Source organism: Kogia breviceps, chromosome 14 (genome assembly GCF_026419965.1).
Source record: "Kogia breviceps isolate mKogBre1 chromosome 14, mKogBre1 haplotype 1, whole genome shotgun sequence".
NCBI lineage: Eukaryota > Metazoa > Chordata > Mammalia > Artiodactyla > Physeteridae > Kogia > Kogia breviceps.
The window spans coordinates 37269245-37341333 of NC_081323.1; the positions used below are offsets into that span (position 1 = coordinate 37269245).

Here is a 72089-nt window from a genome sequence, read left to right on the forward strand (position 1 = left end):
AACAGCAGTAAAACCCACCACAAACATCCAAAAGCCACCCCAAATACGAGTTTTCTTGCACATTTGGTCAGTCGGGACATGGGAATCTTACTGGAAATGGCTGCAGTTTTTGCTCTGCTTGATTAAGCTTTCTCGGGAGTTGTCTGTATAGGGATGCGCCTTTCTCCTGAGTGGATTGGAAGGGGGCAGGGAAGGGGGATGAGAACCTTAAACATTGTCTAACTGGGAAGAGGTTTGGCCTGGGAGATGCCCAAATTTAGCCCAGGTTTCTGATTGGGTGGATGACAGCCAGTCTCTGGGAAGCCACCGGGTCCTGAGGCTCCCATTCACACTGGATGTTATCTTCAACCCAACTGTATCTACAGTCATGGGATTTTTCTAAGGGGAAGCCTGATTTTTCTAAGGCATGAGCTGCTTCTCTCTTGATTTCTGATAAACCCATGTGGCAGATAAACCCGAAATTCGAGGAAGGAATGCAGTTCTTCCCCCAATTTAGCAACTCTTTCAGCAATCGAGGCTCTGGCTGGTTACTAATAGTAACCAAGTACAGTTCCTCCGTGGGGAATGAAGGATCTGGGATACTCCACCAGTTACAACTTTCTGTACTGCAGGAGAGGGACAGGGAGAGAGCAGGGACTCTGACAAGGGAGGGGTTCCTCAGAGAAGAAAGGGACGGAAGCAGAATCAAGGGCATTGCCACATTTCCCCAAAGACCGGAGAGTAAAGAGCTGACTGACAAATGCACGTGTGAGGGGACAAAGCAGCGTTACAAAGGCCAAACGGAACACTTGTTCGGTGATACGGTCACAAAAGACAGAGGCGATTAAGCAAGTGCTCGCCAAACAAACCGTAGGAGTTCAGGTGATGTGACCAGGCCACCAGTGGGTGGGCTCTCCCCTAAACTTTTCCAGCTGCTGAGCATCTCCTGGGTGGGTTCCAGGTCAGGGATTCTCGAGGAGATGGGAAAATGAAAAGCTCCCAGTAGAGAAGCTGTGTGAGATTTCCTGCTCACCTGAGACCCCATCCTTTCTCCCTGCTCCAGCCAACCCTCTATGTCTATCTCCCAAGTGTAGGCTGAACTGTTACATCAAAGTCCAACTCCCTTTTCCCTTCCTGACCCTCTGAGGGCCAACACTCCCCATCCTCCTGTACCTGGAAGAAGCTCTTGGGCCATCTGAGGTCTCCTGGGGTGCTGCTGCTAATGATGATGAAGACACAGAGGGAAAGGCTCCTTACCGTCCACCTCCACAACCTCTACTTGTTTTACTAGGGCCTGGCTTCTGAGTACAACTGTACAGCAGCGCTAAGGGGGCTGTAAACAAGAGCGGAAGTGATGCTGTAAGTGACAAGACAATCTTGCACTGAGGTGTGTACTAACTCCAGGTGAAGGCTCCAGTTTGAGGAGCGGGAGATGATAGGGGGGCAAGATGTGGTCTGAGGAGAAGCTACAGCTGTGCCTGGAGGATTCGGGACAAGAAACACCTCTTGTTAGCAGAACCAACTAGTTACCTGGGGAGGAGACCTGCTAAGTGAATGTTTGGGCAGTTCACGCTGTGAGTACGAAAAAGGGATTCCTTCTCCTCTCCCCTATAAAACAGTCATGTTCACTAATGCTTTTTGCTCAAGTGGATTCTCCGTGGGCAACTTCAGTGGGAATTGAGTCTGGGGTCCAAGTTCGAAGGAGCACAGTGTGTTCACGTGGGCCCCTCCAACAGTCAGGTGAAATGCTGTGGCCACCTGATGGCATAAATGACCCAATCAGCCACACCCCCTCCTTATCCACAGCCTTCACCACATGACTTTGCTGCCCTTTTCAGTAAAGAGGTAGAGCCTAATTCCCCACCCCTTGCATCTGGTAGGCCTTCTGACTTGCTCTGGCCGACAGAACACAGCATAAGTGATGACGTGCAAGTTCGGAGCCCAAGCCTCAAGAGGCCTTGAACGTTTCCCCCTGATGCAGGTGACTGTCATATGCCTCGGCCGTCGCCACGAGACCATGCCTGGGCTAGCTTTCTGGAGGATGAGAAGCAATCGGAGAAAAGCCACCCCAGCTAACCCTCACACGTGAGGCCAAGTCAGCAGAGCTGCCAAGACAGCCCACAGCTGTTCCGAACATGGGAGCATAAATGCATTGCAGTGCTACACTGAGCTTGTGTGTGTGTCTGCTACGCATTATTTGTATTTGCATTATTTGCATTATATGTATTTGTATTTTGCATTTGTACTTTAACAAATGTATTTTAAGTATGTCATTCTGGGGGTCAGGTTGGATGTAAGAAGAGAACAGGGAGTGGGGGCTACAGAACAGGCTGGGCAGGGGCTCCACCAGGACCAGGGGGGCGGGAATATCAGCCTGGGTTTGGAGGCTGGGAGAGGAGATCCTGCAGGCCGAGTGGCCAGCAGGTACTTGAAGCAAGTGGAATGTTAGAGAGACAGGGCTCAGAACTGGAGTCCCCAGCATGGGCAGGCACTGAGACCAGTTAATGGTGATCAGAACTTAAGCAGGTGACATGGTCCAGTGGGCCAGAGTTGGGACCAGACACTAATGAAAGGGCTGGGGCTATGAACTCGGGGGTGCAGGTGGAGGGCTGGGGGTGGGGTACAGAGAGATTGACAAGAATGAGCTCAACAAACAGAGTTCAGGGTCAAGAAGTCAGAGAGTCAAGAGGCTGGGCCTACCGAAAACCCCTAGTTTATTTCATCCACGAACGCAGACTGGGGTTGTTTGGGGTGAGCTTCAGGGTTCATGGGTTCGGAACATAAGCATCAGACTGATTTCAGGGTGTGTGTGTGTGCTGCCAGAGCCCCCAGCAGGGAACAGGGTGCTGAAGCTAAATGTCCATGTGGGTGTATTGTTTTCAGCACATTTTCTACATCAGGGGTTCTCAACCTTTCATGGGCATCAGAGTCCCTCATAACTGCTCTCAGTTTCACCTAAACGCGACTGGCCCCTGAATGAGAATCTCTGGGGGGTAAGGCTCCTGAGGGCTTATTTTGCAAAACAGAGAACCAAGAACAAGGGACCAGAAACTAACTTCCAGGAAACCAGGGCCCAGCACTGGCTCAGGACTAGGTAAGCCTACAGATGCAGGACATCGTGGGGAGGGCAGGTGGAGAGCCACCCACAGTGGAGGACAGGGACTTGGAGCTGCCGGGGTTTCTGACACACCTGTGTTTACCTGAATAAAATCAATTAGCCCTTCAAATATTCCCTGTAATGTTCACATCACTCATAATGAAGGTCAAACCTGCTTTCAAAACACAGCAAATAATGTCAAAGCTAAAACTGATTTTAATCCCCAAATACTTGGAGAAGGGGTTATATCCAAAACTAAGACTGTAAGCCAAGAAAAAAGAGCTTATTTTGACTCTAGCAGAAATAGCAAAGGGGACATTCTTTCAGCTGCAAAATAGACTCCTCCTGGAAGATGTCTTCAAAAGGTCTTTCGAAAACCCGCTGTGTACTCTTTTACAGAGTAATTTTCTGAATCCTAGATAATTTCCTAGCTTTGATGGCATCTGACATGCTAGAATCCACATACCTCAGTAGTCTCTCATTAACATGACAGAATTTAAATGTTTACTAGAAATAAGGCTAAAATATGAGAATTCTTCAACAATATAGCTCTTTGTAACTTTATATACTCCCTACCTATTGGTAGGGAGTATAAATTTATTTAATATTTATTTATTTATTTATTTTATTATTTATTTTATTTTTATTTATTTATTTATTTATTTAATTTTTATTTTATTTATTTTTTAAAAAAATTTATTTTTATTTATTTTTTATTTTATTTTTATTTTATTTTTTTATTTTTATTATTTATTTATTTATTTTTATTTTTATTTATTATATTATTTTTTAATTTATTTTTTTATTTTTTATTTTTTTATTTATTATTTATTTTATTTTATTTTTATTTTATTATTTATTTTATTATTATTTATTTATTTATTTAAAAGAACAGCAACAAAATGACCCTTTTCAATTGTCTGCATTGACAACTTTTTAAAAGTGTGTGTAAACTAAAACTGGTTCTCATAAAGGCACATATGAGGGAAATGCATGGGTTTAATTTGTGGCCTTTTATATTTTGTTTCACTTAACAACACTTTTATGATACTTCCTGTTTGCCAGGTACTGTCACAAGTGCTTTAGAAATATTAATCATCATAATAACCCTATTAGGAAGCACTATTATTACTGCCATCTTTCTTGAGGAAACTGAGGCTCAGAGAGGTTAAGTAACCTGCCTGAATCCACATGCAGCTAGAGCTTCAAATCCAGGCAGTCTTCCTGCAGTCTAACTTATAAGCCAGCACCCGAAGTTGACTCTGTTTTTCCTTCTTCCTAAAAGAATCTTAGGATCAAGGGTGGGTACCTATAAACCATCTACAGAGGATGGTAGAGTAAAAACTGTTTTCTTTCCCTTTCCATAAGGCTAAATATAAAGCAAGAGGCTTCATTCCAACTTCACAAGCCCCCTTTTGACTGGATGTCACAGCCCCTGCACCCTGGTTGTCTCTCCTCAATGTTTCTAGAATCTTCATCCTTCTCTCCATTTCCTGGCCCCCTTTGATCTTTGCTTGCATTACTCAGACCTACCCTCTCCTCCTGCCTCCAGTCTAATCCAGTCTACCCTTCCCTAAGTTCAGAAAGACATTTTTAAAACACAAAACTGCTGTCTCATCTCAAACCTCCTCAATGTCACTGCTTTTTTCTGTGGATAAAAGTCAAATAATTCAGCCCAATATGTGAAGTGCTCCACGTTCCTGCCCGGTTCATCATCCTGCTCCAAGGCTGGCACACAGCAGACAGCCTCGTTCTCCCACAGGTACCCTTTACCTGAGCCATATCCAGCTGTTCCCAATCCTATCCCCCTGCTGTTTCTCTCCTGGAATTCCCTTCATCCCTATCCCTTCCCTCTAATTTGCGTCATCAGTCTATACTAGATAACTCTGTACTAGATAATTCTAGTGCATCTTTCAAAACCCAGCTCAAGCATCACTTTTTCTTCCACCCAAGGCTGATCTAGATGACCCTTTCCATTGGTCCCATAGTAGCCAAGGCATTTCTCTACTGCCCCTTAACCCTACTGATTTCTGTACTGACCCCTCCCTGACACACCACTCACTTAGATGGGTGCTACTCAAGGTATGATCTGCAGACAAGTGTCGGTCAGCAGCATGTGGACGATCCTTGGAGAGGCAATTTCTCAGGCCCCACCCAAGACCAAGCAAATCAGAGGGCAGAGGCTAGCAATGCACAATCCTCTGTGCTAACAGCACAGCAGCACTGCACTGGACCAGAAGCTTCTGAAAGCACTCACCTTGTCTCCTAGCACCTCTTACTACCTGGGATGAAGCCAAGAATCCATGAATGATCAATGAATGAATGAACGTTGAGTTAATCCTCTGAATGATTCATTAAACCTGATATGGCTTTCCTGGGGGGCTACATTATCTAAGAAGCACTAAATACTAAAAACTCTTTAGCACTTATGCCTCCAAATATTCTTAGAATTGAAATTTTTCTTGAACTTTGAATTGGATAAGGCTCAGGTGTTCTGAGGGTTTGTTTCAGCACTATTAGAAGAGATGCTGAAATAACATTTAAGTTTAGGGCTGGTTAAGGCATGCACAAAAGTGAAAATGCCATAAGATGCATAGAATGTCTCTCAAAAAGTACATTTTTATGTATTCTACTATATAGCAGAAGGTAGTAATCTCCATTTCAAGCTTTGATTGTTTGAAGCATCCTTAAATAGTCATTATCTTCCCTTTGATTATTTTTTGAACATAACAGTTTAGGAATGAAAATGCAAATTGTACAGCCACAGTAAAGACTGCTATATATCATAGTATTTCATAGACTTTTCCAGTTTCTCACAAAAGTCGTTATGCTGTATGCTGGTCATGAAGATTTATTGCAGCACTTCTTATTAAAATTAACAAGGCCTACAATGAGGTAACACCTCACACCAGTCAGAAACCCCATTATCAAAAAGTCTAAAAGTAACAAATGCTGGAGAGAGTGTAGAGAAAAGGGGATCCTCCTACACTTCTGGTGGGAATGTAAATTGATGCAGCCACTATGGAAAAACAATATGGAGGTTCCACAAAAAACTAAAAATAGAGTTGCCATATGATCCAGCAATCCCATTCCTGGGCATATATCTGGACAAAACTTTAATTGGAAAAGATACATTCACCCCTATGTTCATAGCAGCACTATTTATAACAGCAAAGACATGGAAGCAACCTAAATGTCCACCAACAGATGAGTGGATAAAGATGTGGTATATATACAGTGGAATAGTACTTGGCCATAAGAAAGGATGAAATAATGCCACTTGCAGCAACATGGATGGACCTAGAGATTACCATACTAAATCAAGTAAGTCTGAAATACAATACCATATGGTATCATTTATATGTGGAATCTAAAATATGACATAAATGAACTTATCCAAGAAACAGAAACAGACTCACACAGAGACAGACTTGTGGTTGCCAAGGGGGAGGGGGTAGGGGAGTGATGGATTGGGAGTTTGAGATTATAACAGATGCAAACTACTATATGGATAAACAACAAGGTCCTACTGTATAGCACAGGGAACTATATTCAATACTTTATAATAAACCATAATGGAAAAGAATATGAAAGAGTATATACCTATAACTGAGTCACTCTGCTGTACAGCAGAAACTAATGCAACATTGTAAATCAACTATGCTTCAGTAAAATAAATTTTTAAAAAATTAAATTACATTAACAAGGCCACTAGGATGACTTATTTTTAAAATTTTCCAGGTACAATTTCATTCCTCTAAAACAAATTTATGTAAAAGAGATAGTCTATTAAATATAAACTGTTCACCCAAGTCATAAAAACAAAAAATACACCTTAATTTTGAAATAATTATCTGTACTGCTCTTGCATTAAGTGAAAAAATTAATCCTTACATTCTAAAGCACAGCCTCTCTTCACAGCACTTAGCTTCGTTACTACCAAGAACAGCTTAAAGAGGAATCAGTAGGAGCAGACTAACATTTCAGTGGTAGTAGCCTAATAGGCAACTTTAATTATGTCCTGTACACAGAGTACATATTTGACAAAGTAAAGGGTGGGTGTTTTAACTATGTATCTTGAAGTGAGGAACTTGTTAGAAGCTCAAGTATATAAAATAGTAGCATCTGCTGGCAAAACTGCTGTCCAATGGACATTTAAGTAAACAGGCAAATAGAAAACTACCATTATGAGGACATTTAAGATCTGCATAAATAGGAATTGCACCTTCCCCACTGCTCTCACTCAAATAAGGCTCACGAGAAGAAACAGAGGGGAGATGCCCAAGTTGGGAAAAGGTACCCAATGATTCTTCAGTGAGTGATCTACAGATGCTAGTGTCTTACACTGCTTGGTGTGTGACAAGGTGAACCACTGTCTTCCTCTCTTCCTCAAAAGTATTTTCTTCTCACCTACCTGACCATATCTTGGTTGAGAAACTTTTCTCACCAGTGCTTAGGTTGGTTATGGAAATAAACGAAGAGATTCTATTGTTGAAATTTTCCCCTAGTTTTAGTTTTGTTAGGTGATCTATTCTAAAAAATGGAGGATAACATGAACTTTTGAGCAAAGGAAGTAGTTGGTCAATAAATGTAAATGGGTCAGAAAAAAATGCTGAAATCTATTAATTATTGATAGAAATCAAAAGCATAGTCATCTACTGCAGCATCTCAAAGGCACGTGCAGCCCTCTCTAACAAACACTTAAGGTACCCCCGGTTTTCAGGGCCACTTGCTTGTTTCGGCCTCTAAGTTTCACGCTATTTAGTTCCTCAGGAATGCTTCCGTCCTTCCTGTTTTTTCCCAAGTTTAAGTCCATGGCTTTTGTAGGCAAGCCAAAGAGTCAACTGGGAAGAAAGTGTAATTTCAATGACATTTTGATCCTGAGCGCCGACAGAAGAGGAGGATCATTTCCAACTGTCTTGAGATATTGAAAACAAACACATGTGGATTAAGTTTAAAGAGCACCAGAAGAGATAATGGCTAAGACTTTTCCTGGATTAAAGATCTTTACAATCCAGGTTGTACCTGTAATTACGCTGATGAGAATGGGTATTTCCAGTTCTCTTACTCCTTAGAATAATTCCAAAAATCCTCTGAGTAGGTATGCTATAGAAACTGAACTATGAGTAGATGAAGTAGTTAAGCAAATACACAGGGTTTCACAATAAACTCTAGTATAAAAGTAACAGAAAGCTGTAGTAAAAAAAAAATATATGTACATGTGTGTATAATTATATATGAGTGTGTGTGTGTATATATGTACTTGATATAGGGAAATATAATGGAAAACTAGTTAAGGACATAAAAATTATATTCACAATTGTCATATGACATTTATCTTTTTTATTCCTAGACGTAAGCAATTATAACAAAGCAGGAATAAGCAGCAGCACTGGTCACATCTAAAGCTAGATGTGATCTGGTATCAATAGCCCAGAGTACAGGGAGATCTACTCGACATTTGAGCAACTCTACCCAGAATGCCAGCCAACCACAAACTCCATTCCTGGAATATAAATGTATCCATTCACTCCCTCTCATCAACTTCATTCACTCCCTCTCATCAACTTAACAGTCAGGCTTTCCACAATGCAACTGATTAACATATTCATTGTTCTTTTATGCTTTTGCCTCAGATTTTTACTTCTTTAGGGATCAAGGATATGTGAATAACTTAGCAAACAAAAGCTCCTGAAAAAACCATCCCTGTAAAATATAAGTGGAACCAAAAGCGCCAGAATGAGTTTTTTTTTTTTTTACTACTTCAAGGGACCTACAAAAATGCTAAGGAAAACAAATCTATGAACCAGTTTTATTTTATTTTCACTTAACATGATTATGTACATTCATGTGTCTAACAAGATCTGCACTGTTACATTAAAAATACAGTACAATAACATTCAACATGAGGTACTTCATATTTATATATTTTTCCTTCATAAATAATGCTGTAAGCTACTGAATTCAAGCACTGTGATGCACAAGTGGCTAGTGTCTTGAATTAGAGAGCTTATTTAAACACCTTAAAAAAAAAAGACAGTTCAGTGCAACAGTTATGTAGAAATTAGACCATTTACTTAAATACTATATTAAGATATGCTTAAAGAATGTTACATTAGAACTGCTAGCCTAGTTCCCCTTATCCCCAAAGATATAAACAAAGACTGCCAGATACATTGGGAAAAGCATCTACTGGGCATTGTTCAATAAAGTTGCGTTTATACACTACAATTGCCCGCCTTGTCAGAACAATGGTTTCTAGTTTTAAAAGCTACAAAATTTGAGATTACCAAAGAAAATAAAGCAAGCACATTAGCCTTAATTCCATGTCACTGAAAATGCAGAAGGGAGAATAGGATTTAAAAGATAAAATTTTCTTGTTTTAAATACAACTTTCAAATTTAACCCACAGATCTTGGCACTGGCCAATCAGATGACGGATGGGTTTTGTTTTTTTTCTTTTTCAGGTGATAGTAATTAATATAAAATTAAGTTCTTCCACACCTAGTGTACAGGATCTCATGTGGCTCTCACCCAGCGGTTCCCCAGCCTCTGGAGGGCAGCTACTAACAGGAGCACTGACCAGGGGTGTTACTGAATGAACAATCTTCCATCTAAGCTTATCACACCCACCACCAACAATCTGATATGATGAAATTAGTGCTAAATAAAGTTTCTTCTCCTCTGGCTTAAAAATGAGTGCCTTCCAATTAGGTATATAGTCTACCAATTTGCAAGGTAACTATGAGTTACCGAAATGTTTAACCATAATTTATAAATAAAACCCTTTGTAGAAGTATTTTTTAAATTGAAAACGTACCTTTATTTCATAGTTTGCCAAAACTACCGTCATCTTGCTAATAAAAAAAAAATTGTTAGATAATTTTGGAAAGTTGTCCTGGGAATACTCATCTATAATCACCGTAACAGCTTTTGATCATCTACGCTAACAGACATAGGTAATGGTAAAGGTGATTAAAACATTTCCCGTAATCCAGTGTTCTCCTCCATCAGGGAAGCCGGCCGAAGCAACAAGCCCACGTCTACAGGGGGAGAAGTGGCCCAGAAGCACAGGCAGTCACTCACTGGGGCCCAGCTGGGGCCAGCAGGGGGACCATTTCTGTCCCAGCCCTCACTGACCAGGCAGGGAGGAGACAATTCCTGAGCTGGCACGCACCTGAATGCGCACGGGCACCCACGCACACACCCACCCCAGGACTAACCCCTGCTCCGGAGCCAGCTTTGGGCTCACAGAGCAGGAGAAGGAGGCGGCCAGCGACCACACTCTGGGTGGCGGGGAAGCCATCTCAGGATCACGCTGGGCAGAAAAGCTGCCCAGAAACACATGGATACTTCAACTGGGAGTGAACACAGTGGACACCACCAGGGTCACGGGCACTAAGCCAGCACAAGCCTTCACTGAAGGAAAATGTTTTGATGAGTTTTTCCCTCCTTTGTTTACATTATCCGTGGACAAATAAGAGAGCTGGATGTGATGCTGAGGCAGTGACTATTAGGTATCATCAAGTGTATCGCTCTAGACCATTTTCTAAAAACGCTGCAGGCATATATTGGCACTTTAAGATGGCCAGAGGCCAGATTCTAGCAGTCCAGGAACAGGACAGAATTATAATTAACTAAGAAGATACAATGTGGTCAAAGTAGATCCGGTGAAACACATTTCAGATTAAAAAAAAAAAAAAATCAATGAATAAAATATCTTACTACATTAACATGTGGTGCTACAAAACTAATTGTTATTCCATTCATCTAAAGAATTGTTTGGTCCTCTTTTCATGGGAAAAAGGGAATAGGAATTCTATACAGTACAACTTTTGAAAACCAGCAAATGGCAGGGATCAGAAGCTAAGCAGGGAAAAGGGTCTGACTTTTGCAAACTCTGTATTATAATATGCCATCAATTAAACTATTTGTCGTATGGGACTTTTTTAGGCTTCCTTTTAAAACCGTTTTAGTTTAAATTAATAGACCTGCAACTTTTTCCTAATGACAATAAAATTTTATAATTTAGTTACTTCTAAAAGAAGTCTCTCTACTGCAATATTCTGTCTTCTAAACTAAAAGAATATAAATCTGTTTGTAGCCAAAGTCATGACCTAAAACCTCCAATTTCTTACTTGCTTACTTTACATTGACACTTTGCAGTTTAAAATTTAACAATCTTATGAATTTAGGATTTAAGAAAAAACAATGCCCAAAAGTAAAATATTTAAAAGGAAATAAAATAAGAAGGTAAAGGTGACTACTGTCTACTTTCTAAATTATTAATTATCAAGCAAAACATCTTTCAAAATTGTACACTGAGGTTTATCTGTTTTTTGGAAAGTGAAGGGTTCTGTTTAAAAATAATTCTTGTTATTTTAGACTATTTATTCCTATTTAAAATAAAGCCCCAAAGGGAATCTGAGGTGATCTGAAAATTTTCCTAAGAGGGACAAAACTGGGAGGTCAGTGGGGCAGTTGGAAAAGAACTCAAAATCTCCCCAGATGTATAGATCCAACTCTAAGAACCACAAGCCTTGATGAGAAATCGGCTCATTTAGGCATAGAGTTAAAAGCTGAACGCCGCATTTTTGTCTGTCCATAATTAAAAGGTTGAAAGAAATTAGAACCTGCCTACAGCTCCGTTCATTACAAGTTACCTGCACTGATCGCGTTATCTGCAGCTGAGCTAAGCATCAAGCAAGCAGGAGTGGGGTGTGCACCTCAGAGCCCGCACTGCTCCGGGAAGCATGCTCAAGCGTAGAATATAAGTTCTGGGATCTGCCCCCCCTGCACCCCGGTGCCATTGGTGCTGTCCGACGAGCACTGGAACTGGACAGTGACTTTGCCACACTGAACTTCTGTCATGCCTTCCTGTCCAAAGTAGCTGAGCTCATTGCCGTCCAGGATCACACTGGCCGTGTAGAAGGTGTCCGGCTCAATCTGCACCGGGTACTCAAACCACACGGGGAAGGTGTTGCTGGAGCCGTCTGAGAAGTACTTGCTCAAGTTCTGCCCCAGGACGACACCCTGCCGCTTGAGTTCGATCTTGGCACTGTACTCGGCCGAGCCGCAGCTGGAGCCGTACAGCCCGAAGCCCGCGATGAACACCCTCTTGTCGACGGCGAACTGGATGCTGTCACAGCGGCCCCGGTAGCGCCACTGGTTGCTCCGGTAGGCGCATGACTGGAAACGGTGGCAGCGCTGCGGGACGAGGCCCTTGCGGGCTTTGCTCACGAACTGCAGCTCGGGCTTCTTGGCCGCGGTGTACCAAAGGAAGATGTCGTTGGTCTCGTTCAGAGTTAAGACTCCAGACTGTGCAGCACCATTTGCAAAATCGTCCAGGGCCATGGTCGGGATGCGGATCAAGTAAAGCGCCTTCCCGAGGACCTTGCGCTTGTTTTCAATGCTCAAAGCCAGATCTTGTCGCTGGCATTCCACTTCAGCCCAGTTGAGAGCTGCCTCAAAAACCACAATTTCTTTGGCATTCAGAGTTTCCCTGCGGAGGATACTTTCTAGTGTCTGGAAGTCAATATCACAGAACCCCTCAGACTTGAGAGCCAGCTCGGCCTGGGCGTCGATCACCTCCCAGCACCGCTGGGTCAGGTCCGGCTCCTCAAACAGGCAGCTCTGGGACAGGAGGACACAGGCATTCTTGGCGCTCAGGCTGGTCTCCAGGAAATTGACGCAGGCCCGGGCGAGGTGAGGGACGATGTACTTTTTGGCAGCATAAAGAGTGGCTAAGACTGTGTCAGCAGCCAAGTCAATTTCATCACAATAGATGTATCTGCAAGAAAGAGCGCTGCATATAAATGGAATTTTCACAAAAATGAGTGTGTCCAGTGAGAAAAGATGTAACTACTTTCAAGTTAGTTCCAAGAAAATTACCTTCTGTGACAGTTATTACAAACACGATTAGACATTAAAGCAACATCTGAGATACATTCATAAGTTGTTAATATTTCAACTTAGTAGAAAGTTTGTATAATTAAAGACATTAACTTCATGTAACCATTCTAGCCTCTATTTTAAAGCTACAAAAAATAGAAGATACAAGAATTGTTTAAGAAAGGACTGAAATCAAAAATAGTGAATATGAGGAAAATACATAGTAAAATTCCATTATATATACTATACTATAGTTAAAAATAACCCCCATATGTTTTAGGAGAAATGTATGTATGTAGACTTACTTAAAAATTTTTCTGCAAATTCAGATGGAAACAAGTATCTTTAATATCAATACTGTAATGTTAGCAATGATTGCCATCTTGACGCTTTTATATAAGAATGACTTGGATTTTCCTTAAACACAAAACAAAACCTGATCTTAAGATACTTTTCAAGTAGTTCCAAGTTCAATAGATTTTTAGATATGGGCTCCAATGCTATCTTCCAGTTAACTTTACATAGAATCCAACACAGGCTTTGTATCTGGCTTTTTTTTTTTTTTTTTTTAACTCTAAATTCTTTCTTCTCCCCCACACATTCCTTCCACCTTCAGAATTAAAGAATACATTATTTCCAGATATACTTAATTAAAAAACAAAGTAAGAAAGTCTAAGTATGCATTATTTGTGTGCTTCTGTGAAGTGTCCCCATTTCAGGAGATAAGACACTTCTTATTGTTTTGGGGGACAGTGGCAGTCTCCCAAGATGGTATGTAAAGATAGAAATCATCTGCTTCTTTTAGATGCTGTGGCTGACTAGGAGATAGTAAGAACTGCACATGAGTAAAAAATACATACTAATAACATAATTAAAAAATTTTTCTAGCTAAGGTGTTTAGCTACTTGCTGTGACATTTTCCTTAGTGAAACACATATAACAGGAAGTAAGCAATAGCTTCTGTAAGAAAGTACAAAAATATAAGGATGGCAATGAGAAAAATGACCACAATCATGAATGGAACCTGAATTTTTTCTCCCAGGAAGCCCTTACTCTTTTCTGATAGACTAAGCCAGCCACTGGCAAGATGGCAAGACTGCTCGACTAAATACCTGCAGCACCAGGACCGGGGGGAGGATTCTGCAGCACGGTCAGCACTTTGTAGCTCTTACCCTAGAACTGGCAAGTGAGCAGTCTTCCCTTTTTCTTGACAGCCCCCTTTCCAGTAGTACTGGCTACTCACCCACAATGCAGGTGTGAGGAAAACCTGGCCTCCACTATCCCAGGCAACTATGCTGTGCTGATCAAGCACAGCATGACAGTAAATGGCACCTGCTACATTTCTGACTCTTACCACTTTATGTGGACTGCTCATGTAATTTTAAAAAGCTGTATCAAGATATATTCTAGGCAACACACTTATAAGAAAAGATGCCTGTCAAATGCCTGTCAAATCATTCCAAATGATGAATCAAATGGCTTAGGTGAAACAGCATTTTGTGACTCATACTCAGGTTTCCTAATTATGTACATATAACTGCAGCAACACAACAGTCTACTTGACTACAGTGATGCCAAAATGCTGAACTCTCCTCTGCAACAGAAATAATGTCAAATATACGAAGCTAACTTCACTGGGGAAAAAAACGGCTACAGGTAAAATTGAGTTCTGTATGTATATCTCTAAAACATTACCAAGGTCACAAAGTGTCTGTTCATTAAAAGTAGTGGATTAGTTTATGCTTTGGTACTTCACATGCTCACCTGCCTTTAATTTCCCTATCTCCCACTATGAAAGTTCTAGAGAGCAGCAAATGGATTTCAAAACTATACTACACATAAAGAATTAAACACTTTAAAGTTCTGGAACTAACTATAATACTTATTTTTCAGTAGGCAGAAGACAATATATATCAACATTTTAAATGTTTGTGGGATTACTGTCCAATTTGTTGACCCAATGAATAATTTTTTTCAACAAATATTGTAATTTATTCCAGTGACTCAAAATCCCCACAGCAGCAGGTAACCTTGAACTCTGATACACTTTGGTGTGCTAGAATAAGAATCAAGAAAATTCAGCTAAATATTACTTAGAATAATCACTGGACCCTAGCCACACAGTAGACTATCACACTGTCCAGCACCAACACAGGTCACAGAAGTAGATTCTATTTATCTGGTTAACATTTACTGGATTCTGAAAAAGACCCATGAGAGAGAAAACTATTTTTTAAATAAATGTATATCTTATAATTTTATATTTCTGTATGACCAATTAAAGTTTTTCTGAATCCATATAAATCTATAGAAAATTATTCATCTTTCAAACATTTCTCCTCTACTACAAAGTGCAAATGTCTCTTAACCTTGAGAAATAGTATCTGACTTCATGTGAGAGCATGTGTATGTATGTGTGCATCAAGATCAGACAATTTCAACAGATAATAAGTTTTATATTTGCTGATAGGAGACAGTAACTCCTAGAAAACTTAAAAATCTCCTAACTGGTAGTATTTAAATAATGTATATAATTTCTGGAATTGTGAAGCAAAAATATAATTTATGTCTTTTTAAAGACTTCTTCACACACAATACTTTCAGAGAGAACGTGCTCTATTAGATAACACACCAGAAAGTTTTTTTCTTTAATTATAAGTCATTAAAAATGAAATCACTATACGTGCCACTTGCCCCCAAATTCCATGCCAAGGTGTGATTGTAGATGCCTGCTTCATTCCACGTGCTTCCCATGGAAAGATGCACAGGAGTTTTCATCAAAAACATTTACAAGGTAAGCAGCACCCACTTCCTTCATCAGTCTCTCTTTTCTATTACCTGGAAGCTATACTTAACTGTGAAGCCATAAGAGCACAAAAACAGCATAAACAAACTCTTTCCAAACATACGCAAGATGCTTACTTCAGCATAGCGAGAAAAGCAGCAGGGTCGACATCTGGTATACGGATCTCATCTTTGTCCTCGGCAAGTTCTCCGTAAAACATTGCATGGAAAACAGAGCTCCCAACAGCTAAAACATACTGTGGAGAAAGGGAAATCTTATTTCATGCACTAAATTGAAAACATTTTCAGCAAATCAATCCAGAAAAACAACTCTAAGCAATCAGCTTCAGTGGACACAGAGCACCTAACACCTGCTCTACTGACAAAGCCAAGGTACAGTGAATCTGGCCATGAAAGCAAAAGACAGAAGTTCACACAAACCAGTCTATGCTGCTAATTATCAAGGCTTTGATGCCCAAGTTCCCTCATTATAAAATAAATAAAATAAAAGCTTATCTAACAGATTCCTAGGAGAAGGGTAAACATATGACTTTCCTAACTTATCACAACAACTTCCCATGACTGTAGAGTTAAGAGGGCATGTTTTTGTGTGAGACATAAGGCAGGGTAGAAGGAAACAAAGAAAAAAATTAAGCGTGGCCAAGGCCCTCTGGAGACGCTGCGCTTTCTCTGTGTTTGGGTGAAACACGCACTGCCTGCCACTGGCAAGCTGCCCACCCCAAGTTCCAGGCTCACGGAGAGGGTCCCTCTTTGTAAATCTCAGTACTAAAGGAGTAATGCATCTGTTGCTTACTTTGTGTCCTGGCAACCGCTGAGTCCCACCTGGTGGCCCAACCACAAAATGTACATCTGCCATCAAATCATTATTGAACATCACTGCATTTCTGTAAACAGGGGTAATTCATTAATTCACAGTGTTTTAACACCCCCTCCCCAACATACAAAACCCACAAAAGATTCACAAGCTAAACAACAGTTTAATAACTTCAGGGTAAAGCTACAAACAAAGGTTCTGACTATACAACTGCGATTGTAATCACTGCAAACACATGGAAGTAACTGCAGTTTAAAAACAAAGTTATCCAAACTTTTCTTTAGACTTAAGGACAAATAAAAGGTTTCTATCTTCTATAACCCACAGACACAACCCTGTCACCTAAATGTTACAGCTTACAAAAACATTTTTATCTAAGAGGAAAACAGCTGTACTATTCTGGAAAAGATACAAGGCAGTTTTCCATGACCATTAAAGCTTCTGGGAAAAGAGGAAACACAGATTTATGTTAAAAATACATTACACGTTGTGCAAAAGCAGAAACTTCAACACAGGAAAACTTTTAAAGTAAATGTGCTGGCCCGGCACTTACCTCTCTCTAATGGTGGGATAAAGACCCTGCCAATTCGGCGCCGGAATAAGGTTGTTGTTACTGAGATTCTGCTGGTGGTACTGCTGGACGGTGGTGCTGCTGGAGTTGGCTGGTTTTTTCCGGGGGAATATATCAGCAGCCATCTTCTTCTTCTTTTTAGTCTTCAAGGTAATTATTTCATAACAAACTGGAGGCAACTTGCTGCTGCTGCTACTGCTGCTGCTGCTACTGCTGGGATTTGTTTTCTTCGAGCTTTTCTTGGACCTGTTCTTTACCGTCTCTGGAAGCATCAAGAAGAAGGTGAGACATTTCATGTTCTTTTCCTTGTCATCTACCATGAGTACAGTAGGTCTCTCTTTATAGCCAGATATTCCAAATCGGTGTGAGCATCAAGGAAAAGAGGCTAGCACGAGCTAAGATGAGAACAGAAACCAGCAAGCTGATATTTTGCTTCTTTTCTCAGCCGGGCAAGGTGACCTTTTTACTATGTTGAATTATAAACTGGCTTTAAGTTTTATCCAGTACTGGGTCTGCTAAATACATCCCCATCATGATTCCTGTTTCTCTTATTTGCTCATAAAAATAACCCAGTTTCCTAGATCACCTGAAAATGCTACACACTGAGTGAAGGTGACAGGCAGAGAGCCGTAGCACTTGTTCTCTGAATTAGGTTAGCAAGATGTGCTGGAGCCGCGTGAGTCTGTTCGGCTGGCTGAAGTTGTGTGGTGAATGGATCGGAGGAGAGTAGGTATTACAGCCCTGCAGATGGAGTCAGACAGCCAGTGCTCGGAGCCAATAGCTGAAGTCACCAGTCATGATTGGACCAAGCAAAACAGTGACACCTATTGTAGTGTGCATAGTTCTGATATTAAAGGAACAGCAGTTGCATTCTCTTGGCTACTATATTATTGTATATTTAAATAAGATAAACAACCTATAAGATATATTTGAAAACAGGAAGAGAAGAGTTTATGTCCACAGATTTTTCTTCAGTAGATGTGCATTTTTATTCCCCCAGTTAAACAAGCAGGGACTGATATCTACTCTGTTTCTAGTAAAATCTTTATCCTGGCAGCATTTAGTTTCTAGTACTTCAAACAAAATCTTCCATTCTACCAGCTAAAAGGGATTATTAATAGCAAAACCATATTAAACACATTTATTACAGCTTAATGGGAAGGAGCAAAATTTTTCTTTTTCCTTTTTTAGTCTCTTTGAATGCAAGTTATAGTCTAGTACAAATAAGAGATGAGGTCGTGTTCACTTTACCCCCCCAGTGTTTTCTAGCTCCTATAATGATCTTTGACAGGAGTCCCAGATCACAAAACACTGTTAATTAGACTAAAATGATACCAGTAGGTTTAGCTGCACTGAAACATAAGACACATTCTGGATGTAAAAATAAGATTCAAATGAGACAAATCTGATGATCAGTGTTTAAAGGTTGTAATTCACTAAAAATATGTGAAATGGGGCCCTGTTCAGGACTTCAAAAAAAATCCAACCTAAGTGTTACGGTTACATTTAGCCTCATCACAGTTTTAAAGAATGTAATTCACAAATTTTAACACAAAACCAATAATAAGGCTACCCCAAATGATACATGTTCCAATGCTGCACAGTTAAGATGCAAACAGAGAACGTTCTCTCGGCTTTGAATCAGAACAGCACTAACTACTACATGGTTTTCATAAATGTGAATCCTCCACCGTTTCTAGCTTTGCTGAGTAAGGAAAAACCAAAACACCTGCTGCAGGTTCCACACATGCACATGCATTTCTAGTGGGGGCCTAATGAGGAGAATGAAGCACCATCACTCCTACTGGTTTGAAGGGCGGCAGCCATGTGCTGCCCCCACCTGACGCACCTTCATGACCACGGCCCTGATTGCTGCACCACATCCATCTGAATAATGAATTCTTGAGAGCAAGGGCCCAACAAATGGGAGCTTTGGTTGCTGTTATAACCGACAATCTACTAAAGATAACACAACTAAAATCAGACTTTAAATCCCTGGGACCCGGAATCACTAAACTGAACCAAGGAATATCCTCTTTATTGGCGTCATTATTATTATTAAACCTGTTTACAAAGCCACTGCAGGACAGACTGTGTGCAAAGAGAACCACTGTCTTCAGCACAGGTTGTTCATCCCCATTTCGTACAAACCCTTTAGTGCCACTTATTTACTACAAGTACCGTATTCCCAGTCATGGAGCTAACACACACACACACACACACACACACACACACACCCAACTGCCTGGAAACACATTTTACCACAGTGTGTGTGTGTGTGTGTGTGTGTGTGTGTGTGTGTGTGTGTGTGTGTGTGTGTGTGTGTGTGTGTGTGTGTGTGTGTGTGTGTGACACAGAGAGAGAGAGAGAAAGCAACACACGGAGAAAGGCACAAAGAAGAAACAAGTGAGTTCCTATTAGAGCTAACTTTTCAAAATATGATTAAAACCAAAGGATTTCTCTCCTGCTCAAGTGCTACTAACTTCCAGACCATCACCATCCTAGGAAAGCCCCCAGGACAGGGAGCGCCTTTTGACTGGGATTAGTTCCCTGTGTACTTCTAACAAACCTAGTAGCTGGCTCCTTCAGGTCAGAAGTAATCAATTAGAATGGAAGGGAAATGAAGGGTTTTGAGACAGACTTACCAGCAGCTGGAAAGACAAAACAGACAAAAAGCATAAAAGACAGACACAAGAACTTAGAAGTTTTGTGGTTTTTATTAATTTTGCATATAGTTCAAGACCCTTCACCAGAAGCCTCCAAAAAACACTGCTCTTTATACCACTAAAATAAAGGAAAAAGTGCACGTAATAGTTTAAGAAAGAAAATTACAGAAAATGTTCTTTATAAAATTAAGTTTCAGTTACTTAGGAAATAAAGTTTTGTGGAAAAGCTTGGAAATATGAATTAAACTGGAATCACCTAGAACACTGCTGCAAAGAGGGGCCCTGTCCTTACTCACGGATGTAGGGACTGATGAGCACGGCTGTTTTAAAGACATGTTTTTAACTACAAAAAATAATCCAGTTTTTTAAAAAATAAGAAAGCTATTTTAATTTTTGTAGCCCATTTGGAAAGGCATGAAAATGTTAATAAAATCAAGACAATGAAAAACTTACTGAGAGCCACCTTTTCTTAGCACGATAATAAGGCAGTTAACATAAGGTCCCTGCTACTGCACGTGTGGTCGAAGGAGCAGCAGCAGTGCCTCCTGGGAGCCTGTTAGAAAACCCATGACCCCAGCCAGACTCTGCATCAGAATCTGCATTTTCACAAAACTCTCCAAGTAATCTATATGACATTCAAGTTTGAGAAAACCTCATACACATGACTAAGGAAATGTTACAAGGTCTTCCCAATGTTCCGGTATCAACATCTGGAGCCGCGTTTCACATTCATTTCAAGTGAATGGACAAATAATTCAAAATAATTTAATTCTGAACCTTCATGTCTTGCTCTGAAATTCTGATTAGCCCTTAAGTGTCAAGTTCTATGATTCAGATGTGTAGACAGCCAACTGAGAGGTCCTCAAATATTTTTCAATTCTCAGGAAAAGAAGCTCAAGCCCAAATTATTTTAAAGGGCAGTGACAGAGACAATTGGGGGAAAAATAAAGGATTAAAAAATGCCAAGGGTGAAACAGATGAACCACCTAACATTTTAAAATAATCTACTTCAAATTCTATTTCAAAAAATTAGCACTGTGGTACAGCACAATTAGCAATCAAATAGTCTAGCTCAGTCCTGGCTCAGCCACTAAAAATTAAAGAGCTGTGTGTGTGTTGGGAGGGGGAGGGAGGGAGAGCGTCCGAACAAATCATTTAGCCTTTAAAGCGCCTACACAATGAAGAGGTTCATCCAGAATTGATAAGTGTTTCTCAAACTTTACCCTCAATCCACAGTAAGAAATCAATTTTGTATTCAGACCCGGTACTCACACACTAAAACACATATCTATATACAAATGGAAAGAAGGTCACAAAACAAACTTACGCTTAGCATGTTATGAAACACTTTTCTGTTTTATTCTTTTCTTTTTAATGTTTTTGATACAGTCCATTGATTTCATGACCACCGTTTAAGTAACACTGGACTAGATTATTTCCAAGGACTTTTAAGGCTTAATTAACATCCCAGGGTTCCTTCCTATCAGGAATTTGGACTAGGGGCCACCAGACAAGGAAGAAGGCAAGGCTGCAACAACTTAATGAAACCCATGAAACAAACCCCTCAAATCACGTGCAAAATTGGGAGTTTGCATTTATTTTTCTGGAAAGAGAAGCCATATCTGTCTTTCAGAGTAATTCATGATGCAGAACATAATAAAATGTTATGGAAATAGCAGATTAATTTGAAGTCAAAATATTCATCGTATCATTTTATTTTCTGCTTTCATTTCTACAGTCTATCTCATTAAACACAAATTATGGCTTCTTTCCCCCCCCTTGAAATTAAATATAAATAGTTAAAATCCCATCTATTGAATCTGTAACCCATAAACATCACCCACTGGGTTGACGAATGAAGAATACCAGCCTGGTATCTACCATGTCTAAAATTTCTTTCTGACTAGCATATCACTTGTTCCTACACGTCCTGAATTTTAAAGCTGTTTTGAGACATGGTTAATTTGCCCTAATAAAGTAAATAAATAGGTGAAGTCAAGAAGCCCATCAATCTTTTATGGAAGTGTTCTCAAAATACAAACATGCTGATCATGTAGTGTATTAGGTGTCAGGCACGCAATGGTGAGCAAGATTAGGAACCAAGCTTAAAAGGTTAGCTAATAGCAGTGGATTTCAGATAATTTTATAACTGCCGGAAAGTTCAATCACCTTTATCTCTTCCCATTCAATTCCCAATAATAATAAAATTATGAACAGAATTAAGCTCATTTAGATCATCCTCTTCACCACTGGAAGGGTTTGCCAGACATCCGGTCTTTATTTGGTATTACAGCATCTTGTTTGTTCAGTTTGGGGACTTGAGTAAGGTTTGGAACTAAAAGGGACTATAGAAATCATTTAATGCAACTCTGTCCCACAGATAAGGTAACTAGGGGTCCAGAAGATTACGGGATTTGTGAAAAGTCCACAGTTAGGTTGTGGGGCAATGTCCAGACTAGAGCGCAGATTTCCTGACTGCTTAACTGTGTCTGTTCCACTCGCTCTAATTTTCACCCACAGTAATTACCCCACAATCTTATGTAACACTTTATCTTCATATTTCTAATCTACTTTAAAAGAAAAACACATGTCCGAATTTACAGATATGAAAACCATGAACATATATATATCTGTACCCTGCAGGAAGCAACTGCTAGAAGAATGGGAGAAGGACACTTTCTGGGAAGAAATGGAGAGGAACTGTAACAGGAAGGAACACAGAAGCGCAGCAGCCATGAGGAAGCCGCTCAAAAACAGAAGAGGCTCTCCAGTAAAATGAAAATTAGAAAACCAGCCATTCATGGTTAACACCAACAAATGCGATGTCAACAACAACGCTGGCAACTCTTGTTTAACTTGCTCTAACCTTGCACTCCTTGTCTGGACTTGTATTTGGTTTACCACAAGACACCTAAACAGCTACAAGGTGGACACCTCCAGAACCTAACAGAGGAGAGTAATATAACCTGATAAATTATGATGGAACAGTGTTTAGTTTTGCTTATCTTTCTCTTCAGTACTGAGCAAAAGTTATGTTTGTGATTTGGGAGATATAAAATATGTGACAAAACGGTGGCAATCCCTAAAGACAGCAACAGTTGTTGGAAAACAGACTATATGCATGCTAAATTTGGAAATAAATACAGTCAAGCATTGGCAGCACCGTATAGTGGGAAAAAAAAAAAAAAGCCAGTAACTAGCGAACTTAGGGTTAGTTACTTAGAATCTGTAAACCTCATTCTACTCATCTGCCAAATGATTCTACCTAGCTCATCCCTTTCAGGTTTCTCCTGAAGGCAAGATTACATGTTTGTGAAAGCACTTTGATAAAAGTTGAAAACACTCTGCAAAAGTAAACTTCCACTATTAGTAACAATTGTACCCAAAGCAGGAAATATTTGTGATACCATTTTCCAAAACACAAAAACCCAAAGATTCATCTGGCTCCCTGCCCTCCTAATCTTCCTGGCTTACAGCTACTGACATTTCATCCATCTGCAGGCTTGCTCCAGCCCCAAGCAGGCCCCAGTTTGCTGGGGCTCTTGTTCAGATTTTGCAGGTGAGGTTCAATAATCAAGATCTCTGTCGTGCATTGTGATCAGGTCCCACACAACGCCCAACTGTGCACCTGGAACCCACACTCCAGGCTGGGTGTCCACAGGACTTCGAGACCACCTGTTGGTGGATACCCAGCTGTACCCACCTCCTGAGAGAGCCCAAAGCAGCAAGTAGTCCAGAGCCACCCAGCAATGTCTACACTAGCAACTCAATTTGGCCTCTCAACAATGACCCAATTTGAATTCTAGCACCAAGGGTGATGATAACTAAGACAAACACTTGGGCAAGGCATGCCTCTGTGTGGCTGGAGGGATGAGGCTCATGGGCTGTTTCACTAAGTCATTTCCTATTCACCACACAACGTTCCAGTTAACCTTAAAATTGTACATTAAATTTGGAAAAAAAATGCCCAAAGGTAGAATGGGACAATTCTTTGAAGGCAGGAACAACGATTCTTTTAAAATTTCATGTAGCAGTTAACGTGATATTTGATGATTATAGCTATGTCTATGGGTACCTTGTTTGGACTATTAAACAACTCATCTAAATGCCAAATCATTCTCTATCATATGTTAAATGAGGTGATCTTGAGAGGAACATATAAAATATATCATATGAGATACTCTAATGATAGGTATCTAAAAAAACACTATAAATTCTTTCATAAAGTTTAAGATCCTTTAGTAAACAAGATAATCAATTGCTAATTTTTATATACTCTGAGTGATCTCATGTTAAGTTTCCTTGTGTGTAAAAGTTGTTGACTACACGATATCTGTCTTACCGTTTCCAATTCTAGATTTCTAGAATTAAAGAATCTGTATAATGTTTGGCAGAAATAATGATTTAATATAATTTTCTTTATATTTTAATATTATGATTATAACCAAAACCCAACTAAAACTCTATGTATGTATACATATAGACATGTGCCACATTTTATTGGTTATAAGATTCCTTTTTCTCCCCCACTGCAACATTTTAACATCTCTGAAACTGGGCTGAATCTTATAATTGATGGCATTTTATGAGTATAACTTTAGGCTCCTCACCTTTCTTGTTGGTACATAAAGGCATACCTTACAATTGATGGCACCTGACAATCAGTGAAATAAGGTAAAATATATATAATGTAACAGAAAAAATGGGCTCTCTTCTTTAGGTTGGTTAATTACTCCCCTAACCAGGCAAGATGCTCAGAATTCTGGCTGAACTACATTAGAATAATTGAGCTTACATCAACTAGTCATTTGATAAAGTATATAATCACAATTCTCAATTGAGACTGCTACTATGACAACCGATGATATGGTAAAAAGTCTACATGGAAATTCCAAAATGAGAATTTCCATTGCCAGGACTGGTAAGAGTTTCAGCATTAATACAATGCATTTCTACTAAATTCTCGTGGCACAAAACTTTACATGTACTTAAAACTCCTTAATAGAAGCCTATTAACTCTCTGGGTAATATTTGCTAAAGATATTTTATCATTCAATCAATGATTTATTAACCTATAACAATGTGATACATAGGTTAAACCTGGAGCTAAATGACTCCTTTGAAATGATTAATTTTCAAACGAATAGAATCAATATTAAAATATTAGTTTTAAGAGGGAGAAATATTATCATATTACAATGATCCCATTATATGTATGACTTTCTCCTAGGTACTTGAAAACAATTTATCCAAAGAAAAGTAAAACCAGGCCTCAGGAGGTCTCTTCTGAGGAGGCCCGAAGCGGGGGCTGTTCTGACCCAATATGGGACATTAAACCTATTGGAAATTCTGGAAAGAACAACTCTGCCTGACCACAGCCGCGGCTTTTTCCAGGTCGGTTGTTGGCTTTAGTTGACAGAGGAGGAAAACATGTTTTAGTCAAATAAAAAATATTTTTCATAGATACTTTTTACTTTGCCTAGTGTATTTTTTTCTGATATTAGCAAGATAATAACCAAAATCATCTCTACACTCAGATCATTAAAATCCAAAGGCCCTCTTCACTTACGTACTTAACCAAAGAATGTCTGGCTTTATTTGATAAAGTCACACTTTTTAAATGAGCACACGGAACAGGAAGAAAAAATCCTGACAACCTTCAAACCAACCTTCAAACCATTCTATATCAGTCCTGTTTATTAACAGGGTAGATGTAACAAACCAATTTCCCCAACATCCACAGCTTAGTGAAAAAGCTCTGCAAGATAAAACAAGATTCCCAAACACTAAAACAAGATTCTCAAACACTAGTCACTTCACTGTGCATTTGCCCTCAGTCACTCAGGGGCACTTAGAAATGAGCACTGCTCTCCTCTCCCTCAACATAGTACAGCCCCCCAAAACACCTGAAGGAATGATATACTTTATCTTAAATTAAAAATCTGTATCACTGTAAAATCAGTAGGATAGTTTTGTTAAAGGCGAGAAAAAAACAAAAAACAAAAAACTTTCATTTCCTATTTTAGCAAAGTCACATAGAAAAGACAAGTTACCACTTTTGTGTTTTGACTATCACCACACATGTACCCACAAGAGCCTCAGTTAATTACTATTTAATGAAACGCCTTCCTTCATTTTTACAATGTATGTGACTAGAATGAAATATAGTTATTTTAAGCAAACAATACAAGATCTAAAAATAAGAGATCTGCTGTACTGAGAGAAATTGTACTACAGGAAAACACAAACACATCTGAAATTACTAGGCATCTTCAAACCCAATTTTTAATATATCCTTTCTAGAGTAGAGACCACCATATGAAAATGAAAAAAGCATATACATTTCTAAACTGAGTCACAAAAACATGTTCTAACAAAAAATCCAAGTAGAATTAGAAGCCTGTGATGGAAGGTTATTATAGAAACCAGCTTCTGGCAAAAACTCAAAGTAAAATCTGTTCTAAGTCCAAATAAAAAAATATGTTTTACGCTACTTTTAATTAGCTTTAAAGTCTACAATTCCCCACAACTGTTGTGAAGGATACAATATAAAGGCACACTGTATTGTAAACGTTGGTATAACCTTAACTGTATCAATACCAAGTAACATTCAGAGACGACCACCATTTGCTGCAGGAAATAATTATTTGGCACCAATAAAGTACCCCTTGTTGCTTCTATCTTTCATGCTGTTCTAATCAGAATAAAAGCTGAGGGGTTTCTATACATAGTTTCATTGCATGTGCCAGAACTCAGAAAATAAGGTACTTTAAACAAAAATTCAATTCTAATAATATATTTAGCAAGTTTTGTTTGTTTTTTTAAATTAAGAGCTACTATAGAAGTAGGTCAGTACAACTGCCTGGAGATATAGTATAAAATTTAGTTGCTCATAAAATAATGCTCAAGTAAGTTTCATTTAGAAAGTCAAGACTATTCATGAAAATATGTTCTCAAATTTGGGTTTCCCCAATCTCTGGATCACACAACAATAGGCAGACAGTATTTACATGTGCACCTAAGTATAATGAGCAGATTAAAAGCATTTGAGTTAAAAATATATCTTCGAAAAGTGGCCACTCAACTATTAGTGCTCCAAATTTTTTAAGTAACACTCAGAGAAGCAATGGTTTTACCACAGTCAAGAACTGCATAGACTCATACAAGATCCACGGTATTGATGATGACTGTAACCAAACCAAGGAAGAGTTGACAGTCTCTGAAAAGGGTGATCAAAATTTACAGGAGTCAGGTCTCTGCCTAAGCATTTTATTAGCCAGCTGTAGGGATGCCATGATCCACTAAGAGTTCAGTACAGGAGACCTGGTTGATATATTTGTTTAATGTAATAGTCTCTCATAAAATTTAAAATATGGCATAAAAAGGAAATGAAAAGGGGTATTTATTAAGTGGCATGTTATTAAGTGGCCAAGCTTTTTAAATTCATTCATTCATTCATTTATTTTTGGCCACGTCAGGTCTTCATTGCTGCACGCGGGCTTTCTCTAGTTGTGGTGAGCGGGGGCTACTCTTCGTTGTGGTGAGTGGGCTTCTCATTGTGGTGGCTTCTCTTGTAGCAGAGCACGGGCTCTAGGAGTGCGGGTTTCAGTAGTTGTGGCTCGCGCTCTAGAGCGCAGGCTCAGTAGTTGTGGCACAACACGGGCTTAGCTGCTCTGAGGCGTGTGGAATCTTCCCAGGCCAGGGCTCGAATCCGTGTCTCCTGCATTGGCAGGCAGATTCTTAACCACTGTACCACCAGGTAAGTCCCAGCATGTGGCCAAGTCTTAGCCAACTACTCTGTGCTGCTCTTTCTAAAGAGGTTACCATGTGAAAGGAGGATGGTCTCACCTGTTTCTTCAGCATGCTAGGAGTGCAGACCACGCATCTATCCAGAAAAAAAAAAAAAGAAGAAATTCTGTCTCACCTTTCTCAGCGAGAGGAAGCCACACAGTTTGCAGCGCATTCTGGATCTCCATGACCTGACTCCAAGCCCTGTGACTTGTAATCCTCATTCACTCACTTTGCAAACAAGACTATTCCTGAACTGAAATGAGCCCACTGCTTCCCACCATCCTCCCTGCCCTCTCTTTCTTACAGCTCACCTGTCGGAAGCCTACTCATCCTTCACAATGCAGTCCACACACACCTCAACAAGGAAGGTTTCCCAGCTTCTCCACGCCGCACTTTCTCACATTTCATCCTGCCTTAGTTGGTCTGGCTAGGTGAGTTCTCCAAGGGCCTCATCTCCATGCCTCCCAACAAGAGATAAAAGCACCACACTCACACCTGGCTTACAATCATTCTGTAATAGGAATGATCAAGTCCAGCACTTATAAGGCCATCTAGAACCTTAGATTGCATTGTGGAGTGCATTGCAACTGGTCCTGGGCTAACATAGTCTGAAACCGAGGGCTGTCAAGTTTTCAGCTGTCCGAGATGCAGGTTTATACGAGGTACACTGGTAAAGAACTGAGACATCTGTGAACTGTGTCCTGAGGCTTCCCAAACATGTCTAAGCACAAATGTGGTTTTATAACATTGCATCCATCTAGCATCTAGTCCAACTGAAAATACTAAAGTACGACTTAAAGCAAGTCCCCATATGTGCTCAGAGCAAGGCTTCGCTTCATTAGAGTCTAAAATTTAATGTAATACAGATATTCACATAGTCAGAGAGAAGTACGGGCTAATGAGGAGCAAGACTCAGTTACCCAGGACAAAGCTGCCTTTATCAACTGGTCTCAATTCATGGCCTGGAATATTTATTTATAGCACCAGTAGCGAATTTTAGTGATTTAATGAACTAGAAAGGATAATAAATTCTCAGCAATTCACTTGAAAGGAGGAAAGCAGTCATATGAATAATCTTAAAAAATGGATAATTAAGAAGACTTTTATATGTGCCTTTGAAACGTGTTTTGTCTGTACTTAACGCTGAATGCAAGAATTTCTACATTAGACCCACCCAATCTTCAAACAAATTAATACAACAGGCCTGTGTGTTCAGGACTTAGTATGTGAATAGTCTATCAACTCACCCCTACCCTGCAAACAAAACCACCCTGCTAGAGACGGGCAGTGCCACACTTCAGATTACTGCAGAGCACAAGCACAAGCAGAAAAATGCACTTCTGAACACATGTGTGTCTCAGTGAAACACGTTACTAAGAAGAACTGGAGTGTTAAGTAATCACGTTTTATTTTTCTTCCCTCAAAATAAAGAATTCTCAACTTCGGTCTATATATCATCTTACATTATTGGAGTAAGCATAAATGGAAATGGTCATATCAATACTGGAGGAGCTGAATACCCTAGCCATGGCTGCAAAGTCTCTTGCTGGGTTGGTGTGTTTATGAAAGGAAACTTACCAGCAGCAATGATTTTTAAAATCATTAGTAGGGTTGATAATATAAACAAATTGTGAAAAGGCAATGGCCTGAATTGTGTGCTAGCAAAAAATATAGCTTGAATTTCTAAACGAGTTCAACTAGTTATAAAAGCACATTTTTTGGAAGGTGGGATGAAGTAAACACACTGTTTTGCGCCTGTTGGTTAAAGTGTGTGTGTCTTACAGTGTTAAGTATTTTAAGCAGTTCTGAACTGCACTGGTTCAGAAGGTAGTTGAAGTAGATGCAGTGGCTGAGGCCCTCTGAAACCTCTCTGACATCTGGCAGTGATGATACATCACCAAGTGCCATCACAGGAGGAGCCATCTGCTCCCAACAGAAAAGGGAGCCTTAAACTGATAAGGACTAGTCCACAGTCAGGCTCTGTGACTCTTGCCTTTTCACAATTGAAGCTGCTGGTTCCTAAGCCTGGACAGTCACTCCAGTGGACCCTAAGCAGCCAAAGTGAACAGCACTGAAGGACCTGTCAAGTGGCCTTGCCTTCCCTATGCCTCCCCACCCACACCTGGGGGGGAGGGCTGGGGGATTCAGGAACAGTGATGAAACAGCTTGTGTGAATAGATTAGCTACTGTGCATTCCTTTGCCATAATCCATGTATTATTTCATTGGGGAATCTCTATGAGATGCAGTAGTAAAAACTGTTGATTTTATTAAATCTCAGCCCTTTAGTATATATTTTCTTAATATTCTATGTGATGAAATGGGAAGTATACTTAAAGCATTTCTGGTGAAACTGAAATAGAACGGTTGCCTTGAGAAAAAAATACTTGTGCAACTGTTTGTGTGAGAGCTGAACCAGCCATTTTTTTCATGGAACACCACTGCACTTGAGAAAATATGCAAAGTATGCTTATTCACACTTAGGTATTTAGCAGACATTTTCTCAAAAATGAATGAAATGAGCCTGTTACTTCACGGAAAACTGACTATTTATTGCCAATGAAAAAGCAAAAGTTAGAATTTTGGGGCTTCCGTGGTGGCGCAGTGGTTGAGAGTCCGCCTGCTGATGCAGGGGACACGGGTTCGTGCCCCGGTCCGGGAAGATCCCACATGCTGCGGAGCGGCTAGGCCCGTGAGCCATGGCCGCTGAGCCTGTGCGTCCAGAGCCTGTGCTCCGCAATGGGAAAGGACACAACAGTGAGAGGCCCATGTACCGCAAAAAAAAAAAAAAATGTTAGAATTTTGGAAATCTTGATTATGCCACCATGGGCTTGATAGCTTCCCAAGACTGGTAAAGACTTCTTAAAGACTGTTTCTGATTAACACTGGTGACATCAGGTAAATGTAATTTTTTATATTGTATAATGAAACATGTCAACATTTTAAAGATTTGCATAACTCAGTGAACCAATGTTTTCTAATAACAATGCTATTTACATTACAGAATCATGCATGTTGGTAAAAGGTCCATTCAAAGTACAAGACAGATCAATGGATTTTAGTATAACAGGAATACAAAAAGTTCACTGATGGTTTTAGATTCCACATAGCAATCAACCTTTAAGAAATTACCATTCAAGTTTTGCTGAGGTTATCATAGAATATCCACCATTATCTGAAAAGACTATTAAAATACTCCTTCCTTTTCCAGCTATCTATCTGTGTGAGGCCAGATTTTCTTCATAAGCTTCAATCAAAACATTTATTTTTTAAACAAATAAATATTAATGTTTTTTCTTTGTTTTCACTTCTATTCCAGTAAATATTAATAGAGATAGCACCTTAAAACAAAAGCTCTTTGGGTTTCTTAAAATATTCAAGAGTATAAGAGTCCTGAGGTCAAAAAGTATAGGAACCACTGATGCCTCACCTGGCATCATAAGGAGTTTGGATTTTATTTTAAGTGTGATTGTGGTAAGCTACTAATTGTTTTCAAAGAAGATCCTTTAAAAAAAAAAAAAAAACTGTAAGTGATCAGGGCTAGGTTTTACACATAGCTGCTTTTTGGTTCTACTCTACTAGAAAATAATAATTAATTCTCAGAGCATAATTCTCAACCATTTTTTTGCACATTAGGTAGACAGAATGGAGGATATGAGAAAATGACAATCTCTGACACAAAACATTAACAGCAGTTGGGGCTTCCCTGGTGGCACAAGTGGTTACGAATACACCGGCCAACACAGGGCCATGCAGGTTCAAGCCCTGGTCCAGGAAGATCCCACATGCCATGGAGCAACTAAGCCTGTGTGCCACAACTACTGAGCCCATGTGCCACAACTACTGAAGCCTGTGTGCCTACGGCCCGTGCTCCACAACAGGAGAAGCCACTGCAATGAAGAGTAGACCCCGCTCACTGCACCAAGAGAAAGCCCGTGCACAGCAACAAAGACCCTACGCAACCAAAAATAAATTAATTAACTAATTTAAAAAAATACTTAAAAAAAATTAACAGCAGTCAAGGAGCTAATATTCTATTTGTTCTATTACATTGTTTGGCACCTTAGCTTTACTTCAACCTCAGAAAATTCAAATACAAAGTATAAGATATATCAATTGACACCTTCTTTGAAGATCTTAAGAGAAAAATTTAATTGAACTTTGAGAAGACAACTGTCTCTAGCTTCATATAAACCAGGAAGAAAGAAGCAAGTTTCTCTCTCTGATAGTTTGCTCTCTGCTATAGGAAAATGAGAAGTAGCAACTTCTGCAAGGTAAGCACAGCTGCCAACATGAGAGAATTTGTTCACTCTTTTCCTTCATTTAGAGACACATTAGATAGAAACTGCCTCCCCCTCCAACACACCATTTTAGTATCTTTCTATATACCATTTCTATATAGTACAGTATTTGATATTATGTAATATCAAAATATTCCTCTAGAAGAAGTAATTGAAACTAGTGTGTTGGAAATAAAGTCTAGGTTAGGACTTTGAAGAAGTCCAGACAAAGGAAATACAGCAGTGACTTTTCATTTAAAAATTGCTTAAAAAAAAATTTATGTATGTATTTATTTTTGGCTGTGTTGGGTCTTTGTTGCTGCGTGCGGGCTTTCTCTAGTTGCGGCAAGTGGGGCCTCCTCTTCGTTGCAGTGTGCAGGCTTCTCATTTTGGTAGCTTCCCTTGCTGCGGAGCATGGACTCTAGGCGCGCAGGCTTAGGTAGTTGTGGCACGTGGGCTCAGCAGTTGCGGCTTGCAGGTTCTAGAGCACAGGCTCAGTAGTTGTGGCACAAGGGCTTAGTTGCTCCGTGGCATGTGGGAATCTTCCCGGACCAGGGCTCAAATCTGTGTCCCCTTCATTGGCAGGTGGATTCTTAACCACTGCGCCACCAGGGAAGCCCTAAAAATTGCCTTTTCTTAAAAAACTGGTGTTCAAACACTTCCTCAGCTTCATTCTTGAAACGATTTTAGAGGTTGTGCATGTTAGTAGGATTGTGATCCTCCTAGTTACCTTACATTAATTATATATTACTATGGAAAGACTGTAAAATCAAAATACTGGTTGATCTGACCTCAAGCATCTGATTTTCCTATAACCCAACCCAAACACCATTAGGCATTGACATCCTTAACAAACACCCACCTGGGTGAGCACAACACTGGCTGGTGACGATTCTAAGAATGTGTCGGGAGCTGTACACTAGCTCAGAGTTCAGGATTGATTTTGGCATTTTGAGGAGTCTTTCACGACAGTGACAGGAGAAAGCAGGTAATAAAGTAACCCAGAATTTCAGGTAAGCATGGGCTGATCCCATAAGTCCCAAAGAAATACTTGTTGAATAGTGTTAAATTAACTAGAAAATGTATTAATTCCTGTAAAGATATTCTACAGCATTTACTGAAATATGTGCTGAAATCCTTCAGGGGAGGGGTGGGAAGTCTGCAGAGAGACTGGTAGGGAGTGGGAGTGGGAGTGACTGCCCTTCCCGTTCCAGCAGCTGGGCAAGCTTCTAGCTCATACTCACCTCATCTCCTGAGGCTATAGGAGGGGTGAGGGAAGAAACCAGGAACAGGGAGGGAGCACTCTGGGATGCATCCCTGCCTGGGTTGGTGTCTTACATGGGGGTGGGGAAAAGGGCTATGCAAAAGAGGAAGCAACAGCTAGAACAGCAGGTTAGGCATCTGAACCTTCATCTGGAGCAGGAGGTGCTTCTGGGCCCCTCACGGTTTTAATGTGGACAGTAAGATTATTTTAAGAAGAGAGGCCTGCTGAACCCTAGTTCTAGGGTTCTAGAACCCTAGTTCTAGTCATTTTCTAGACTTCCTAGGAAATGTAGGTGATTCCGCGGTAAGTCCCCCAAAACACATCTAAATGTAGTTTGACTATTACACCTGACTTGCCAATACATGTCCCATAAACAAAGGTATGAAAATATGTGGTGGTCTAGATGTGAGTGCTGTCTTTCCAGAGACCTACAGTGTAATGCCTGAAGGCCAAACTCAGTCCCTCACTACAGAGTACGTGTGTTTGCTGGTGCTGAGTAGGCAAGATCACCACTTCCAAAAAACTGAATAATACAAGAAAAGGTGGCAATTAAAAAAAAAAAAATCTTCACAATGAAAACAAATACTTACACAGGTCCTCAGCCCAGCTGTAGAACTATAAGAAACAAGGTATGTTTTCCAACTGGGCTATCCATTAACAACCTAAACTAAGGGATATTGTGCAATTCAGCAGCAGAAAGGCAGATCAATGCTTTCCATTCAGTCTTGGCCAACAGTACTGACTGTTTCGAGTTCAAAATAAAATAAACTGTAGCAGTGGTAAGTCTTAAAGAATGAATCGTCACACTAACAAAGCAGAAATACAGAAAGGGCAGAAAGCAGAAACAAGAAGAACTACAATCCCGCAGCCTGTGGAACTCAAACCACATTCACAGAAAGACAGACAAGATGAAAAGGCAGAGGGCTATGTACCAGATGAAGGAACAAGATAAAACCCCAGAAAAACAACTAAATGAAGTAGAGATAGGCAACCTTCCAGAAAAAGAATTCAAAATAATGATAGTGAAGATGATCCAGGAACTCGGAAAAAGAATGGAGGCAAAGATTGAGAAGATGCAAGAAATGTTTAACAAAGACCTAGAAGAATTAAAGAACAGAGATATGAACAATACAATAACTGAAATGAAAAATACACTAGAAGGAATCAATAGCAGAATAACTGAGACAGAAGAATGGATAAGTGACCTGGAAGACAGAATGATGGAATTCACTGCTGCGGAACAGAATAAAGAAAAAAGAATGAAAAGAAATGAAGACAGCCTAAGAGACCTCCGGGACAACATTAAATGCAACAACATTCACATTATAGGGGTCCCAGAAGGAGAAGAGAGAGAGCAAGGACCCGGGAAAATATTTGAAGAGATTATAGTTGAAAACTTCCCTAACATGGGAAACGAAATAGCCACCCAAGTCCAGGAAGCGCAGAGACTCCCATACAAGATAAACCCAGGGAGAAACATGCCGAGGCACATAGTAATCAAAATGGCAAAAATTAAAGACAAAGAAAAATTATTGAAAGCAGCATGGGAAAAACGACAAATAACATATAAGGGAACTCCCATAAGGTTAACAGCTGATTTCTCGACAGGAAGCCAGAAGGGAGTGGCAGGACGTATTTAAAGTGATGAAAGGGAAGAACCTACAATCAAGATTACTCTACCCTGCAAGGATCTCATTCAGATTTGATGGAGAAATCAAAAGCTTTACAGATAAGCAAAAGCTAAGGGAATTCAGCACTATCAAACCAGCTCTACAACAAATGCTAAAGGAACCTCTGAGTGGGAAACACAAGAGAAGAAAAGGAGGTACAAAAACAAACCCAAAACAATTAAGAAAATGGTAAAGGAACATACACATCGATAATTACCTTAAACGTGAATGGATTAGATGCTCCAACTGAAAGATACCGGCTTGCTGAATGGATACAAAAACAAGACTCAGGCTTCCCTGGTGGCGCAGTGGTTGAGAGTCTGCCTGCCAATGCAGGGGACACGGGTTTGTGCCCCGGTCCGGGAAGATCCCACATGCTGCGGAGTGGCTGGGCCTGTGAGCCATGGCTGCTGAGCCTGAGCGTCCAGAGCCTGTGCTCCGCAACGGGAGAGGCCACAACAGTGAGAGGCCCATGTACCGCAAAAAAAAAAAAAACCAAAAAACAAAAAACAAAACCCAAGACTCATATATATGCTGTCTACAAGAGACCCACTTCAGACCTAGGAATACATACAGACTGAAAGTTAGGGGATAGAAAAAGATATTCCATGCAAATGGAAATCAAAAGAAAACTGGAGTAACAATACTCATATCAGATAAATTAGACTTTAAAGTACAGAATGTTATAAGAGACAAGGAAGGACACTACATAATGATCAAGGGATCAATCCAAGAAGTTATAACAATTATAAATATATATGTACCCAACGTAAGAGCACCTCAATACATAAGGCAACTGCTAAGAGCTAAAAAAGAGGAAATCGACAGTAACACAATAATAGTGGGGGACTTTAACACCTCACTTACACCAATGGACAGATCATACAAACAGAAAATTAATAAGGAAATGCAAGCTTTAAATGACACAACAGACCAGATAGATTTAATTGATATTTATAGGACATTCCATCCAAAAACAGCAGATTACACTTCCTTCTCAAGTGCGTGTGGAAAATTCTCCAGGAGAGATCACATCTTGGGTCACAAATCAAGCCTCAGTAAATTTAAGAAAACTGAAATCATATAAACCATATTTTCTGACCATAACACTGTGAGATTAAAAATGAATTACAGGGAAAAAAATGTAAAAAAGAAACACATGGAGGCTAAACAATATGTTACTAAATAACGAAGAGATCACTGAAGAAATCAAAGAGGAAATCAAAAAATACCTAGAGACAAATGACAATGAGAACACGACAACCCAAAACCTATGGGATGCAGCAAAAGCAGTTCTAAGAGGGAAGTTTATAGCAATACAATCCTACCTCAAGAAACAACAAACACCTCAAATAAACAATCTAACCTTACACCTAAAGGAACTAGAGAAAGAAGAACAAACAAAACCCAAAGTTAGCAAAGGAAAGAAACCATAAAGATCAGAGCAGAAATAGAAACAAAGAAACCAATAGCAAAGATCAATAAATCTACAAGCTGGTTCTTTGAGAAGATAAGCAAAATTGATAAACCATCAACCAGACTCATCAAGAAAAGGAGGGAGAGGACTCTAATCAATAAAATCAGAAATGAAAAAGGAGAAGTTACAACAGACACCACAGAAATACAAAGCATCCTAAGAAGACTACTACAAGCAACTCTAGGCCAATAAAATGGACAACCTGGAAGAAATGGACAAATTCTTAGAAAGGTATAATCTTCCAAGACTTAAGCAGGAAGAAACAGAAAACATGAACAGACGAATCACAAGTAATGAAATTGAAACTGTGATTAAAAATCTTCCAACAAACAGAAGTCCAGGACCAGATGGCTTCACAGGTTAATTCTATCAAACTAGAGAAGAGCTAACACCAATCCTTCTCAAACTCTTCCAAAAAGTTGCAGAGGAAGGAACACTCCCAAACGCATTGTATGAGGCCACCATCACCCTGATAACAAAATCAGACAAAGATACTACAAAAAAAGAATACTACAGACCAGTATCACTCATGAATATACACGGAAAAATCCTCAACAAAATACTAGCAAACAGAATCCAAAAACACATCAAAAGGATTATACACCATGATCAAGTGGGATTTATCCCAGGGATGCAAGGTTTCTTCAATATATGCAAATCAGTCAATGTGATACACCATATTAACAAATTGAAGAAAAACCACATGATCATCTCAATAGGTGCAGAAATAGCTTGTGACAAAATTCAACACACATTTATGATAAGAATGCTCCAGAAAGTGGGCAAAGAGGGAAACTACCTCAACATAATAAAGGTCATATATGACAAACCCACAGCAAACATCATTCTCAATGGTGAAAAACTGAAAGCATTTTCTCTAAGATCAGGAACAAGACAAGGATGTACACTCACACCACTATTATTCAACGTAGTTTTGGAAGTATTAGCCATGGCAATCAGAGAAGAAAAAGAAAGAAAAGGAATACAAATTGGAAAAGAAGAAATAAAACTGTCACTGTTTACAAATGACATAATACTATACATAGAAAAGCCTAAAGATGCCACCAGAAAACTACTAGAGCTAACCAATGAATTTGGTAAAGTTGCAGGATACAAAATTAATGCACAGAAATCTCTTGCATTCCTATACACTAATGATGAAAAATCTGAAAGAGAAGTTAAGGAAACAATCCCATTCACAACTGCAACGAAAAGAATAAAATACCTAGGAATAAACCTACCTAGGGAATCAAAAGACCTGTATGCAGAAAACTATAAGACACTGATGAAACAAATTAAAGATGATACCAACAGATGGAGAGACATACCATGTTCTTGGTTTGGAAGAATCAATAGTGTGAAAATGACTATACTACCCAAAGCAATCTACAGATTCAATGCAATTCCAATCAAATTACCAATGGCATTTTTTACAGAACTAATACAAAAAAATCTTAAAACTTGAAATGGAGACACAAAGGACCCCAAAAAGCCAAAGCAGTATTGAGGGAAAGAAACGGAGATGGAGGAATCAGACTCCCTGACTTCAGACTATACTACGAAGCTACAGTAATCAAGACAATATGGTACTGGCACAAAAACAGAAACATAGATCAATGAAACAGGATAGAAAGCCCAGAGATAAACCCACACACCTATGGTCAACTAACCTATGACAAAAGAGGCAAGGATATACAATGGAGAAAAGACAGTCTCTTCAATAAGTGGTGCTGGGAAAACTGGACAGCTACATATAAAAGAATGAAATTAGAACACTCCCTAACACCATACACAAAAATAAACTGAAAATGGATTCGAAAGTTAAATATAAGACCGGACACTATAAAAGTCTTAGAGGAAAACATAGGAAGAACACTCTTTGACATAAATCACAGCAAGATCTTTTTTGATCTACCTCCTGGAGAGTAAAGGAAATAAAAACAAAAATAAACAAATGGGACCTAATGAAATTTCAAAGCTTTTGCACAGCAAAGGAAATTACAAACAAGATGAAAAGACAGCCCTCAGAATGAGAGAAAATATTTGCAAACGAATCAATGGACAAAGGATTAAGCTCCAAAATATATAAACAGCTCATGCAGCTTAATATTACAAAAACAAACAACCCAATCCAAAAATGGGCAGAAGACCTAAACAGACATTTCTCGAAAGAAGACATACAGATGGCCAAGAAGCAAATGAAAAGCTGCTCAATATCACTAACTGTTAGAGAAATGCAAATCAAAACTACAATGAGGTATCACCTCATACCAGATAAAATGGGCATCAGAAAATATACAAACAATAAACGCTGGAGAGGGTGTGGAGAAAAGGGAACCCTTTTGCACTGTTGGTGGGAATGTAAAGTGACACAACCACTAAGGAGAAAAGTATGGAGGTTCCTTAAAAAACTAAAAATAGAATTAGCATATGACCCAGCGATCTCACTACTGGGCATATACCCAGAGAAAACCATAATTAAAAAAGACACATGCACCCCAATGTTCACAGCAGCACTATTTACGATAGCCAGGATATGGAAGCAACCTAATGCCCACTGACAGACGAATGGATAAAGAAGTTGTGGTACATATATACAATGGACTATTACTCAGCCTTAAAAAGGAACGAAATTGGGTCATTTGTATAGACGTAGATGGATCTACAGACTGTCATACAGAGTGAAGTAAGTCAGAAAGAGAAAAACAAAAATCGTATATTAACACATGTATGTGGAACGTAGAAAAATGGTACAAGTGAACCGGTGCAAGGCAGAAATTAAGACACAGATGTAGAGAACAAACGTATGGGCACCAAACAAACGTATGGGCACCAAAGGGGGAAGTGGCGGGGGAGTAGGGTGCTGGTGTGATGAATTGGGAGATTGGGACTGACATATACACTAATATGTATAAAATGGATAACTAATGGGAACCTGCTGTATAAAAAAATAAAAAAACAAAACAAAAACAAAGCACAAATACAAGGATCCCATCTTCAAAGACAAGGCAAATGCATCAGGTGAATCATTCAGAATGTGGTGCTTGTGAAATTTTATTTGGAATATGTATGGTAACTGAGGCTAAAATGTTTACACTCTCTGAATATGGGGACCTCCCCTGCTCATATACTATTAGAGAAAAATTAAGTAGATTTTTAAAAAACTAAGTAACTAGACAGTTTTTGAGGAAAAAAATTAGAAATTGAAGAAAATGTTCACATTTTTGTGTTCGGGTTACTGGCATCGGGTTTACACATTTCTAGAGATACATACATCGTGGTTTTGGTTTATTGTCTATTCTTTGGCTGCCTTCACAATCTCTAAAATAATCATCTTTTTCTGGCACATGACTCACCTTATTTGCACAGTAATTGCCACAGTAAAAAGCATACAAATATTTCTTGCTCTATCAAAAGAGGCGAGGAAGGCTGATGCTTCTGAGATATTCTCAGATTTAAAGGACACAAAAGGAGACTCTAGAAACTCTGTAGGCAAAAAGATGGCTCTGATGGTCGCTGCAGGGATGGCCACAACACATGTTTGTCCAGGGAACTGAAGCTAAAGGCCTGAGAGCTTTGAACTTTGTGGATTTAATATCATGTTCAACTATGTGCTTCTCTGTGCCTCTGAAGGATTTCAAACTCACCTTATAAAAGAACTTATTTCAGCTAGACCCTCAGAGGAAAAAAGGACTTAAAGGAGACTGAGAGATGGGGAGATGTCCTGAACAGCAAGAAAGCACAAAAGGAGAAAACAAGTGGTTGCATTCCACTTTAACAGATGGGTTAAAGAATAAACAAAGGAAGAGCACATCACTGATATTTACCAGGGAGCTCAGGCTCCCTGTATTTTGAAATGTTCCCAAGGTGAAGCCACTGCCACTGCCCACCCGTTGCTTAAAAAACTGAAATCCAAAGAGAGCAAGTTCTAGAATTCAATTCACATCATTCTGATGTGAATCAGGTCAGTTGGCTAAGGCTTTCTGACAGTTAAGTGACCTGTTCCTACACACCGGCACAGTTTAGCTCTTTACAGACAGTATCCTATTTAATCCTCATAACCACTCTCTGTATTATTATATCCATTATAAATTATACATGTTCTTCAACCTCCCCATTGCTGATGGGATGCTAAATCACCAATGCTAGATCCACAGATGCCAAAGGACTACAGTGTATTATGAAAAAGTCATTGGAAAAAAAATGGAGAAGGCAGACTATGTTAATTTATTCAAAAAAACATTTACTGACCCATCTTCTATGTACACACTTGTGACACATGAATGAACAGACATAAAGTACCTGGCCACATGGAACATAAAATACCTGGCCACATAGAACTTACTGTCTAGCAGGGACAGGAAAGGAGAATTCACCAAAAATAAACAATAAATAAATAAGTCATACAGTAATTTAGAAGGTAGTGGATGCTATTGAGAAAGGAAAACGTAAAGCATTCCAAGAGGGATACCAGGCACAGTTTGCAACTGTAAACAGCACAGACATCACAGAGGAGGTGGTAGCTTAGTGAAGACCTGAAGGCAGTGAGGGAGCTGGCCATGAAATGCATCTGGGGAGAAAATACTACAGGCAGAAGGAAAACCCAGCACAAAGACCTAAAAGTGGGAATGTGCCTGGAGGGTTCCAGGATCAGCAAGGAGGTAAGGATGGCTGGAATGGAGAACATTCCATTCCAGGGAGAGGAGTGGGGAGGAAGTCAGAGGTCTTGGTAACCAGAAGGTGTTGGGCTTTGTGAATCATCATGAAGAATCCCGACTTTTACTCTGAGTGACATGGAAAGCCAGAGGAGGGTTTTAAGCATATGCGACCTATGGTTTAAAAAGATCACTCCGGTTGTTAGGCCGGTAACATATTAAAGGAAGGCAGGGAAGAAGAAAGGAGAGGCCACTGCATACCATCCAGGCAACAGTTGCTGGAGACTTGGAGGGAGGTGCTTGCAGTAGACGTGAGAAAAGAGGTTGAACTCCTGGATTTATTTGGAAGACAGGATTCTGGATACATCAGGAAGATAGAGCAGCAGGATCTGCTAACAGCCTGGAGGTAAAGTAGGAGAGAAAGAGAAGAGTCAGGATGATTCCAAGGTTTCTGGCTTTAATAACCCAAAAACTGGAGCTACCCCAACACCAAAATAGGGCAGGCTACAGGGAGAGCAGGTTTGCAGAGGAAGATCAGAAATTCCGTTTTAGTCCTTAAAATTGAAGTATATTTTACATATTCAAGTGAAGAAGTCAAAAAAGTAGTTGGATATATATGCATCAGGAGTTTAAGAGACCCACTTCAACTGGAAATATACATTGGAAGTCTAAAGGAGCTACATGGCACTTTATTAAAATCTTACAATTGTTTGTGACAAGAGTCCCACAAGAACTGAGCCCTGAAGTATTCCAAATTAACAGGCTGGTGTGAAAACAAACAAACAAACAAAAAACCACACATATTTAAAGAAAAATGACTGAAAAGCCAGTGATACAGAAGGAAAAGCAGGAGACTGGTGTCCTCAAAATCAAATGAAGGAAGTCAAATCAAAAGAGACAATGACCAATTATATCAAGTGCTGCCAAGAGTAAAGATGAGAATTGATTGTTGGATTCTGCAATTTACAATATTTTCTTTTGAAAAAGCCCTGGTGACTGTATCCCACACAGCCCCCACCACAGAAGACATGAATATGCACTGAATGTCATGTTATCTTTTGATTTTGTCACAAACTGAATTCATTTTTCTAAAGAATTATTCAAAAGGAAGAATTTACTCCAGTTTAATATTTGGGACTCAAGTCAGTAGATCTGTTAAGAAATACCAGTGATAAACCGTAGCTGCTAACAGTAATATGCTAATTCCTATTAACAGATTACTGCTAATTGAATTCCATTCAATTCTTATCCCTTAAAAAATAATAATAAAAATACCTCTAGGTAAATTGGAAATAAAAAGATAGATTTCCTCTGTCCTTATGAAGAATTATGATAAAACAAAAGCCAATACTGTACTACTGTTTTTCCTATTAAAGAACAAAAGTTGCACATTACTGCCATTACTATTTGATAATGTTCCAGATGTATTTTATAATGTTCCAGAATGCTAACACTAGTGCAGCCTGCCATAAAACCAAAATAAAAGATATAATTATTAGAAAGAAGTAGACACAAGTGTCATTATGTAACTATGAAACCCAAGAGAATAAACTGCAAAGCTCTTAGAATAAGAACCAACTATAAAATATAATTATAAAAATCAACAACCATCTTATACCAGCAATAGGCAATTTGAAGAACCCATCACAACAGCAACAAAAACATAAATACCTAAGAAGAACCCTAACAATAAATATTAGGACTTATATAAAGAGTAAACAAACAAACAAAACACCTCTGCTAAGAGACAAAAGGTCTGTATAACTTTTCACATCCCTTCAGAGAAACACTGACAACTTTACATGTACATGACAGTCTTGCCAACGAACCAAAATAACCGGATATTTCTCAGTTCTAAGGATTCATCTGTAGAGCATTCCAGGTTAAGATGGCACGTTTAACAAAACATTCAAGCACATCCTTTCTCTAAACTCCACAAAAATGGCAGTAAAGAGTTCTTTCCAGAAGACAAAGGTGCAAGGACTTAAAGAACTGTAGTGGAAATTACAACAAAATCATTGACGTGGAAAGCAGATGGACAAGTAGCAACTCAGGAGACCTAAGAGTGAAATGCTCCACCACCAGTGAGAAAAGCTGAGAAGCACTCCAGTTTGCTTCAAAACTGGAGAAAGGGCAGCGGGCTAAAATAAGGTTAGCAGCCTTACTTCCCGGATGCCCTTCCCACCTCCTGGCTGTGGAACTCTGGCCCACAGTCCTTGCCTGAGCCCAGCAAGACTGGAGACTGATTCTTGGGAGAGTAGATAAAACAGTTAAGTATTTGGACTGTGAGAGCACCAGAACCTTCCCCAAAGTGAAGAGGATGCTAAGACTCCAGCCAGATGTCTCCCCAACACTGGCAGCTGGACCCTTTCCTCAGCGCAGGGTGCTGCCTGATGACCACCCTCTGACCAGCCCAACAGGAAAAGACCTTGTATGTGGTCCCAGTGAAAAACTCAAAAGAAACCAGTAACAGTCAAAAGACTGGCACTGAGGAGCCTAAGGGGATGGGTGGAGGGCGATGAGAGATAGGCGACCACTTATTTCACAATAAGTATTTTATTATTCTTAGATTTTAATTATGTGCATGTATTAGCATAAAGATAGTAACATAATTTTTATTTGAAAGGATAGATGACTATAATTATGATTTTTAAAAGAACTGAGTGACTTCCTCTAGCAGATACTTCTATATATTCTAAGTGTACGTTTACAAATAATTAACACTGATTAAGATAAGAGGTCAATGATAAATGAGTAAGATCTAAAACAGAATCAGAACCAAAACCTAGTCAAGATCTTAAAATATAATAAAGGGAAGACCACAACCCAATGAGGAAATGATGGACTGTTTAACAGATGGTGCTGGTAGACTAGATGGACTGGCTCAGGAGAAGGTGCTGTAAAACAATTCACATCCATGTGCTAATATAGAACTAAATGTACAAATCTAATATATTTCCAAAATTTTTGTTTCATTTACCTCACCTCTGTTTATATTCTCAAACGTAAATATTTACAAGGAAAAGTCATAATGGACAAGATGGAGAGAGCTGACTACATAAAAGTAAAAATATCCTGTTTTGGAAAACACCATAGAGTAAATTAAAAGACAAATAATAAGCTGTGGAGGAAAAAAAAAATTACAAATATGATAAAGGCACAATGCTGTTTATATTAAGAGCATACTTATATTATATGCTCTTTATATTGAGAGCATGTTATATAATATATATAGAATATTTAATTATACATATATTATCTCTTTATATTAAAAGATATTTTAAATCATTTTTAAAAATCATTTAACAATAAAATGAACAAAGTACCTGGACAACTCTCAGAAGGCAAAATGAACAAATAAAAAGCAAATTACTAATTTTACTAGTTACCAAAAAAAAAAATGAATTAAAATAAGACCACATTTTTATAGAAGATAAGGAAAGATTAAACACTGGAGTGCTGACACTATGGAAAGACCGTTCAGTGTGTAAGGGAATCGACGTGTTCTGGCATAAGCAATTTGGCAACAGGCCTCAAGAGTCATAAAAGAGTTCACCTCTGCCCCAGGAATTCTGCTATAAATCTAGCCTGAGCAAGTCAGAGACAGTGAGACTTTCAGACAAGGGCATTTACCCCAGCTCTGCCTGTGTGTCTGCTATTACTTTCTGAGCCTACATCCTTTGCCAGACTCTGTTGAAGACCTTCCTCTATCTGGTTCATTCCATTGCTCCAAAACTCTATGTTGTCAGCACAATTATTACCCCCATTCTATGGATAAAGGAAGCACAATCAAATAATTAGGTAATTAAGGTCACTTAGATCAGAAGTGGCCAAGCTAGGATTTGTAACCAGAATATCATACATCCAAACACTGAAAATGGAAATATGTCAAAAAAAAGAAAACTAGCTAAATAAACTTCAGCATACCCATCATTAAAAATCTTATTTTCAAAGAAGATTTAGGGGCATAGGAAATGTCTGTGACATATTAAGCGAAAAGGCACTATTTAAAAATACAAATGAAATTAAAGTGCCAATTTTCCTTAAAAGTATATATACACAGACAAATAAAATGGGACAAATGGAAGCATATCATCCCATGAACAGTTGATTATTTCTGGACGTACCTGTGATTTTTATTTTTTTTAACTTTTATTGGTAATTCCCAAAATGTCTACAACAAGGACAATGGCTTTTCATTCTAAAATGTTTAAAAACCATAGAAAGTATAGAAATTCTCAACTGTAGATGCTTAGAAGGCCTCAATTTTTAAACATGGAATGAAAAGATTAGGTGAGCAGTTACTGCTTTAGCTGCACAGCATTACTGTTGAACTACAAGGTCCATCAAACTAGAGGATTTTCCACTATTATTCTCTTCTCAGAGTGAAATGGGGAAAATTAGCCTTATGGAATCTGCTTGATAACCAGAAAGTTAACTAGCACATAACACAAGAGTAAAGAAAACCTCTGCAATCCCCAATAGATGCTGGGAGTCACTATACTACAAGCATTTTGAATTGACTGATCAAATTCTGATTATTATTTACACAGTAAAGTTTGAAAGGTTTCATAAAAACAAAAAGCCTGAAAGACACGTAAATATGTCTGTACTATTTTGTGTGGAACAGTTTTAAGAGTTCCTTGAAAGGTAAACTGGAATTAGTTGGCTGTGGAATACCTCTTTTGAACATAAAAGAATGAACATTAAAAAAAATTATCTTTGTTTGGATGTGTGTGTGTTGGGGAAGGGAAGGAGTGGTTGAATCTGCAGACAAACTGTGCCTTTCCTTTGTTATTTCGAAGTATAACGTTACAAGTGGTTTAGCATTTTGCAAAGAATCATGGCAAAGCACTTTCTAGGAACGAAACAATTTACAAACTGACAATGACATTTTTGGGCCACAAATTAGCAAAGGTTTTTGCATGGATATAGGAGTATATTTCACTTTTTAAATTTCTTAAATATGCCTTCGGAGTTTAGAAAAATGATGCATATACTTCGCAGATTTGTGTGCCCCAAAGAAAAACCATTTTTTAAAAAAAGTCGCTTCCACTTCTTTTGGAACTTCGTTACACAAGCTCTTAGTGCAAAGACTGGTAAAGGTAGAACAGCAGAGCTGCTAGCATTATCACTCCAAACAACAGCATTAATAAATAATTCTGAAATTACTTAGAAAGAAAAAGTGGAATTGCGTGAACTCACCCTTACCTGAGCTGAGGCCAAGAACTGAAAAGGGTCATTCAAAATCTTTAGAAAAGGAAGAGTCCTATTTAGAAAACCAAAGGTAGACCCGTCCACTTCCCCTGGAAGACCCGTTGCTATGGTAACCTGCAGTCACCCCTTAGAGTCGGTACATGTTGGGGGAGGGGATCCTCCCAGAGGCTGGGGGATGGTTAAGAGGGGAAACGGGGGAGGAAGGCTGAGAGGGGGTTAAAAGAAGATGAAGCCCCTTCGGTGCAGCAGGGTTCAGGAAGGTGGGCTTACTACTAGGAAATTCAACACGCCCAAAAGAAATTCAAAACACCAGTTAGAACAATGTCTGGACGCTGGAGTCATATTATACAGTTCAGCTAAAGTTTGAATCATTAGAAACGCTTCCCTCCCTCCCTTCCCGGCGGGAACAAACCACTCTTTGTGAGTTCCTGTCTATGGAAAACGAAGCCAGGGTTTCATCCCATCAGTTACAAACTGAATGCTACTTCGCAAAACTAAAATCTTGACTTTCTTAAATTAAACCTATGCTTCCCAAACTCTACTGCACTATTGGAATCACCGAGGGAACTTTATAAACTACACACCGTGTTTTAATTGGTCTGGGGTGCAATTTTGAGCAGAGTTTTAAAACTCTCCAGTGATCCTTTTGTGCAGCCAGTTTTGGGAACTACAGTAGTCCAAGATTTGGCGAGGTGGCGGAGAGTATTTAAACCAACGGGTAAAAAAAGAAGAGAGACAGAGAAAGAAAGAAAGGAAAAAAGAAAGCACAGTTATCTCCCTTTGTCTTTTTACGGCTAATAATAGAAATCAGCTGGCTTTCTCCAAGCACACACAGGACAATAGGTTTCTTGACAAATAGGAGTCCCCGGTATACCCTAACAATACTTTCTTTGGGATAAAACAAACAAACAAACAAACGGGCAATATAAGCCATTTCTTCCCAACAGAGCAAATATCCTTCTTACCGAAACACCAAACTTACACATCTATTTTAAGAGCGAATTGGCAGTGAATACAGCTCAGAACTTGGAGGACGAGCTCCAGAACCAGAAGGAAACTGAACCCGCAGAAGCCCACCAGGATTCGCGGGGGTCCTGCGGCCACCAGGGCTGGGCGAACGCCGGGGTGTCGGTCGGGACCCGCAGGCTGCGCCCCAGTAAAGTTGCTCCGGGGAACTTTGCTCCCGTTTCCAACCCGCGCCTCCTCGGGCGAGGGGCGCGGCCCCGCCACCTGCCCGATGCCGAGGCTGCTCGGCCGCGCCCCCTCCCTGGACCTCGGCCACCTCCGGGGGTCGCGCACTCAGCGAGCGCTCGTACTGCCGGCAGGAGCCCCGGGGGGTTCTCCTCGCCCCTCCCCGGCGTCCTCAGCTGCAGCTAACCCTGCCCTCGGGCCCGGACGCCAGGACCTCCGCGCGGGGCCAGCACCGTCCCGCCTGGAGCTCTTCCAGAAGCCCTACCGCGCGGCCAGCGCCTCTCGAGCCGGGACGGGGGATCCGGGCGCCCCCATGACCCCTGTCCCGTCTCCGGCCGGCAGCTCCGTCCCTGCCCAGCCAAGCTCTGCCCCTCCGGCCCGCGGCCGGGAGCGCGCCCCTGGCCCGGCGGTCCGACGCTGCGCACGCGCGGAGGCGCCCGCCCGCTCGCTCAAGGTCCCCTCACTCACCGCTCGCTGTTCTTGTCACCTCAGGCAGCGCCCGCCGTCTGCTCTGCTTACTGCTCGCTGCCCCGGCCCGGTGCCCGCTCCTTAGGCCCCGGCCCGGGCACTCGGGGAACCAGCGCCCGGCGGGCTCGGCGGGCACCCGCACGCAGGGCACGCTCCGCGGGGCCGCGCACGCGCGCACCCGAGCGAGGGAGGGGCGGGGCCGAGCGGGCTGCGCGCCCGGAGGCGCCCCTGGATACCGGGCATGCGTAGTGCCTTTCCCTGGGCACCGGGTCCGGTGCCGTAGTGGGCTGTGACCCTGGACCTGTGAAACGTAGGGAAGTGGAAGAGGGCCAAAAGTCACCCTTCGTTGAGAAGCAAGTTCGCCGTTGTCCCACAAGTTGCAGTTTTCTTCTCTGTATCATTCGTCAATTAAGGTGTTAAATATTTATTGAGCACCTACTTTGGCAGAGCCTTTGTGCAGAACACAGGGCATCCTCAGGTAATGGTGAACCGATTGCATTTGGCTTTTGGATTCCTTTTCGGGCACTGAATCCAGCCCTCTTTTTGAACAGATGAGAAAAGTGCATAAATAGAGATCATCCAGTACCTGAAACTGCAAACATTAACTACACTCTTAAGTAGTTTGGGGAAGGAGAGTTGCCTCTGGCTGGGGTGATAGAAAACTTTGAGAAGCCTGGAAGGGTAAGAGATGGAATCAGAAGATAAGCTCACCTGGGAGAAAGGTCAAAGCAAAGGCAGAAACTGCAAAAAAAAAAAAAAAAAAAAATCAAGTAATATATGAGCTCATGAACCTTCTTGGGGACAAGTTTAATCGGAATGTGTTTTTCATAGTGAAGGGCCAAAACGGTGGCTGGAAGGGTACTTGAAGCTCGTCTGGAAAAGATTTTTGATGCTTCATTTCAAATTTTCAGCTTTTTTTAGTGGATAACTGATAAATACTAAAGGTGTGAGGGAGAAGGGTCTGGTGTTTCTGGCGGTCTGATTAGATGCAGAATTTTGGAATATAAGGTGAAGACTAGCAGTGAAATGCTGTAGAAGTAGAAGGGTCCTGAATTCAAGTGTTGGCATCAGAAATAGAATACATGGAAACGTTTTCAGAGATTGTGAGATTGTGAAGGACAGGATTCCCTAGTTTTTGTCAGTGCCTGTTTGGGTGTAAAGAGTTGTTTCTCATGACAGACACCTACTTCATTAGATTAGATCATCATCCTTGGTAAATATTTATTAGTGGATAAATTAGACCTTTAAAATGTACAGCTACAATCACTAAATGCTTCTTTTAACATGAGTTTGGTCCTGGGAGAATACATTTATACTTAATTAATAAAACATTAATTTTAGAGACAGTATATGTAATGAAAAATATATGGACTTTGGAAAACAAAAAACGCTTTTATAAAGTCCAGATGCTCTGAAACAAACTGTCTGATGTCATGCAAATTACTCAATATCTGTGAGCCTTACTGTGTTCGTCTGTAATGTCAGGGAAGAAGAAATTTTCGTCTTTCGTTTTAGGTTCTTCTGGCTGGTGTAAGAATTCAATTGAGACAGATTAACAGAAGAAAATCAAACAACAGTTTAATAACATATGTACATGGCAGAGAGCAGGAAAACTGAGTAACTCACCAAAATGACTGACACCCTTACCTTAAATATTATCTTCAGTTTAAAGGCGAAAGAAGATGTTGTGGGTTGTGGTTTGGGACTTGAAAGGAGGAGAAGGCAATTCATATAAATGTTTGGTAAATAACTGTTTGCTGGGTCAGGAAGAAACAATGGGACACAGAGTGGACTTTGATCTCTAGGCCCTATTCCCCTACCATCCCTAGCCCATCTTTTTCGCAGGTATCTCTGGTGATAGCTCTATTCCTGGAATAAGCCCTATATCTAAAATGTTTAGGCAATTAGGGGGAAGGTCAAAGTTTCTTCCTGAGTCTTTTGGGCCTTGATTGTTTTCAGTTCTAAAAAATTTCTGCATACCAAAGAGACATTTTGGGGTGGCAAGTTTTGTTCCCCTACAGTAGAATGGAATCATAATATTTACCTTGTATGATGGTTAATATTATGTGTCAGTTTGGCCAGGCCACAGGACTCAGATATTTGGTCAAACATAGTCTAGATGTTTATGCCAAGGTATTTTTTTTCAGGTGAGATTAACATTTAAGTCAGTGGACTTTGAGTGAAGCAGATTGCTTTCCATAATGTGAGTGGGCTTTATCCAATCAGTTGAAGGCCCAAATAGAAAAAGACTGAGCTCCCCTGAAAAAAAAAAGGAATTCTGCCAACATACTGCCTCTGGACTTGAACTGCAACTCTTGCCTGGGCCTCCAGCCTGCTGGCTCACCCTGCAGACTATGGACTTGCCAGTCTCCACAATCATGTGAGTCAATTCCTTAAAATAAGTCTCTCTCTCTCTCTCTCTCTCTCTCTCTCTCTCTCTCTCTCTCTCTCTCTCTCTCGTTGGTGTGTTTCTCTGAAGAACCCTGACTAATATACCTTGGGAGGTTATGGAGATTACATGAGTTAATTATCATCTGAATCTGAAAAATGGGGATTGTAATCTTTAACTTATAAGGTTATGACAAATTAAATAAAACTGGGTAAAACACCCAGCACATGCTAGGGTCTGAATAAATGGCAACTGCTATTACTTGTGAATGAATACCAGAGGCAAAAACCCAGAGGAGAGAGTGTGGATATTGGCACTGTGAGATTTTCTCAGTTCACTGGGTAATACTGTTAAATTTTAAAAATTGATATAGGAGATAACAAAATTTGGGTCTCCCTAGCTATGATATAGCAAAAAGGTGATACTTATGAATATTTTAATTATTTTCAAATAAATGCCTAATGAGCCATTAACTAAAGATAGACTCTAGCTGTACTCTTAAAACAACAGACATGCAAAGCAGTGACATGATTTCACGTCTGAACATTTTATTTCAATTTAAGTGCCAGTACAATTAACTACTTGCTGCTAGGAGGGAGCAGCAAGTTTACACTGGAAAGTTTACACTGGAAATAATTTTCAGTCTCAGAGTAGATGCATGATATAGCATTCAATCAGTGTGTTTATTGAATCCCTTTTGGGGCAATCCTGTAGCTATTGGGAGCATGCAAAAATGGATAAGATATTCCATTTAATCTACAGATATTGCCATTTGTTATGTACTAGGCAACATCCCTGCCCTTGGGGAATTGATCAAATAGCCTATGAGTCCATAGCTATAATGTAAGGCAGAATGTGGCAAGCGCCTTAGGAGGGGCATACATGATTGAGCCAGTTGTACCTTGTTCAGGAAGTTGATTCTGGGGGCTCCCTCTCCTCATCCTGCCTCCGTTGTGGCCCTCAGGTTGCACAGTTTGGTTTGGCACAAGCCAATGGGGTAGAGCAGCATCTTTTAAAAACAGTTTGAGCAAAGCTGGGAAATATTAAATAAAATAACATTCTCATTCCCCTGACTCACTTGCTTCAGTTCAGAGTTTACAGGGTATAATAAGAGAGGGTGAGGCAGGAGGGGCCTCTACAAGCCATTCAGAGGTAAAAGCTCCTCTTTTCCTTGTTTCCTCTTTCTTTTTCCATCATGGTTGTTGTTTTGTTTAAAGGAGAATTTAACTTTAGAGTTAAACAAAAAATAACTTAGGTAAATTCCCCTGACCTCATGAAGATTTATGAGGAGAATACATAAAAATCTAACATGACAATAACAAACAGTGGGGATTGGAGTTCATAAAAGGACAAGGAATAATTGAGTTGGAAACTGAACCAGGTGGACAGAGATGGCCATGATGTTTGTTCTGTAGCCAGGGCTGTCATGATGTGACCCCCTTTTTCCTTTTGGCTGAGAATGGAATATTCCACTGTGGATGAGAGTAAGCCAACTGCAGGACTGACAAAAACAAGTGATTTAGGGAAAATACACAGCATTTTTAAATAATCAGGATGTTATTTTATTATAAGAATTTGTGAATATATTCATTTCAGGAGCTTTGCCACAGTGAGTGGGAAATAAATTAATCTGGGATTAAAGGAAACGCTATACTAGAAAAGGAAGAGTTTTAATAAAATTGAAAGGAATGGCCTCCAGCCATGGATGTTAATTATCATCTGATGAATAATAATGATGATAATAGGAGATGTAAAATAAGTTAAAATACATCCTGGGTGAAATTGTGCCTTGCAGAATTCACCAATGTGCTCACATTAAATGGTTTAAAATTAGAACTAAAACATAGCTCTGCACTACAGATTCATACACAGCATCCTCTCTCCATGATTTTTTAAAATTAATACTATTCAAAAGAATTCAACCTGGTGAGTATCGCAAGTAGAATGTTGCCTACTCAGTAAAGAGAATGACAATATAAGTATTTCTTACTATAAGAATATTTGATCATGAAAAATCAAAATATAATATAAAATGGCTAGCGGGCACAATATCTGTTATTTTTTCCAGTTCTACCTGCCTCTTCCCTTTAATATTTTATCCCACTGACAAAATGTCATTGACACACAACTTTTCAATAAGATGACTTTTGCACATTTTAATTATACCTGTACTGTTAAATCCTAAGTAAACGTTCCATCAGTATGACATTTAAAATATCAAATTCAGTATAATCATAAAAATTAAATGCATGTAAATTATTTTGCATAAGCAACGACAAAAACAGTGCGACAAACCCAGTACTGGGTTATAGAGGGTTGTTTCTTTAAAAATGAACCTCCTACACTACAGAAAATTATATCCAGTTTTCCAGAATGTAAACACATACTTCATTAAGCAAAGTTTTGTAAAGTCTCATGAATATTAAAAATTTTATATACCTTATATTCTAGTTTAATGGGACAGTCTAGGTCAGTGCTGTCTAAGAAAGAAATGTTAGCCACAAATTTGAGCTACATATGAAATTTAAAATTTTCTAGTAACATTTTAAAAAGTAAAACCAGGTGAAATTAACTTCAATAATGTATTAATCCAGATATTCAAAATATTATCATTTCATCGTGTAATAAATATAAAAAATTATTAATGAAATATTTTACATTGGCTTTCATACTACATCTCTAAAATCTGGTTTGTATTTTCCTCTTACAGCTCATCCTAATTCAGACTGCAATTTCAAATAATTAGTAACCACATGTGACTAGTTGCTATAGAGCTGGACAGCACAGATTTAGGACTAGGTTGTTGGTTCTCAAAAGTGGCTGCACATTGGAATCACCTGAGAAAAGATGAAAAAATGCTGATGCCTGTGTCATGGTCCCATGATTCTAGTGTATTTGCTCTAGGGTGTCACCTGGGTATTGGGATTAAAAAAGAAATTCAAGTGATTCTAATATGCAACAAAGTTTGAGAATCACTAGTTTTATTTAAGGCATTATCAAAACTTAAATATTATGAAACCAGTGTCAATCGTTCTTACTTGAAACCAATAGCATTTAAAAATCATGCTGAAACATACTAGCGGTGTAGCATATATAGCATATGTGGCGCATGTGCATCACTAGTATTTCTTAATAAAATTAACAGTTGCTAATAAAATTCCAAGCTTTGATTAATCAAGCCATGAGTTCTGATGTAACATGGACAATTCCAGGTAAAGATTTAACTTCAGTGCTTGGTGAGAACTGTTGAGTGTTGGCACTTCTGTATTTGTTCTGTGGAATTTTTACTTTATGATTGTTTAGAAAAAACTCCTAATAGAGAAATCACCTCTGACAATGGGATCACAAACTTTTCTATGATGCCTACATTTATTTAATGCGTTTAACTCTTGCACCCAACATCCTACTGCCAGAATAAGAGCTAACTCACATTCATGACAAAAATTTCCCACCTTGTTTTCTACTCCAGTCATTGTTGATTATCTGTACCTAACATATCAGGTATATCTAATACCTCTCAGTAGTAAACCACTCTAGGAATTAGTGGCTTTAAGGCAACAACCTTTATTACTTCCATCGAATCTCTGGGTCTGCTGTGCAGTTCTGCTTCTGGGCCAGGTGGGGTGCCTGGAAGCTAGTTGGTCTAGGATGGTCAACTGGAATAACTCAGCACTGCTCCTTGTGGTCTGTTAGTCTCCAGCGGCTAGCCCAGGTGTGTTCTCAGAGCAGTGGTGGCCCTCCAGAAACTGTGTGAAAATACCCAAGAACATTTTAAAGCCTCTGATTACATCAAGTTGACACTGTTTCATTAGCCAAAGTAAGCCACATTGGCAAGCCCAGAATGGATACAGGCATTAATTAATTTAATCTGCCATGCCTAGGTCTTATTTGGTTAGTCCTATCACATTTGATTCCATACATTTCCAGTTGTTCTTACTCTGCAAGGTTTTTTTGTTTAATCTCTTCGGTAAGAGAGTTGACTATCTCTCCCTATTGTAAACGAGGTCTCTCTCAAGTTTTATTAGTATCCTTTTGTCTTGTAGAACTTTTCTTTGAGGTTTAGTCATTTTTACGCTTTTAAAACCACTTTTTAAAATTGATTATATGGGTAGATAACAAAAATGAATACAGTCTTTGATTAACCCAACAATCAGTAAACAGATATGTTTAAAACACTATGCAGCCTTGAATTCTAAAAAGGTGTTGTTTTTTTTTTTTTTTTTTTTTTTTTTTTTTTGCGGTACGCGGGCCTTTCACTGTTGTGGCCTCTCCCATTGCGGAGCACAGGCTCCGGACACGCAGCCTCAGCGGCCATGGCTCAAGGGCCTAGCCGCCCCTTGGCATGTGATATCTTCCCGGACCGGGGCACGAACCCATGTCCCCTGCATCGGCAGGCGGTCTCTCAACCACTGCGCCACCAGGGAAGCCCCCTAAAAAGGTTTTAAATGCTATGTATTTCATCAGAATTGTAAACCTGATTTCAAAAAGATTAAGTAACAAGTTCTCATATGCATACAGTGTTGATAAACACTTCCTACTTTTCTGTTATCCATTTAACGTTTGTAGTTCACATGTGTGTTTTTCACTGCATTTTGTCGTAATTGATGGCTCAATTCATCATGTAAAACCATTCCTGGTTGAAATTTGAGGAAGACATACTAAAGAGTTATATGGAGAGATTTTCTTAAACCCAGACATCAAACCCGGTTGAATTTTGAGGAAAACATACTAAAGAGTTATACAGAGAGATTTTCTTAAACCCAGACATTAAAGTAAGAGGCGTTGTATCACTTGGTTATATGACTGAGCTATGTTTTTAAGAAATAAAAGCAAGTACATTTCCTTCTCTGGGTTTGCTTACTTGGCATCTGTGGAGGTTCAGAGTCCTATAGAAAGCTTTTTTCTTTTTCCCTTTAAACAGGCATTGTAAATTGTTTGTTACTAGATTATAACCTTATAAGACTAAATTACAGTTCATAGAGCTGTGAGTTACCATGCAACATTCTGTGCCTACATGAGTGAATGACAAAAAACAGACGAATAAAACACCACCTACTTGTATTGTGCTATTTGCCCTTCTAAAAAGGGTTATTACTGTGCAACTCCCCATAAAGCTGGAGAAGGTATTCTTTCTGATCAAATAAGTTGGACCCCGAGAAGCCCTGTGGAGTCTAATTCTCCCAAGGTTAGCTTTGTGGGTTTGGAATATTCCAGAATGTGACAGCAAAAAGTCATATCCCACCAGACCATTTAGCTTTGATTTTCCTCAGAACCAAACCTCCAAACAGGATTCAAGTGCAAGTAGTGTGTTTGGAGGTGATCCAAGGAAACACTGAGGGTAAAGCGGGCAAGTGAAACAATGAGTAGGATGCAGCCAGGTTACCAGCTGGAGCTCAGTCCTGTGGGGGCCTGGGGGGACCGAGTGGGGAACACACACCAGGGATGTCCCAGTCAAGGCTGGAGGGAGCTGGGATCGTTATCCATCAATTCTCATCCAGTCCATCAAAGACTGAGGTTCTGGTCCCAGGGAAACTGATTTCCCTGCACTTCCATTCAACCTTTGCTTGTGAGCTGAAGGTGGTTCAGTGGCCAGAAAAAAGGCAAAGAATCTCAATTGCTGGCATCTGGAAGCCAGGCGTTTTGCACCAGTAAATGTGAGAGGATGTGAGCAGGGCAGTTCCACATGCACCAGGTAAACACAGACATGGAGAGGCATCATCAAGTCCCTTTCCAGGCAGACCTGAATATTATCTTCATTCCCCTCAGTGATTGCCTCTTGTCCTCTGATTTCTAGTCCTCTCTGATCTTCTTAAAATGTGATGCTGTCAATGGAGATATGCTCTAAAGATGTTCACAGCAGGCAGTGACCCACTGTGCCAGAGAACAACATGAGTTTGCCAAACCACCCGGTTACTTGCACACCTTAGCAGGGCACCTTACATCCAGACTGTTTCCAGAAAGTTTGGGAAAATTATACAAAGGTGTCAGCTTCTTGGAGAAGATCTGAAGACAAAGGCATTAGCAGATTTCCATCCAGAGCAGTTGTTCTCACCTGGAGGAAATTTTAACCCCCTCTCCCTTCCTGGAGATATTTGGCAATGGCTGGAGACCTTTTTGGTTGTCACAGTGTGGGGGGAGGGGACTATTGGCATCAGGTGGTTAGAGGTCAGGGCTGCTGCTAAACATCTTATAATGCACAGGATAGCAGCTCCCACCCCACAAAGAATTAGCCATCCTACAAGTTCAGTTGTGGTACTGTTCAAGCACTCTGATCTAGCGAAAAAAACATCGGTGGGAGAGGAAGAAGCTACAGATCATTCATTCCAATTTCCTCTCCTAATCTTTTCTCCCAACTTTTGCTCTAACAAAGTTTCCATTGATTGCTAAAGGTGTTTCTAAGCATCTTGGGAGGCTCATTATGTTTGTGAAACTTTAGTAAATTGAATAAGGGAGTAGCAGTATGACCTTTTAAAATGTTTCCAGATGCTGAGCACTGGATTGAAATGCTACATCCAAAGAACCATCTAACGCTGATTAGTAGTGATATGTCAAAAAGGGCAGTTTTCTTTTGACAAACCAAGTCACAAAGGACAGAAAGACACTAACACTCAGTGATTAATTTCTGGAAATGTGGCTGAATGAATCAAATTATGTATCATTTGATGCCATTAAATTTGAGTTCCTGCATTATATGTGGACCTTTTACTTTTCAAGCATTCTCAGTGTGTGCAATTGAATGTGCCATTTACAAGCTATCATGTAATTTTCTGTTTTCTGAAACAAAAGCAACAATCTGGGTACATTAAAGACCATTATATAATTGACAAACCTGCTTTTTAAAATTTGATCCAGAACACTTACAATTACTATCATTTGCCAAAGGGAGCTATTCCTTAACAGTGAAAAGTCATTTAAAAATTAAAATCGAAACCTCCTCTACTTTTTTCCAACAGGAATATCTTCCATGTGTATACATTTTCACAGTTTATGAAGTTTTCTTTATACCCATTAACTCACTTGATCTTCACATCAACCATATGAATAGAACAGATATCATTTTCCCCATTTGTAAAATGAGAAAGCTAAAATTCAGAGAGCATTATTTGCTGAAATAAAAATTTTGTTGTCGGAATTCCCTGGTGGTCCAGTGGTTAGGACTCCACACTTTCACTGCCGAGTGTGCAGGTTCAGTCCTGCACCCCGCAAAACGTGAGGCATGGCCAAAAAAAAAAAATTTCGGTGGTCTTACAAATAGCCGACCCTATCAACACTATACAGCGTCAGCTATTTGTAAGACCACCAAATTTTTATCACATCATATCACATCATATTACTTCGACTTGATGTTTAATACCAAATTTTTAAATTTTTATCTAAGTCTAACATACACATGGAAAACTATGCACAAGTGTGCAACTCAATTAATTTTCACAGCCTAAAAGCATCCATGTAACCAGCACTCTCACCAAGAAATAGGACATGACCATCCAAAAGCCCACCTCATGCCCCTTTTGGACACCACTGCCCAGTTCCGCAGGATTAACAGCATCCTCATTTCTGTCAGTGTTGACTCATTTTGCCTGTTTTCAAATTTTCTATAAATGGAATCATACACAATGTGTCTTTTGTGTCTTCCTTTGCTCAGTATTAAGTTTGTGAGCTCCATTCAGTTTATTGGGGGTGGTTGTAGGTCAGTCATTCTGATTGCTGTATAGTATCCCATGTGTGACTGTTGCAAAATTTAGTCATCCAGTGTGATTATCGATGGGCATTGTGGCTGTTTTCCAGTTTTTCCCTGTTCAAACAGTGGTGCTGTGAACTTTCTTATACATGTCTTTGGTAGACAGAGGGACATATTTCTGTTGGACTTATACCTGGAAGGAGGATTGCTGAGTCAGAGGATTTGAATAAGTCAGCCTTAGTAGACATTGCTCAACAGTTGTGGTTGTACAAATTTACACTCCCACCAGCATTGTGTGAGAGTTCATTTTTCTTATCCTTACCAACACTTCATATTATCTGTCTTTTTTCATCCGATTCCTTCTGTTAGGCGTGGTATTACATCATGGAGATACTACATTTCGATTTTAATTTAACTTAATTTTTTAAAACAGAATGGGTTTTATTTGAATATTGAATACGTTCTGTTGGTACAGAGTGTGCTGAGGCTGAAGTTTTTTAAGGAAAAAAAAACCAACACTGGCAGTAATACAATTAAAATGGAAAAAACATTAATTTCAAATATAACACAAATGACAAATAGATAACATTAGCATTCTGTGAAGCCCACTTAAGGGGCATTCCATCATCTGATAAGTTATAGTTTAATTTAAACTTATTTCAGACATGAGTATTTGGAACTATCCAAAAAAAATACCACATCTATAAAACATGACAGCAAATCAAAGAGTGTATCACAATTTATTAAATATCTTTAATGAAACCAGTACGTGATCATTAGAAAACAGTTAAACCATTTGTTTAAAAAAAACCCCTCAAACTATTGTCCATATTAGAGGTGATGGTATTTCTTTTATAATTTGTAACATAAAATAAGACCATGTTGAACTTTCCATATTGAAATTTATCTTTTCAATACAAAGAATAGGCTCTGCCCGTTACATCAGAATGACGTGAATTTAGGTTTCAGTTCCTCCAAATTCTCAGAGTGAGACAAGAGCAGCAATAAGGCAAGTCTCAGAATCATCATGAGGCTTAAACATGCAGCCAGCCCAGCTGGCATGATTTTCTTGGATCTCTTAAACATCACCCCCATTGTGGTGTCCAGGAAGAAAGCTGTAAACAGTGATAGTTTTACACCTCACTTGTCATTGGAGACACAGTAAGCTCCATAACCAGCCGAAAATCCAACAAAAAGACCAGCAATCAAAGATGGAACACCACCTCTCTGCTTATATCCCAAAATGCTTACGGATGTCACCAGGGCTATATAACCAAAACCGACCAGGTCCATTGGCAAGGTCAAGACTGGTGTAGAGTTACTTACGTTGAATTTCTCTCTCCTCTGGGCCAGTCCAGCTCCTTGAGGACTAAGCTCAGGTTCAGTTCGTCTTGTCTTTCTCACAGCATCAACCTCACTGCCAAGCACTAGGCAGTTGCTCAATAAATACTTGCTACAGTCCGGAAGCTGACCCCGCTGCCAGCGCCTTCTGACTCTGCGTGCTACCTCTCAACACTCTCTATTTTAATTTTAATAGTTGGAAGCTGAGCCTCTTGGCATCACTAGCCTCTAGACTAAATGCTGATTTTCACACTAAAATTGGCTTTGTTGTCCCTAGTTCCCACCTACATAAATGCAGGGCCTTAACACCCACTTCAAAGCCACCTGGTTATTTCTGATTGTCCATTTAGCCCAGAGGACACTGCTTCTGGATTTTGTCCCTGACCACTCGCTAGTGTTTGGCACCCATGAGACATGTGGTGAGGGCTGAGGTGTGGTTCACTCAGAACCACGGATGCCGAGCCCCTAAGTGTACCATGTCTCCACCAAGAGCAGTTCTTCCCAGCACAAGAAATGCTGCCAAGGTCCAGGGCTACCGAAGAGCATTCTGTTCTCCCTTCACGAGAGTCATATTCTGGGTTCCACTATAAGAGATTCTTTGTTACCTGGGCCCCAGAGCATTATCTCTGCCTCCACCTGCATCCTCTTGTCCTGACCCAGCTGGCCAAATCCCATGTTCCGGATCCTGTGTCATGACTTTCCTCTCTCCTTGGGGTCATTATACTTGATTGCTAGAGGGGCTTGGAAGAAACATCTCCTACTGGCCTCTTCATCCGTCTCTTCCTTCCTCCCATTTCTGACCCAGGAACTGCCTCCCATGAGTGGGTGCCTTCATCTAACTCCAACTGGTCTCCAAATCACAATTTAGCATAGCCTGGGATATTACGCTATAAAAACATTGTTTTTCTGAGAGGGGGGTTACTTTGGAAGTTAGAAAATTATGGGCTGTCCATGATATAAAGAAGTATATCTGCACTGTCTCACTGAGTCACAGGAGTACGCAAGGTGCATAGTCCCCAGGAAATGGAGAGGCACCTGGACTCTTTGAATTGGATATGTTCAACCTTCAATACCCAGGCGCCTAATGTCTACAGATTTGCCAATATCTGTAAAGAATGACTGCAATAAGAATCTTCTCTAGTCCTCGTTTTAATTTTATTAACTGGGTAGATTGTCATAATAATCCCTTATATATAACCACCTTCAAGTTAAGTGGCTTAAAATAATAAGCGTATAGTTAGTTCATGAATCTGAGGGTAATGACTTAGTCTGGGCTGAACTAAGCAGTTCTTCTCGCCTTGACCCAGTTCATTCACGTGTCTAGATTCTTAGTTGTCTATATAGTCATGGTTTGGATGGCTGAGGTGACTAGTCTCTGCTCTGGGTATTTTTCCTCCTTCCTCTGGGACCAACAGGCTAGCCTGGGCAGGTGCTTCCCGTGTTGATGGCAGAGGGCAAGAGCAAGGAAGTCCAGGTGTGCATTGGCTTTTCAAACCTCTGCTGGTATTATGCTTGCTGACATCCCATTAGTCAAAGTAAGTTATGTAGGTAGAGCCACAGTCTAAGTGGAAGAACTGCAACGTTTGATGGCTAAACGTATGTGTACAGGAAAGGGTAAAGAACTGGGCTATCACACTAAGTAAACTTAGACAAGCCATGTAATCTTTCTAAGCCTCATTTATGTTAATAAATTAGAGATGATTGTAACCCAGAACCCCCCTCCCAAGTATTACTAGTGATTTAAATTGTGATAACTAGGTTGCAAACATCTAAGTTCTTTATAAACTGTGAAGTGATGTACAAATGTGAGATACCCTTATGATGATGATAATGGTGATGGTGATGTGCATTATTCTCTTTATTATATTTACGTGTTGTCCCTAATAATTGGCCTACATTGTCCCTGAGCAAAACTCTGAGGTGTGTTAGCTTGGCTTTCAGTGCCTCTGGCCTGACAAGTGAAGTGGCCTCATTTTTACTAAGCCTCTCAGGGGTGTCCATGACAATAATCTACCCATTTTTAGGAAGCAGTCAATAAATGGATGAATACAGAATATGAATAGATGAATGAGGTTTTCAAGGAAATGACTAGTCAACCCTTTCTTGCATTCAATCAAGATGAATTGAGTGCCTTCTCTGGTTAGAGCTCCCTCAACCTGTTAGTAACAAGTACCAAGGATTCAAATAAGAAGAGAGACAGCTGCTTCCCTGGAGGAAGTCACAGTCCATGAATGAGAAACACTTCCAAACAAATTCGATTACAGTGTGAGGCGTACTCTTGGAGGTGTGCGCCAGATGAAGTGAGATCAACTGTGTCTTGTTAGGGAAGCAAGGGAAGGTTTCAGAGGAGGCTGTTTGGAGCAGAGAGGTATGAGTGGCAGTTGCCCAGGCCCACAGGTAGGGGTGCACATTCCAGGCTAAGGAAACAGCCTACCTAAAGAAAGGATCTCAGAGAGGTGGCATGTTGGAACATTGATTGGTTATACTGGAATTTACAATAGGATCCTGGGTTTAACGGGAAATGTATGTTAGACAGATGGACAAGTGGGCAGACCTTTTATATTATCCCAAGAGTTTTCATTTTTCAGGGAGGGGAGGGCACTGAAGAGTTTGAAAGGGAGTGTCATGTTCAGAATTTAGTATTAGAAGGACCACAGTGTCAGGGAGGACAATAGGGAAGAGATTGCAAGAGTCCAAGTGAGAGGTGGCCCATCCTTGATCCTGGGCCAAGGAGGGAGGGATGAAGAGAGAAAGGTAGATCGGACAGAAAGTCACTAGAGCTAATGGGACACTGGAGTCAACTTGATGGAGGAAAGAGATGTACCTGCCCAGAGCAGGAACATAAAGAGTATTCAGTTAAGCACTGTGTGAGTCAGTGGATTGCTGGCATTTAGTGAGGGCTTGCTTTGGGCAGACCAAGGAGCTAGTTACTGTGGTGCATCTAAAGATGCTGAAGATACAGGCCTCTGACAATTAGTACATGAGTAGCTGTAGTAAGTCACAGAATAGAAAAAGAGCTTTTACTGAGGAACAGTCCTTGTGCTATGAGATCATCAAGAAAGGGGTGAATGACCTTGATTAATTAGCTTTTATTTTAGGGGGCTGGGAAGTCTCATTCTAAGCTTGCATTGTTTGTGTCTCTATTAATTGTCCTAATGGATTCTATTCCTCGCATGGAAAACCAGCTAAACGCCTTTCTCTCTAACGTGTGAAAAATGAATAAGACTCAAACGTAGAGTTCTTCTAGAATCTTTTTATAGAAATGGCAGAGCCAGCACAGTGCCCGTCTTGCTTGGTGATGGTTGTTTTGAAGAACATACAGTAAGTAACTAAGTAAATTGACTTATATGAAACATGTATGTTGAGAATTTTGTCATAGCCCAGTCAATTCGGAAGCAAATCATTTACAGTTAGAGTAGAAGAGCCTAACCCTTCACAGAGGACGTTGAAACATTCCCACAAAATATTGAGAGTGACTTCAGGCAGATTATACACTTTTCTTAGGGAAAAGTGGACTAGTATTAGAGGGGATAATACATGAAAGGACTAGGTTTCTCAGCTACAATGCAGATCACACTGGCATCAAGTCTCATAAGTGCTTACATCAGGACCATGGAAGATTTGGTAGAAATCTATGTAACCCCTAGATATTGTGTTAACTCATGGTGTTTAGGCATTAGGTCATCTGATTGGGCAGCTAGTCAGAAAGAACTCAATGGAAAAATATTAAAGAAAAAAAAAATCATTTCCCTGAAATAAAATGTCTAAAGAGAGTGATAAACTTATTTGCTGCCCCTTTCAAGTATAATGGCTACACTAATCAGAGTTCATCATAAGTTTTCATTTCTTTCCCCTAGTAATATAAATTCATAAGAAAATTCAAGATTGATTTACTCTCTTGAGCAAAAGGTAGGCAGGGAATATAAATGAATAAAGAAAGTGAGCTAAAAAATATGGACCTTGCCCCTTTGTAAAGGAAGCAGCTACATTTCCAGTCCCTTTCTATAGTTGCCATGTGGGAATGAGAGGTCTCATGTTATCAGACCTTCTGAAGATTCAAGAATAATTGGAAATTTAAACACTTCTAATATTAAAATTTTTTCAATTATTAAAAAATGACTGCTGGCCAAATGTCATAAATTGCAAGGACATTATTTCACAACAGAATAAACTATGAAGTTATTGCTTATCTTTGAAGTTATTATTATATTTTAAAGTTTATAATTAACCTTTTGATATTGAAGTAAATTTGATTTATTGCTTAGTTTTAACTTACACCTACTTTTTTTCTCACCCCTTTGCATTCTCAGTGTTATGTTTAGAGTCTTAATGTAAAACCAGTCCCTTAACCAATATCTATTTATCCCTATTCTCTTTTCTGGGGATTCCAATGTCAGAAGCATCTTTAGTATACATAGATACCCATATGGACCACTGTGAACTTCTAAACATCTGTAGCCAACAGGCCAGTGAAAAGAACAATAAACAGAATCCAAAACTTGTATCCTGTTCCCGTGTAACCTCTATTTTCTAAACCATGAAGACAGAGGTATCACTGATTGCTATACAACAGTTAAGGTCTTCGGAGAACTACAAAAAGGCCTCTTCAAGTATAAGTATCTCTAAACTATCTGACTTAAATATTTATACTTCCTAATGTGAAATAGAAATTTGCTCCAACACAAATTTAATTTAGTCCAACAATTTGAAAAAATGCAAAGAAATATTTCACTGATTGGGCTAACAAATATTAGAAAGATTACAAATATCAACTTTTGATGTGGTTCTCTTTCACTCCAGGAGGAAGTGTAAATTGGTGTAACTCTCAGAAACTCAGTTCAGTATTGTATTATCTAATTAAAAAATATACACACCTACCTTTGATTTAGCAATTCTACTTTTAGGCATCATATTGTAGCACTTTTCATAATCATAAAGCAAAAGCAATAATTCAAATATTGTCTTAATAAATCACTGTATGAATGACGCCAGAGCCAGTGGTATGTTTTGCATTCACTGAATACAAAATGGTGTTGACGTGGAAATAATATATGTGAAGCAGAAAAGTAGGATTCACAACATTTCTATTATGGTACCATTTTTATTACAGTGCATGTACTGATATGAGAGACAGAGAGAGAAGAGAAGAGAGAGAATGAATGAGAGAACAGGCAGCCCTTGTTTTGCATGGTAGTGCAACCTGTAAAATGGATTATGCAAGCTGTTCCTTACAACCTGTTTTAATTGCATAAAGAAATGAAAAAATAGTAAAATTAATCTCTAGTTAGTATACTCTAATTTACAGAAACACTGGGAATTAAAGTTTTTCATTTCTTCAAAAAATTATCAGTCGTAGTTTGAATAGCACTTGCCTTCTTGTCATATAACGTATGATATGGAACAAGCATCTTTTCTATGTCTTGGTGAATTGTTATCCTCCTTTTAAAGTCTGGGTCATCTTCCAACATTTTATTCTTTGCACCGTCAAAGTCATGACATGTGTCTGAGAGTTTCTTTAATGGAGAGACTTGGTGGCATCATGTCCTTTGGGACATCTTCATCCTTTCATTAGAACTACATTCCACATTTGTGTCTATAAATGTACCTTCACTTAGTTCCTCTTCAGTGGCAGCAGTGGCAGCATTCCAGTGGTCCGCTATTCCTTCCATAATCCAGTTACATTCATTCTATCCTTATTTCACTTCCAACATCATCCCTTAAAAAGTTTTTTTTTTTTGCTGAAGTTTCACGTTTTTGGCCAATTTCCTCTTTCAGTTATTCATTTTTGAAAAATGTAACAGAGGTTTATCCCTGGGAGATAGGGAGGCAACACAGCTACAAACTTTGCTGTCTGTGTGAATGGAATAACAAATGCACAGAGATCCATCACTGACAGACTTCGAAGGAAATAATATCTTTGGCCACTGATCATGATGCATATCTATTATTTGTGAAGTGGTTGCTGGGCCCAAGAGCAAGAAGCAAAGTTTGCCCTTTATGCAATTACAGTTAATACAACAAGAAAACTGAAATTTGAACCATGCTGTTGGTTATAACTAAACCACAGTAGCTAGAAGTTTTGCATGTCAACACCATGCAGATCAAGGACTGTAAACAAAGAAAGAACCAGGAAGAGCTTGCAGCAAGATGTTAAGAAGGAGTGGCTGTCTCTGGTTATTGCATTTGTATATGGTTTTATTTTATTCAAAAACATACATCCTTATGTGTATTCTAAATTTTTCTACAATTAATACATATAATTTGTATAATACAAAAAATTAACATTATTAAGAAAAAATGTAGTGCTTATTTTTCACTCTTATAAAACCCAATTAGGCTTTGATGTGAACAACAGATAGATGGAGACAGTCCAGAGCGTATGGTGGCAAATGGAAACTGTTCTTTAAGAATTCTAGGGCTTCCCTGGTGGCGCAGTGGTTGAGAATCCGCCTGCCGATGCAGGGGACACGGGTTCGTGCCCCGGTCCGGGAAGATCCCACATGCTGCGGAGTGGCTGGGCCTGTGTGCCATGGCCGCTGAGCCTGCGCGTCCGGAGCCTGTGCTCCGCAACGGGAGAGGCCACAACAGTGAGAGGCCCGCGTACCACAAAAAAAAAAAAAAAAAAAGAATTCTAGGAAGCACACAGAAGGGAGAGGGATGCAAGCTGGAGGGGAGATGTTGGTTGAAGGAGAGTTATGTTTTCAGTGGAACAGACTCTCAAGCATGTTTAAAAGCTGTTGGAAAGAGTGTGGTTTAGACTATGAATAAGAGAAATAGGATAACTGATAATGTTAAGACCACTGAGAAGCTGGGAGCGGCAGGAGTTCAAGCATGGGGAGAAGGCTTGGTCTTGGTTGCGAAGAGGGCCATTGCTTTCACTGAATCAGAAGAGGGTGGTGAGAGAATGAGTTTGAATGGGGACATGCATACCTGGTATCCACTCGCTCCTCAAATGAATTTTGAGCAATAGCTTTGAGCCAAGCACCGTCTTAGGTGCTTGAGATGCGTGAGTGAATGACACAGACAAAGAGCTTGTGGAGTTAGAGTCAGTTTGGGTTATTTTTTCCTTATTACACTTTTTGGTTTTATTTCATGTTAAAGGGTAATGTGGCTGCAATTTTTTCTGAGAAGATAAAGGTCAGGCTATTGCTGTAAGGAAGCTGGCAGGGAGTTGGGGAGGCCCAAATGGAAAGTATAAAAACCTTGTCATTGAGGGCTGGACAGAGAAACTTACTCCACTTGGGGGGGCACTGGGGAGGTCCTTTTGAAGCTGAACCTTTGCCTTTATGAAAAACCATTGTGTGGACTGTTGCGCAGCTCTCTCCAGTCGAGCTTGGCTACTAGGCAAAGATCTAGAGAAAGCAAAAAAAAGAAGGTTTAGCTAAAAGAAGACCCTTAAATTAATTTTCTCCCTGTGCATTTGTCCCCACTTTTATCTCTCCTTGTTTATGCTTTATCTCCTTTACCTTGAGTGCCCTTGACAAAAGTTTATCTATTTTATTGATATGTTCAAATAATTTTTTCCCCTTTTATCTCCAATATATTGCTTTTACCTTGATTAATTTAACTCTCATTTATGTTTGTTCATTTCAATGCTTTTTTTCTCAGCTTTTTTCCCATGAATACATAATTTGTTATTTTTCTTGCTTAATAACAAGGGCATATAAGACTATACATTTTTCTGAAGATAGTTTTGGATCCATGCAGTTGATTTTGATATATAGTGTTCTTTAATTTCTAAAATGTTTGTCATTTAATTATAATCTTTCATTTTCTCTTTTTCTTCCCCAAGAGTTACTGAAAATAGAGTTTTTTAGATTTCCAGTGGGTTAGAGTCAATTATTATATATTTGATTTTATTACATTGTGGTGAAAGAATTGGGTGGTATAATTTATACTATTACTGAATTAAGGTATATTTATGTCCTTTTATGTTATCAAATTTTGTAATCACTCCACAGACAGACACTCGGAAATAATGTACATTGTTAATAGGCTTAGAAAATTTGCTAATCATTCCTTTGTACAACCATTCCTTATTGAGTTTCTAATATGTGCAAGGAATCACGGTAGGTACTGGGAATGTAGGGAGAACAAGATAGTCAGGGTCCCTGTCCTGACAGAACTTATGTTTTAGTGCAAGAGACAGGGAGAAAAGAGTACACCTCAAATAAAATATTTATAACTTGCCATGAGTGCTATGAAAGAAGCAAGGAAAAGGAATTGAGGTAGAGATAGCAGACTGCACTCTGCATAGGGTGGTCAGGAAAGGCCACCAGAAGAACTTACACTCAGGCAAAGTCCTAGAGGTTCATAATCTACTGGCCAAATAAAGCCTTGGAGGGAGATCTTTCCAGGGAGAGAGAATGGGAGAGAACCAGGGAGCTGGCGGTACTTGCAAGGGAATGATTACAATGAGAGGTCATGGACTTGGGGCTATACAGGGAAGGGAGGAAGAAATAAGAAACTTACAGGGCCAGTATTTTGGCAGCCTCCAAAGAGCTGAAGAATTGGGGGCCATGGGGGGTTGTGATTTAACAATGTAGGTAGAACAAGGGTGGCAGACAGAGAGGAGTGGGGTGTTTAAACTCAAGATTTTAGAGACAGTGCAGTTTTTGGTGATGACTATCTAAGATGTAACCAGGGGAGGGGGTGACTGAGTTGGACATTGTTGTTGAAGGGGTAAGGATCCAGGGGTCTGGAGCATTGGAAAGTTCATCTCTGTGGACATTGTTGTATGACTGTGGGCAGAGAAGAAAGCTAGAGGCCAAAATCAGTTTATTGTACTTTATTGTTAGGTTCTCTATATTTTAAATAAATTTAATCTAATTGATTTGTTGACGTCTCAGATTCATGTTAAATCCTCCTGCTGGGATTATGATTTTTTGCTTTATATGGTTGATTCTCATTATTTTCAGTAGTTACATTCCAAAAGTACCCAGGAGACTGAATTAGCAAATACTAAGTCATTGCTCCGAGGGGAAATGTTAAGTTAGGTTCCTGCAAGGCTCTGATCACAACATTTTCATCCATCAACCAATATATAAGCTTGTTTCATGTGTGTTTCTGTTTAAAGACACCTTATTGAATATGCATTTTTGATTCATTAGCATTGAGCCCATGGCCCACAGTACCATAACTTATGTCTGAATGAAGCGTGTCTAACCCCTGTTTCCTCCATAAGGCACATTCAGCCTTCTTGCACTTAGGGATGTTACTTGCACTTCAGCTCTTTGTTTAGAGTAATTTTAAACAGGGAGATCACCAACAAAAGCATTAAAAAAATGTGAAAAACATGGCACTAAATAGACCATGTAAAGGATACTGGTTTACAGCCTGAGAGCTGAAACAGGTGAAACCCTGTTTGACCTCAGCAGTTAACTGCACATCGGGAGACCCAGTTTTTATGCCACTCTGCACACGTCTGTGAATGACTGCAAAAGTGCCACAAGTATTCATTTGGGCGTTATAAATAGAGTTTTGCAAGTAGGCAAATTAACAAATATGGGCTCTGTGAATAATAAGGAACGGCTGTATATTGTGAGATTATTAATTGGCTGATTCATGACTATACTCTTTTCAATGAAGTTTTTATAATTTTGGAAAATTAAATGAACCCCTTTGCCCAAATTAAAACTTTCTGTCTCAAAAGCTTTATTTTGGCTAGTGCTTATATTTTGCTATTCTTTGTTTTGTTCTGTTCATTTGTATTTTCCTGGAATACACTTCTTCATATAGCTGAATTTTGTTTTTTGAAACAATCTGAGAACCATTGCCTTATAATAAGCAAGTTTAACAAACATTAGTTGTTATAAATGTTTTGCCTAATTTTATTTGTGCCACCTTCTGTTTTGACTTTAGAACTTCCAGGTTTTGGGAGATTTCTTTATTTTCTTTCTCCTGCCCTTTGCTACATGATCAAAATCTATTTGTTCCTTTTTTCCTTCTGTGGTCACTTGAAAGTTGTACATCATAATTCTCCACTACTAGTGATAACTTTAGCATTGATTGCTATTGTTTTTATCAAAAATTGAGTAGATACAATAAATATCATATAAAGCATATGAGGAGATAAAGAATAATCATGCAATGAATACCCTAGTACTAGTGACACAATTTGATAGATGGGACGGAACGTTTCTATTAGAATTGAAGTGCCCCATTCCCCATGCTATTCCCATACCAATCATTTCCCTCAGAGGTAACTAGCTTGAATGTTGTGTGGTATCATTCTTCTGGTTTTCTTTTTTGTTTTACCACTTATATTTATAACCTAAACAATATGTTGTTTTCATATTGCATGTTTTTAACTTTATATCAATGGACTCAACCTGCATTAATTTTTCTGTGACTTGCTTTTTTGGACTTAATATTGTGTTTTTGAGATTCATCCAGGTTGATAGATTTAACTGTTCATTTTCTAAAAATTGAATTACACAACTTATTTACCCAATCTACTGTTGATGGAAATTTGCATTGTTTTTGTTTGTTTGTTTTAGTGTTGTATTGGCAGTGCCATAAGCATTCTTGTATAAATCACCTGACATGCAAGAATAATGGTTTCTTCAGGGTATATTCTAAAGAGTGAAGTTGCTGGGTCATAAGATCAGAGCATCTTTAACTTTCCTAAACAATGACAAATTTTCCTCAAAGTCTTTGTTTCCTTCTGTGTGAAGTGCCTGTTATGTCTCTTGCTCAATGTCTTTTAATTTTGAGTTGTAGGAAGAGAATGGATGGATGGATGGATGGATGGGTGGATGGATGGAGATAAGTAGATAGATAAATATCCTAACACTTTGGGTCAGTTATTAAGTGCTGCAAATATCTTCTCCCAGGTTTTATCTTGACTTTTAACTCTCATTGATGTCTTATTTAAAACTTTATCTTACAGACATTTATATAATGACATAACACTTACTATCTTATTATAACTCACTTAATCCTCAAATCGACTCTATGATGTAGGAACTATTATCGACCTTACCTTACTTTTGAGAAAAGAGGCAGGGAGTGTAAGTAATGTGCCAAAGTTCACAATGGTAGTAAGTGGCAGAGCCAGGATTCAAACTCAGGGCATTTATCTCTCAAGTGTGAGATCCCAACTCCTATTCAGTGCTGCTTTTCTGTGCACTGAAAATCAGAAAATTCTAATTTTAATATATGCAAATTCATTAACCTTGTTCTTCTCAACTGAATTTTCTATGTCTTCTTGAAGAAATTCTTCCTTATCCCAATATCATAAATATGATTGGACCATTTCCTGAGAATCTTATAGTTTTGCCTTTCAAACTAAAGTTTTTAATCCAGTGAAAATTGTGAGTGTGTGTGTGTGTGTGTGTGTGTGTGTGTGTGTGTAGTAAAGGATCCAATTTCATTTCTTTTTCCATAAGGATAACCAGTTGTTAAAATATTGCTCTCTCTCTGCTTATGTACTATAATGTTATCTTTGTGATAAACAGGGTAAAAACTACTAGAAGTAAGTGAATTTAGTGATCAACCATTTGGAAAAGAAATGGAAAAAATCTACCACTTACAATAACATGAATGATAACTGAACAAAATAATATGTGATAGACCTGTACAATGAAATCTCCAAAATTGCTGAGGGAAAAAGAGAAGATAAATAAAAGGAGAGCTATACCATTTTTAAGAATCAGAGGACTCAATATTGTTAAGATGTCGATTCTGACCAAAATAGATGTAGATTCAAAGTAAATTCAGTCAATATTTCAACTAGTGGTTTTGTGGAAAGTCACAAGCTAGTACTCAATTTTACTTTAAGTCAGTTTTTGGCTAATCATTATTTCTCTACTGTTGATGATTTACAGAAGTAAATTTAAATTCTTCATATTGATTTTGTTCCAGCAAACTTGCTAAACTCTCTTATTCATTATAATAATATGCCTGTAGCTTTTTTGGAGGGATTTTTTTTTTTACTAGACAGTCATATTAACTCTGAATTATGACAGCTTTATTTCTTTCCTTCCAATCCTTATGTTTTATAGTTCTTGCCTTATTTCACTGGATAATATCAAATAGAAGTGGTGACAGCAGGCTTTTTTCTTGTCTTTTCTTTTTCCACATTAGAATTTTCACATAAAATTAGATGCTTGTCCTTCTTCTTTCCTCTTAAGATACAGTTTATCAAATTAGCACAGTTTCTTTCTATTCGTAATTTATTCAGAAGTCTTTCTTAAACACATATAATAAATGTAAGCTTAATTTCATGAAACATCCTTCCTAACTCTATTGAGATTATTTTAATATTTTTTCTCTTTTAATCTGTTATTCTTTTTAACCTTTACTTATTCCTTCCCTAATGTTCTTCCTTTCTTTATGTAGATCTGAGTTTCTGATCTATATCATTTTCCTTCTCTCTAAAGAACTTCTTTTAACATTTCTTGCAAGGCAGTCCAACAGGCAACAAATTTCCTCAATTTTTGTTTGAGAAATTTTAAATTTCTCCTTCACTTTCAAAGGATAATTTTGCAGGGTAAGGAATTCTAGCTTGGTAGGGTTTTCCTCTCAACACTTAAAATATTTCACTGCACTCTCTTCTTGCTTGAATGGTTTCTGAGAAGTCAGATGTAATTCTTATCTCCTCTGTAGATAAGGTGTTTTCCTCTGGCTTCTTTCACATGTTTTTCTTTTCTTTGAGTTTCTGCAGTTTGAATATGATATGTCCAGCTGTAGTTTTTTGTTTTGTTTTGTTCACACTTTTCCTGTTTGTTGTTCTCTGAGCTTCCTCATTCTGTGGTCTGATGTCTGAAATTTGGGGAAATTCTCAGTCCTTATTGGTTCAAATATTTATCTTATTCCTCTCTCTCTTGTCTTTCTGGTGTAT

General features: G+C 39.3%; 1 protein-coding gene and 1 pseudogene across 4 annotated transcripts; both read right to left on the reverse strand.

Annotated features, from left to right (window-relative positions):
* Positions 1-8405: 8405 nt before the first annotated feature.
* On the reverse strand, positions 8406-48014 carry BTBD3 (BTB domain containing 3). 4 transcript variants are annotated; one of them, XM_067011902.1, is made up of 7 exons: positions 47835-47976; positions 41220-41358; positions 27672-27708; positions 17140-17419; positions 16566-16656; positions 15890-16008; positions 8412-12866 (listed from the first exon to the last, which is right to left on the reverse strand). In XM_067011902.1, the coding sequence occupies exons 4-7, from the start codon at positions 17280-17282 to the stop codon at positions 11834-11836; spliced, it is 1386 nt and encodes a 461-aa protein (XP_066868003.1). In that variant the 5' UTR covers positions 17283-17419; positions 27672-27708; positions 41220-41358; positions 47835-47976; the 3' UTR covers positions 8412-11833. The 4 variants fall into 4 exon arrangements, with proteins under 4 accessions (XP_066868002.1, XP_066868003.1, XP_058893397.1 ...); XM_059037414.2 differs by lacking the exon at positions 27672-27708 and having other exon boundaries at positions 47835-48014; XM_067011901.1 differs by lacking the exons at positions 27672-27708; positions 41220-41358 and having other exon boundaries at positions 8406-12866; positions 17140-17981; positions 47835-47936.
* Positions 48015-58846: 10832 nt separating this feature from the next.
* LOC131741563 (transmembrane protein 14A pseudogene) lies at positions 58847-59197 on the reverse strand (annotated as a pseudogene).
* Between the last annotated feature and the right edge of the window lie 12892 nt (positions 59198-72089).

What these genes read in the sequence shown, in the direction of transcription:
- BTBD3 (XM_059037414.2), bottom strand. Translation starts at nt 41,325, where the DNA reads ATGTATCCAGAATCCTGTCTTCCAAATAAATCCAGGAGTTCAACCTCT. An exon ending in AGCGGTTGCCAGGACACAAA is followed by an intron (nt 16,009 to 16,565) that starts GTAAGCAACAGA and finishes CTTTCTCCACAG; the next exon opens with TATGTTTTAGCTGTTGGGAG. An exon ending in GCTTTTCTCGCTATGCTGAA is followed by an intron (nt 12,867 to 15,889) that starts GTAAGCATCTTG and finishes TCTTTCTTGCAG; the next exon opens with ATACATCTATTGTGATGAAA.